The sequence below is a fragment of the Ambystoma mexicanum genome, chromosome 12, assembly GCF_040938575.1.
Source record: "Ambystoma mexicanum isolate Mex_15411 chromosome 12, UKY_AmexF1_1, whole genome shotgun sequence".
Lineage (NCBI taxonomy): Eukaryota > Metazoa > Chordata > Amphibia > Caudata > Ambystomatidae > Ambystoma > Ambystoma mexicanum.
Window position 1 is genome coordinate 1,030,435,117 of NC_090936.1, and position 72,089 is coordinate 1,030,507,205.

Here is a 72,089-nt window from a genome sequence, read left to right on the forward strand (position 1 = left end):
CATTCCCATTAAGCCCCATAGGGCTCAATGGGAATGGGGAGCTCGGATGCACCGGCACCGTTAATAATTGTGCCTGTGCATCCGACGAGCTGTGCTCGCGGGTGCCGCAAGGGCTGCCAGCACAACTCTTACTATGGCGGTACGGTAGCAACAGTGCCGGTAGCTTACCGGCATCTTTGTTACCATACCGCCAGAGTTGTAATGAGGCCCAGTCTGTGACTAAAGGAATGAATATCCATTTACAACTGCGGTCCACTTTTTCATTGTTGCCTAAGACAGTTTCATGCTTCAGCCCGACCATGTGAGCCACCCCTGCCCATTTCTTCGAATCTAAAAAAAGATTTTTTTTTTCTAATTATATTTCATGCTGAGCTCTCAGGGCCCCTCAGGAAGGCACCCGCGGACCCCTGGGGGATTGCGCCCACAGTTTAAATACTGATGGTCTAAGAGGGCATTGCTACTTTATACATAGCTTAATCAACCCAAGACAGACATTTGCAAGGCTGGCAGGACAACTACATACCTGGCCTCACCCTTATTAGGGATCATCAGTGCAGTATACTCCTGACAGCCTTGTGGTTGGAGCATTTGGCCAAATTTTCACAACACCAAGAAAGTTACGGTGGGTAGTATAAAACTCATAGGAAGATCACTTGTTTGGTGGCTTATACCTTTGCTCCCCATGGATCAATTTGGATAAAACCTTTCCAAAACTTTGCCAAAAAGCTATATGGGGCCGGCTGAATTCCTTTGGGAAATTAGGTGAGGTTTCATGAAGGGAGGGGCAAAGTTATAGGGGAGGTCCGAATTTATTTTTCCATCGACTGAATGGGCAAAAACTTGGCACACGCCTACAGGCCAAACGGCTGGATCGATTTTAACCAAATTTGTGGCATGAGCGTGGGCTTGGTTCCAAAAGTGTGCTTTTGTGTGTTTGGTGGAAATTCGACCAGTACCTTTGTTGCAAAGAACTGTAATGTACATTTAAAAAATTAGTGATATCTTGGTCCGCTCTGCGGACCCATTTCCCTGTTCACTCCGTGAAAAAAAGTCTCATTGGCTTGCAGTTAACCGTGATGTCAGCAAACATTAGACATGGCTTGTGGTTGGCTGGAGGGAAGTGTGCTGTGCATCAACATTTTTGGGAAAAGCTGCCATGGTGTGTCGGAGGACAGTGCAGTGCCGGAAAGGCCTGGAAAACATACTTTACACCATGTGGGGGGGTGGGAATAAGGGTTGGAAAGAGTGGGGGAGTGACAAGTGATTCCTCTGATATATCTCATTAGGTGGAGGAAGCCAGTGGTGTGCCTGCAGTATCCGTGCATATTGCGCCAATTCACGGGTACCTCCACAGGTGACTACCGTGTGTGGTGAATGCAGGCAGCCTCTGTTACAGCACGATAGCTGGTGCGGCAACCTCCTTCCATGGTGATTGATGGCAGATCAATGGCAGAATAAGAGTGCATTGCACATGACATGAGCATTTTAACTTACAATGTACTATGGTGGGTTGCGTGTGGTATGGTCGCAGCCCCTTCGATGAATGGGTGGAGGCCTTGCACCGACAACTATGTGCCCTGGTTGCAAGTAAGTTTCACATTGTTGCCTTGTGTGTGTTGTTTCTCAACATTGCATACACTGTTGGTTCCATGGTTGTGGGGATTGTTAGCATTCTACAGTGTGTAGTTCATGGCTGTACCTGATGGAGTGAACAGTTCTGCAGTGTGTCCAGTGGATGCAGTGTTGAAGTGCTGTTTGCATAGATGTGCATAGGGTTGAACTGCATATTTTATCAGCTTGGGTACTGTCCATTGCGTGGAGTACTGACTACTGTACTACACCATGAAGTATTGGTTTTGTGCACTTAATAGAGTGCTGGGAGCAGGGCCACTGTTGTGAAGATTTTGTAATTGGGTTGGCAGTAATACAATGCTATGTGAATAGAAGAGGGTAGGGATGCCGGACACTGTGGTATGTTTGTGGATTCTGGTAACAGTTACATGTGTGCATGCATCGCTGTATTATGGTGTGGGGGTTGGGTAGTGTTCTGACTTGAGAGTCGTGTAGACCGATGAGACCTCCGTCCCCAAGTGACGCACAGGGGAACTAATAGAAACCCGCTGTGCGACCTTTGAGGCCACAGGTGAGAGATGTCTTCCCAGATCCACGGAACCTCTGGAACACCGATGCTGCTGTCAAAAGGGAACGAGGTTAAGTATCAGGCAATTACAATACAATCAGATAAACAATAGGATCTAAAGAGTCTTATCTATCTGGTGTTGGGGAAACCCAGGTAACCTAGTAGAGAGGTTCGAGACTCAGATGATGCGGCGGTCCCTGGAATGGTAGAACCGCAGGTGAGCGTGGATGTAGGGTTAGCCACCTGTAGGAGAGAGGGCTTGACTTGAATCCCAAGAAGGGAAATGGCGTAGAAGTTCAGCAAGGTATCAAGGGATGATCCAAAGACAAGTCGAGGTGAAGTCCAAAAATCCGGCAACAGGTAAACAGTTCCAAGCAAAGGTACAAAGGGGTGTCCGAAGGAGTCCGAGGTAGAGTTCCGAGATCAAGGTAACAAGGAGCAATTCGTAACGCCAAACAGGGTCTGAAGACAGCTGAGAAGCAATGAGCATTCTGTCTCTCAGACCTTTATACTGTGTGTCTCTGGGTCATGTGACGTCTCTGGGTCATGTGACGTCCACCAAGGTCACGTGAGGAACGCCACACTGGATCACGTGACCGACGTGAAGACGTAACGCCGCCCCTTCTGCTATACGTTCTCCAAGGCAATTGCCAATGCAGAAAGGGTTGCAATCGAGCCCGTACACCAAAGCTGGTACGGTGTTTTCGGTCCTTTGGGTTCACCGAATCACTTGAGCCTCGAACCGTGGGAGGAGATGTTGGGGGAATGTGCGCAGTGTTCTGATGTGGAGTGGACTGGTGTGCAGAGGATCGCCTAACATAGCCCCGCCCCAACGGCCCACGACCCCGTGGGCAGGACGGATGATCCTTATGGAAGCGGGCCACCAACCGAGGGGCGTTCAGATCCAAGGCGGAAACCCATGAACGCTCCTCCGGGCCGTAACCCTTCCAATCCACCAGATATTGGAGCCTACCCCTAAACCATCTGGACCCTAAAATGGCCGACACCTCAAAGACATCAGGAGAGGTCAGGGACACCGGCGCAACAGGGGCTCGAAGACGGACGGAATCAGGACAAGGTTTGAGGAGGGAGACATGGAACACAGGATGGATACGCCAAGAACTAGGAAGCACTAGACGAAAAGCCACCAGATTCACAACCTGAGAGATCACATACGGGCCGACAAAACGAGGTAGCAATTTCCGGCAACCCACTAGGCGAAGATGATGTGAAGACAACCAGACCCTAGAACCCACCACCAGAGGGGGAGCAGCTCGACGTTTGCCATCCACACGGGCCTTCATAGAAGCCTTTGCTTCAGTGAGATGAACCACAGTACTAGCATGTACAGCAGACAGATCCCTAAGACATGTCGTGGCCGCAGGATTCGAAGAACTAGAAGCATCAGGGACCAGCAAGACCTTGGGATGTTGGCCGTAAAGGGCGTAAAAGGGAGAATAACCAGTAGCTGAATGAGCCGCATTATTGTACGTGAACTCAGCAAGCCGTAAAACGGCCAACCAGGAGGTCTGATGTTGCAATATAAGGCAGCGAAGGTACTGCTCCATAGATTGATTCGTCCTTTCCGTCTGCCCATCGGTCTCAGGGTGATAGGCCGAAGAATACCTGGTATCAATGCCCAGTAATTTCGTCAACGACCTCCAGAACCGAGAGGTGAACTGTGATCCTCGATCGGATATAATGACCGAAGGAAGGCCGAATAACACAAACACATGTTCAAAAAACAAGTCCGCCAAGACCGGGGCCGAAGGAATGCCTTTACAAGGAACAAAACGAGCCATTTTTGTGAACGTGTCCACCACTACCCAGATGGAATCAAAGCCTTTCGACTTGGGGAGATCGGTAACGAAATCCATAGTCAACGTATGCCAGGGCCTGGGAGGTACCGGAAGCGGAAGTAACAACCCAACCGGTCGACCCCTTCGATGTTTAGCCTGAGCACATACTGCGCACGAATTGACATAACATTCTACATCTCGCTTCATAGAGGGCCACCAACACCAACGCTTGAGAAGATCTAAAGTGCGCTCTTGACCGGGATGGGCATTAAAGGGAGCATCATGAGACCACTCAAGGGCCAGATTACGAGTGTCAGGTGTGGGAAGGAACAGACGTTCATGTACGAAAGGTAATCCATCAGAATACACTGGGTCCCATTCTCGCAACTGATCGGAATGATTGCTAGTCCAGGATCGGACCGAGTCTAATAATGACAATGAGGGTGTACAAAGACAAATCACATGACTCTTTCCGAGAACAGTGTCAGGGAAGGTTGGCAACTCGACCCCCCCCGGGGAACGTGACAAGGCATCTGCTTTTCCATGGGAAGTGCCAGGACGATGCATAATATGAAAATCAAAAGAGGAAAAGAAAAGATGCCATCGGACCTGTCTGCTATTAATGCACTTCAATGAAGCCAGATCCTGTAAATTCCGATGATCTGAGTATACAGTGATGGGATGTTTGGCCCCCAGAAGATGATGGCGCCAAACACGAAAGGCATCCATGACAGCCAAGAGTTCCTTCTCCGTAACGGTGTAATGAGTCTCAGTACTGGAAAACATACGGGAATGGTATGCCACTGGGTGTAACTTGCCTGTTGTAGGACATGTTTGAGACAGTACTGCACCGAGAGCAAAAGAAGAGGCATCCGCCTCAACTATGAACGGAAGATCAGGATTGGGGTGCTGGAGTACCGGTGCGGTGGTAAAGGCGGTTTTCAATGCCTCAAAAGCCTCCTGATGTTCACTCTGCCACCGATAGGGTACCTGAGGACTGGTCAGAGCCGTGAGCGGGGCAACAATAGTGGAAAAGGAAGAAATGAAACGTCTATAAAAGTTGGCGAATCCCAAAAAGGCCTGCAAGGACTTGAGTGTTTGAGGTACTGGCCATTCTAATACTGCTTTGACCTTAGATTCGTTCATGGATAACGCGCCAGGGGTAATGTGGAAACCCAGAAACTCAACAGATGTTTTATGGAACTGACATTTCTCGGGTTTGGCGAATAAGGAATGTACTTTCAGACGGGATAGTACTTCTCGGACATGCTTTACATGGTCATCAAGACTACGAGAAAAGATTAAGATGTCGTCCAAGTACACAACCATGTATACATCCAGAATATCCCTGAATATGTCATTCATGAATCGTTGGAATGTGGCCGGGGCATTACATAGGCCGAAGGGCATGACTAGATATTCGTACAGGCCGTAACGAGTACAGAAAGCAGTTTTCCACTCGTCTCCCTCACGAACGCGCACTAAATTGTATGCGCCGCGTAGGTCAAGCTTGGTGAAAATAGAAGCATGTGATAAGTGATCTAGAAGTGGTGTGATTAACGGAATTGGATATCTGTCCTTTTTTGTGATAGCGTTAAGACGCCGATAATCCACACAAGGACGTAAATTCCCCTCCTTCTTGGGTACAAAGAATATAGGGCTTGCCGCTGGTGAAGTAGAGGGGCGGATATGTCCCAAACGAAGGGCGTTCTGTACATACTCTTTCAAAGCTAGTTCTTCCGAAGGGGACAAGGAATAGATCCTGCCCGAAGGAATAGTGGAATCAGGGAGTATTTCGATTGGGCAGTCATATGGTCTATGTGGAGGAAGTACCTCGGAAGAGCCACGATCGAAAACTGATTCGAATGCTTTGTACTCAAGTGGAATCCCAGACACCAAGCCCCCAACAGTATGAGAATGCACAATCTCTGGATCGTCAACAGTCAGCGTGAGTTGAGCTAAGGCTCCCAAGGCCCGAGAAGGTGTGTCAGTAGTTTGATGGACCGGGAGACAATAATACTGACAGACCTCGGACTCGAAGAGCACAGTGCCTGACTGCCAATTGATCAGCGGATTGTGTTCACGTAACCATGGAATCCCTAATATGATACCGAATTGAGGTGTGGTAATCAAATCAAAACTTAAGGTCTCTGTGTGTATTTCTTGTATGTTCAACAAGAGAGGTGCAGTCTGGTGTCTAACAGGACCAGAAACTAACGCAGAGCCGTCTACGGCTTGGACATGTTCAGGTCGTGTTTTTACCACTAGAGGTAGGTTGAGGGAATGGGCCAAATCAATGTCTATGTAATTACCAGTAGCACCTGAATCAATGATGATATTGACTGCATGAAGAAGGCCTGTAGAGGGACATAGAGTAGCCTTTACAGAGATGGGTTGAACACGAGCAAAGGCAAGAGGGGTACCCGGAGATGATGACGGAACGCTCGACCTGTTCTCCGGATCTAAGGTCGAGCTGTCCGAAAAACCTGGCTCTTCTTGGGACGTCGAGGACACTCTTTCACGAAATGTCCAGTGGTGCCACAATAAAAGCATGCATTATCCACCCTCCTACGTTCCCTCTCAGATGTTGTAATAGGACTACGTAAACCTCCCACTTGCATAGGTTCTTCTGTACTGGGAGCAGGAGTACTAGCAAGAGTAGGATGGGAAGAGACCCCCAATTCGGCTCTACGCTCCGATCGCCGTGCATCTATCTGCAGGGCGAGATCAACCAATTCCTGATACTGAGTGGGCACAGAAGGGATCACTGCTAAAGCATCTTTCATGGTGTTACTCAACCCCCTATAAAAGACCACCGCCCGCTTGTTTTCTGGCCATGATGTTTCAGCAACTAGTTGATTGAACCGGGTGATGTAGTCTATCAAAGTCCTTCTACCCTGAGTTAATTCTAACAACTCCAAATCCCGAGACTGTGCCTTGTGTCGGGTATCGAATACTCGAGACATTTCCAGAACCAACAGATCAAAGTCATAAAGGACTGGGCTATCACTCTCCAGCAGGGGATTAGCCCAAGCGGCAGCTGTCCCGGCTAAATGGGAAAGGGCGAAAGCGGCTTTAGCAGTGGAAGTAGGAAAGGCCAAAGGTCTGCATAAGAAATGTAACTTGCACTGATTAACATAGGTTCTGAATTTCTTGGGGTCACCTTGATAGCGTTCAGGAGCAGCCAGGGGGGAAGGGGTTGGGAGGACCACCGGAGTTGGGACTGTAGTAGTAGCCAAGGGAGGGGGTGTAGTTGAGGGGCTAGCATCTCCAAACTCATGGTCTGCGGGAAGAGAATGCTGAACACTCTGTATGGAATCTAACCTTTGGTGGATCACCGTGTTCGCGGCGGCCATATCTGCCCTTAATATTGTAATTGCCTGGACTAAGGCAGCTATGGGTTCTTCCGTGGATCCCTGCATCGTCAAAACACGACTAAACGGCTTCTCAGTCTGTTCTGACTTGAGAGTCGTGTAGACCGATGAGACCTCCGTCCCCAAGTGACGCACAGGGGAACTAATAGAAACCCGCTGTGCGACCTTTGAGGCCACAGGTGAGAGATGTCTTCCCAGATCCACGGAACCTCTGGAACACCGATGCTGCTGTCAAAAGGGAACGAGGTTAAGTATCAGGCAATTACAATACAATCAGATAAACAATAGGATCTAAAGAGTCTTACCTATCTGGTGTTGGGGAAACCCAGGTAACCTAGTAGAGAGGTTCGAGACTCAGATGATGCGGCGGTCCCTGGAATAGTAGAACCGCAGGTGAGCGTGGATGTAGGGTTAGCCACCTGTAGGAGAGAGGGCTTGACTTGAATCCCAAGAAGGGAAATGGCGTAGAAGTTCAGCAAGGTATCAAGGGATGATCCAAAGACAAGTCGAGGTGAAGTCCAAAAATCCGGCAACAGGTAAACAGTTCCAAGCAAAGGTACAAAGGGGTGTCCGAAGGAGTCTGAGGTAGAGTTCCGAGATCAAGGTAACAAGGAGCAATTCGTAACGCCAAACAGGGTCTGAAGACAGCTGAGAAGCAATGAGCATTCTGTCTCTCAGACCTTTATACTGTGTGTCTCTGGGTCATGTGACGTCTCTGGGTCATGTGACGTCCACCAAGGTCACGTGAGGAACGCCACACTGGATCACGTGACCGACGTGAAGACGTAACGCCGCCCCTTCTGCTATACGTTCTCCAAGGCAATTGCCAATGCAGAAAGGGTTGCAATCGAGCCCGTACACCAAAGCTGGTACGGTGTTTTCGGTCCTTTGGGTTCACCGAATCACTTGAGCCACGAACCGTGGGAGGAGATGTTGGGGGAATGTGCGCAGTGTTCTGATGTGGAGTGGACTGGTGTGCAGAGGATCGCCTAACAGGTAGAAGTGTTGTTGCCTATGTTAGTTTGTGGATTGTGGTACCTGGCCACGTGTTCGCCTGCATTGTTCTCTTATGTTGTGCAGGATGTCTGAAAGGCCTACACTTTTGTGTGAATAGCAAAAGGCCATAGACCATAGTCCATGCACCCAAGAGCCTAGGCCTTCACCATAGCCACCACAACATAATGCAGCCATGTAGTTTTAAGTCTGCATCTCTCTGAGGGTGGTCACCTTTAAAGAATGGTTGTGGAGGACATTTAGACATGGTATAACAGCAGTAGGGAGCTGATATGCGTACATTACCATATGGTGTAGATTATTGCACATGTTGCACACATTAGGGAGCCACATGTGACCATTTGCATTTGATGTGGTTTTCCTTTAGAACACCCTTCCTATGTTACATTTGTGGTTTGTGGTACGTGGCCACACGTTCGCATTCATGGTTCTATTATGTTGTGGTGGGTGTGGGCAAGGCCTACACTCTTGGGTGCATAGCAAAAGGCCGTAGGCCTTGATGATAGCCACCAAAACATAATGCATCCATGCAAGTTTAACTCTGCATCTCTCCCATGGTGGTGACCTTTAAAGAATGGTTGTGGAGGACATTTTAGACTTGGTAGAACACCCAAAGTGAGGTGATATGCGAACATTACCATATAGTGTAGGTCATTGCACATGATGCACATTAGCAAGCCACATGTGAGAATTTGCATTTGCTATGGTTTGCCCCTCATAAGACCCTTGCTGTAGGAAGTGTTTTAAGATATTGCACTGTGAAAGGAAGTCCTCAGCATCACACATTTAAAATATGGACAATGTACACAGCCACCACATACCGTTCACCACACCCAATGCAACGTTATGCAGCCATGCATGCAAACATGTGGCCAGGGTGAAAGTTGGCAGGCTCAATTGCAGATGGGGAGTTTATTGCACATGACATGAGCATTTAAACATAGGGTGTACTACTGTGTGTTGTGTGTGGTGAGGTCCTAGCGTCTTGATGCATGGTTGGGGCCTTTGAACCGACAACTATGTGGGCTGCTTGCAAGTAGGTTTGACATTGTTACGTTCTGTTCGTGGTTTGTGAGCATTGTATACATTGTTGGTTCTATGGGTGTGGTGATTGTTAGCACATCCTACAGTTTTTAGTCAATGGCTGGAGCTTATGGTGTGAACACTCCTGCAGTGTGTCCAATGAGTGCTGTGTTGAAGTACTGTGTGTAGAGAAGTGGATAGGGTTGAACTGGATATTTTATGTGCTTGGGTAGTGTGCATTGCGCAGATTAATGACAACTGTACTGCACTTTGAAGTATTGGTTCTTTGCACTAACTGCATTGCTTTGGGGAAAAAATATATTGCTACCTCTACTTAGTGGTGATGGGTGTTGCTCTGGGTGAATCTGAATGATGAAAGCGAGGATACTTTTGCAGAACTTTTAACTGGAGGTGCTTTCAAATCACACGAGACGCGTACTGGTACATATGGAGTGCCGTCCAGAAATTATAGTGTTCAATGCAGAGGTCTTGGGTGTGATTGATGCATGCATCTGTGACTATTTGATAGTACGTAATGAGGGAGTGCTGCAAAAACAATAGTAGAAAGGGAAGAAGGACTGTCCCTACTTTACTGAGGCGCGGCCCTCGCTGTAGCTGGGAAAGCGCACATGCCACATTCTGCCATTCTCAGCATGGTGGGCATGTAAATTGAACTGTGGGGATTTTTCATTCAGGTGATGAGGGTGTGCTTCACAGGAAGGGGTGGTACTATTTTTTCCCAATACCCTGTGTAGTGAGGCTAGCAGAGATGGAGAGACGCAAAGTGGTGATTGTGGGTGATACCTTTCTGCAAGATCTGCACAGGTATGCCGTGCAAAGAGGCATTGCTGTTAATTTTGAGTTGGAAGGTGTAGAGGCTTTCTGGAGCACTCTTTATGAGTGCAGTGTTGGCGGTATGGTTGATCTTTGATGATGTGTGGCCTCTGTCGGTACTGTTGATGTTGTTGTGTTGCATTATGGAGGTACATGTCATGTGGATGTTTGCTCTGTCACCTAAAGAAGTTGATGAAAGCAGTGATGCAGATTTCTCCCACTGCCAAGGTGGTTTTCTCAAGCATACCACCAAGAGGAGCATGGGACCATGCAGGTGTAATTTGTCCCCAGCCAGAGGTCAGAAGGTGTCTTCTAAACAGAAGCATGTGTCACTTTATGTGCACTGCTGGGATGTTCTCAACCAACTATGACATCATTAATGAGCAGAATTTGCACTGGTTCCATGCAAATGGCATTTCTTTGACCGAAATTGGAAATGCTGTGTTGTTTTACATTGTGCAAGAAGTGTTAAAGAGAATCCTGTAAAGGAGGAAAAAGAAACAGAAAATGAGATAAAGAGCAAAAACAAACGAGGTTCTGTGCAAAGCATGTAAAAAAAAAAAAGAAAAAAAGGCTCTTTTCTTCAGAGCCACCACTACAGATGAAATCCCTTACCCTGGTTGACATGTATTCCCCCTCTCCTGGTGCTGTGGATGAATCTGGAGCCAGAATTCATGGATAGTTTCTACTGGAGGTGCTTGCGAATCCCCCAAGACTTGCACTCTGAGTGTATAATGGTACATATGGAGTGCTGTATAGAAATGATAGTGTTGGGTGCAGAGGTCTTGCCTATGATTGGTGGATGCGTGTGTGACTATTTACCAGTACCCAATGAGGTAGTGCTGGACAAAAAATAGTGGACAGGGAAGAAGGACTGCTCCTGCTTTACTGGAGCGTGGCCCCCGCGGTACTTGGGGAAGCGCAGGTGCCACAGTCTGTGCTTCTCACCACGCTGGTCAATGGAAATGGGACTGTGGGATTATCTAATCAGGTACTGAGGGTGTCGTTCACAGGAAGGGGCGGTAATACTATTTTTCATTACTCTGCATGGTGAGGCGGTCTGACATGGAGAAACGCATTGTGTTTATTTTGGGTGATGGCTTTGTGATAGATCGGCACAAGTAGGCCCTGGAAAGACACAGTGAGGGCGATTTCGGTTTGGAAGGAGTAGACACATTCGGGGTGCGCTCTCCATGTCCTCAGTTTCAGTGGTACGCTTGACCTTTGCAGACAAGTGGCCAGTTTTGCTATAGTTCCAGTAGTCGTTGTGCATTATGGTGGCATGCATATGGGTAACATGGCTTGTTCATGTTTGTTCCATCAAATGAAGAGGTTGATGAATGCAGTCAAGAAGCTTTTTCCCACTGCCCAGGTGGTTTTCTCAACCATACCACCAAGAAGAGTATGGGACTGACCTAATGTATGTTGTTCCCAGCCAGAGGCTGGAGTGGGTGTCATCAACAGAAGCATGTGTGAATAAAATAAAGGTGTTTCTCTGGAAGCATAAAAAAAGGCTCTTTTCAGAGCCAAAAGACGAAATCCCCTACCCTGTTTGCAATTTATTCCCCCATGCCCGCACACAGCACGAAAGCCACATCCAGGGATTTTGAGGATGGCGGGCATGAAATAGGACTGTGGAGGCTAAGGGATTGCACTATAACATTTCGGGGTGTGGTATCTATGCAGAGGAATGTGATACAGAACTGATAGTGTTACATGGAGAGCTCTACAATGTAATTGGTGCATGCGTGTGTGACTATTTACCAGTACCGAATGAGGGGGTGCTGAAAAGAAGATAGTGGAAAGGGAAGATGGACTGTTCCTGCTTTATTGGGGTGCAGCCCTTGCAGTACTTGGGGATGTGCACGTGCCACATACTACTGATTTCAGCATGCTGCCCATGGGAATGAAATAGTGGGGATATCGGTACTGATGGTGTGGTTCACAGGAAAGGATGTTAATACTTTTCTCCATTATTGTGCATAGTAAGCCGGGCTGACATGGTTGACAACTTGCAAAGCTAATGGAGCATAGAAGAAGAAATTGTTCCAAAATCAATTACAGCTCAAAGCTATGTGGGCCGCTACTCTGTTCTGTAAAGCTACAAACAGAATGTGAAGCAGTTCTGGGGTGTGACCTTTTGTAGGGCTGATGTGGAGACCTTGCAGCCGGCAAAGAGGCCTACTTACATGTGCAATGGCACATTGTGGTGTTTGTAAGCAAGTCATTTCCCAATAACACTCTGTAGATTGCAGAACATTGAACTTTTCCACTGTCTATGGGTCCAGATCATATCCGCGACATAAGGGCCCATGCACAGCGTGGGTGCGGTCACACGGTAATGTCGCAAATGTTCTCGATTGGGACGGCTGTTCGCAGGACACGTTTTGGGTGGAATACTTTGTGCGCATTTGCATAGGTGTCCTATGTGCACCATTGGGATCTCTGGACTGATTAATCGTGCGGCAAACGTGCGCCAACCATTTTGGGACACGCTTTGTGTTTGTAGGGTATAGCTGGTGGGATGTTTCTGTGTACAGCTACCTGTAGGACATGGTTGGGTGCCTCAAATTATTTAAAGTATGTCACAAGTTTCTTCAGATATGCTGGACAGAGGCGGTGTTACCAGGAAAAAAAGGAAGAGATACACATGTGCGTACTTGTGCAACGGACAAACATCCACTCCCACAACTAGTTGTATGTGGTTCACAAGATGCGGACATGCGGTTCGTACTGGCGTGGTACAGATGCCTCCATTGTGATTGTGGATAGGCCGAGCAGATGCGGTGTCCACAGGACACCTCCCTTTTGCTTAATTGCAGTCATTCCCTCCAGTACTGTGCACCACTGAGTCATAAGGTGATTTTAAAAACAAAGGAAAAGTCACATATATACTCAGGAACAATTTACATATCAACCTTCATTTGCACACTTTCATGAATACTATTAGGAAAGGGAAGGGGTAGGAGAAGTAGATCAATATTATGGGGAATTGGGGATTTGTACATGTTGGTCGTGAGGGGAGGAAGAGCTTGAGGTATCATCGTAACGTCTTTTATCGTGCAGATTTTGAGGGGATGGCGGGCTATGAAATGGGGAAGGGGTACACGTGCAGGTCGGTCAGTGGTATTTTATTTAGTGCATAATATGTCCTTGTACGTAATATTTTAAGGCTGGGAAATTGTTCACCAATTCTTCCATTTTGGCTTCCAGGCTGTCCAGTTTGCTATTTACAGAGTTTCTTTCCTTTCCTGCATCTGTATGTTGTTGTGGAAGGGGTGCTGCTTGTGCTGCATTGCTTTCCTTTCCAATATGTTCTGTCTGTTAGGTGTACATGAAGCAATAGATATTAAATATTTCACATTTCAGACTGCGGTGCGTACCAATGGGGTTACTATCATAAGTGATTTAATCATGAGGGAAATTATTTTTCAACCACTCTAAGGTGCTTGCCATTGCTGCATACAAAAAGAAACGTTATGCTTATCTACCATTCTATACTGCACCACCTATGGAATTATCAGACAAACTTTAGTGTGCTTACTACGTTGTAGTGACTTCAGTGATGTCATCAATGACATTTGTGATGCCATCGTTCATGTCATGAGTGTTAGTCTTAGCATTGCACAGTTGCTTAGCTTACCATAACTAGCAAATTTCTGGGGTTTTCCGGTTTTTCATGTAACCATAATATGGATAGGTTGGTATTACTACAGAGTAACTGCAATGTCCCTTTAAAAAACGTTTTGCACAGAATTTGATAGGATTTTTTTAGGGCAACTGAACCATAACGTCCCTTTAACAACGTTTGTTTCTGAATTTAAAAGATTGTTTAGTAGGGCAACTAAACCATAACGTCCCTGAAACAACATTTTTTCACTGAATTTGGTAGGTCTTTAGTAGTGCAACTTAACCATAACGCCCCTTTAAAAATGTTTTTTACTGAAATATATATATATATATATATATATATATATATATATATATATATATATATATATATATATATATATATATATATATATATATATATCCAAGTGAGATGCCTGCTAGGGTAACACACAGTTTTCCACTCGTATTAAGGATTTTTTTTATATAAAAATGAAGCTGGTCCAGTCACATCATAGAGGCACCCGCAAGGGCAACACACAGTCTCTATTTTAAATCAAATGTTGAATTCTAGGTGGTTTATTAATACCACAGAGGCACCTGCAAGGGTAACACACAGTCTCTAATTCCAACTTATGATTTATCCTCTGATCTGCAATATTCACATTAAGAGCACATAGCACTTAAATGTTTAGCAGTCCAACTGTGTAATAATAAGCCACTGTGCACTTTAATATAGCCATACAGACATATGGCTTTCAGGGGTCATCATGATGTCATGATTAGCACCAAGCATTTCATTATACCCACTTGGGATCCCCACTTGGGATAATGAAATTCAATGTATATTATAACACATGCAGTCCAACTGTTTTTTATAGCACATAGCACTTCAGTATATAACCTCTCTGTAATAATAAGGCACTGTGCACTTTAACATAGCTACACAAACAAATGGCTCCTAGGGGTCATTATGATGTCATTATCAGCACTAAGCACTTTTGTTATACTCACTTGGGATAATGAAATTCAATGAATATTACAAAACATGCAAAGAAATGACTTTCTCTTTTGTTGCGTACTAATAGACATCTTAATAGAACGAAAGCATTGTCATCAATTAAATACAACATTGCTATCAAAAGCACTGAGCACTTTAGTATAAATCCATTGTGATAATGACGCGCTGTGAAAATAATGGGACATGCACAAAATGTATTTGTTATCTGCATTGTTTATATGTCAAGCATTCAAATAGAATGAAAGCATTGTTTAAAGACATTTTAATGTGGCCGCCTGTTTCTATAGAAAGAGTTGGACACTACACCAACACATAAGTGTGCTAACAAGTGAAGACGGATTTATACTACCTGTCTATAATAATGCAGTCCTCTCTCCATGACACACACCAGACGAAGCCCGAGTAGGGTGAAACGCGTCGTTCTTACCTGTAAAATGGTGCTGCTGCCTTCCTTGTCCACATACCCTTTTCACCAATAAAGGACTTTCTGGCTGCACAGGAAATACGGTCTGTGTGTGGATTTATGGAGTTTTTCAAGACAATTATAGCCAGAGTGCCGTTGCGCTCGGGAGTGGATTCTGGTCTTTCCCTCTTTTTTTGTTTAATATATATATACACCTTGACCTTGCTTTGAAGCTAAGCAGCGTCAGTCCAGGTTACTGCCTTGAGGGGGAATCCCAGATGCCTATTGCGTAAACCCCCAATGTCACTGTACCTGTCAAGATATATTTGTTTTTACTTTTTTTTTCTATAGCCCTGGGTACGAACCACAGATAACCTTGGCTATCTTTGGTTATTTTATATTGTATACTTAGCTGCAGTTATCTGTAGTTTATTATAGACATGAATATCAGCAAAACGGCCAGAAAGTAAAAGCGTTCTTGCACCCCCAGGCCCTCACCAAGTGCTCCCATCATCTGTGCCATCTCCCCCCAATTTCCAGATGGTCTTCTTACCTCCCCTGCCCCCTCGCTGTCCTCCCCACCACAGCACACGCTGTTTCTGTGGCGCAGTTTGCTTTGAGATGTCGGCTATTCAAAGTTATAGCTGAGGTTACAGAAAAGATTTGTGTTGCAGACGCAGTCCTTAGACCCCATTCAGCTCTCAAATTTCACTTTTTGACCTCTATCCAGTCCCTACCTCTAGACTAATGACATTTGCAATTATTTTGATTTGCAAATGATTTTTTCCCTACTTTTAGTTTTCGGATATCCATGGCTATAGCCACGGCTATCTCTCGCATTGAGGAAAAAAAGATGCTAGTCGTTGCATTTCTAAAGAAACCCGGTTTTGGTAAATTTCCTGAGATATAAACATCTTTTTCTGAGAAGCGGGGACCCTCTTTGCCATCAAATATTTAAAAAATGACTGCACAAAATAACCCCAAACCACAAAAAGCCTCTTTTAATCGCTTCATGCCCAAGTTGTTTTGGACCTGGTCCAAATCCGTCCAGTTGTTTGGGCTGTGCAGTTTGGCAAATATGTACCTTGTTTGTCCATGGGTAAATGAATGGGAAGTAGGCCACAACTTTGCAAAACATATTTTGGGTCTTCATAATAATTATTTTATTTTTTAATTACTCTTTACCAAACGTAAACCCATAAACACTATCAAAACGTCGTCAAATTCAGTTACTCTAATCAAAATGTATTCACTATAGAATTTTAAGAGGATCCTATGAGAGTCTGACACACCTTATCTATACGGCGTCTATTGCTGCCCTATATTACAAAACACCAATAAAGTTAAGGTCATTTTAGAAATCCTTGAAAAAATCCCTTTCACCTGAAATGTGAAAGTACGATAGTCTATTTGAGACAAGCCACACAATTCACAACACCACCTATTAGCCATCACTGGAATGTCACCTCCAATTATGAGCCACATAAGCAAGGCATTGTGGGTATGAAAACTAGCCCAAATGCAATCTGTTTTCCATTTTCTCAAAGACATTGGGCTTCATTACAAGTATGGTGGTCTGGAAATAAGGGTGTCGGCAGCAACGTACCGGTACCCTTTCCAGACTGCCTTACCATGAGAATGCCAGTAGGGGCACGGATCCCCGGGTAGGCCTGACCCTTTAGGAGTTCAGGTGCTTCAGTGTCCCCATTCCCATGGAGTCCCATGGGTCTCCATGAGAATGGTAATTTACTGTTCTGCCACCACTTATATCAGGCCGCAGGATCAGTGTTATGGGGTTGGCGGCAACCTGCTGGTAGCACCAGCAAGTTCCCACCAACCTTGTAATGAGGCCCATTGTCTTTGAGAGCAGTGTTATTTTAAACATAGCTTAATCAGCCAAAGACCCCGATTTGGCAACAAAGGTCAAAACAACTGCATACCTGGTATCACTCCTATTAGGGAACATCAGTGCAGTATAGTCTTGACAGCCTTATAGTTTGCATTTGGACATGTATACAAAACACCAATATAGTTATAGTGGGTTTAAAAAGGCTATAAAAAACATTCACCTGAAAAATGAAAGTAAGACAGTCCATTTCAGCCAAGGCACCCATTCCACAATGCCACTTGGTAGCCATCACTGGAAGTTCAACGCCAGTTATGATCCACATCAGCAAGGCATTGTTGTTATGCAAATCAGCCCAAATTGAAGCCTCTTGCTCCAGGAAAATGTCTTTGTCCTAAAGTGCAGTGCTACTTTATACATGACTTAATCAACACAACAAACATGTGTTTAAAATGTTGCTTGAAAAAAAAAACCTCTCACCTGAAATGTAGAAGTAGATTAGTTCATTTGAACCAACTCATACATTCCAATATGCCACCTATTAGCCATTGCTGGAAGTACACCTCCAGTTCTCAGCCACATCAGCACGACATTATGGGTGTGCAAATTCACCCAAATGCAAGCCTCCCCCTCCAGGAAATTGTATTTGCCTTACAGTGCAATCTTACTTTATATATAGCTCAATCAACCCATGAAAGACATTTTGCAAAGCTGGTAAGAAAACTACATTGCATTTGAATAAAGTAGCTAGACTCAATAAGATTCTCCAACATTTCCGTTAGCATTTTCTACTTTGTGAATGGAAATAATGGACAATTGTATGCTAGAGAAACAGAAAAAAAGACAGTAACTATTTTCTGACATATACACTATCAGACATTAAGGATTAGAATCCATGGACCTTCATAACTATCCATGGGCTGCGCAGTCCCCTTTCCTGGCCAGGCATCATTGAAAGACTTGGATGGCACGTGCACACCATCACTCAGGACCCACCTTCTACCCATGTCTGGAAAACTCCCTCATTGCCTGCTTTCAAAAAGTCACACATCCATCCACATATCATTTGCACAAACTCTCCATCTAACCCTATCAACATATTAAACTTAAACACACCAACTGCCACTTAACAATGTTCAGAATATTTTGTATCTGCATTTCCGTTACTTATACAAAACAATTGTACACAGTGCTGCTATAAACGAACATATCATTTTGCAGTAAGAAAAGTGCATGAATGGAAGGGGAAGTAGGGATGGGCAAGTGCTGATAGAAGCCCTAGAGGGAAGTGCCTATAGATGCCAGGTTTGAAGCCAGTGGCTATGTGCTGGGGTGGAGGAGTCCCAAGGGTAGCAGCCAGGTGGTAGACCCAAAATTCGAGTGCTGAAGGGGGGGGGGGACTGGTGTCGACTAGGTAAAGGGCGTGGAGCCTGTGAGGTTCATGATGGACCATGCCACCAGTCTCAGTGGAAGTGTTAGGAGTTAGCAGGGACGTTACAGAGGTAAAGAGGAAGACACAAGCAGTGTTTTCACAAATGTTTGGAACTTAAGAAAGTCCAGCTCAAGTGTTAGAGGATCAGGGATTATGAGGGTAGAGGGCCCAAGGAGGGTGGGTAGAGGGTAGGAGGGAATCAGGGCACAGGTGTCCCAATAAGAAGTATCTCCATCTTACTCGCATTGAGACAGAGCTCGTTAGCCACACACAATGCCTGGATGGCAGTCAGACAATCAGTGATGGAATACGGGCAGCAGAAAGAAGTACAGGGAGGTTTCAAGGAAACTCTGTGTCATCTGCATAACACTGGAAATAAGGAAAGAGGAGGAGATCCAATGAGCCAGAGGGATGAGATTGATATTGAAGAGCCACGTCAATGTGATAGAACCCTGGGGGATGCTGCAGGTAGAGAGTGAGGTGGTGGAGGATAAACAGCACAGTTGCTGCTAGAAAGGTCCACCAGTCCAGTGCCTGGTCCGTGATGCCAAAGGTATCATGTAGCCATTTATTGAGGATAGAATGGTTGACTGTGTTAAAGGCAGAGGAGACATCAAGCAGCACTCTCCTCAATTGTACTACAATCATAAATACCATATACATTTCAATTATATTATTTCACCATATTACAAATATGATATATTCCCCCTATAGTACGTTTAAAATACACATATTAATATAGTGTATCTAGATAGTGGCCAGATTCTTGGGGGCACGGCCTACAGCCATGCCACCGAGAATCTGGCCACTGGCCACAACCACCACAATAGAATTAAACCAAATAACAAATATGTATAATACACCTTAACATAACAAGACACTCCCAGATCTCCCATTTGCCCCCAAACACAATAACATGCATGAACAGAAAAAATAACAGCAGACACAGCAGCACCTGCAGAGTTTTTTTAACCTATAAAAATAGCTCCATATCAGCTTTTTTCCACTCAGCCACCCTTTCCAAGTCCTCTTTCATCCACAAAATAACCACAGGTATATTTTCTGACTTCTTTGTTTCACTGCCCTGTATGTGGAAAAAGGCTGTGATCCACCCATCAATATGGCGGCTGTTTCCAAAATTATGATGCACCTCACATTTTGAAACATCCAATCATCATGAGCCTCTCTGCAAACTTTGGTGACCATTCATCAAACAGCGCCAAGTTTTTAAGCGGCCCAAAAAGTATACTTTCTATAAGTTAAGCAACTTAACCAATGATATTATTACCATTCATTACATAAACATTTCTCATAAGCGAATATCACCATGTCCTATATTGACAGAAATGTCAAACACACTTGGGTGGCTAGAAGACAACTTTTCCAAAAAAGAAAGGATTGAAGATTAGGGGGCGATTCATTGAACAATTGGGCGCCGAAATCTGGTGAGCAAATGTGAAAAATCCAGCGCACGCATGCGATTCGCACGCAAGTGATTCATGGAAGTCTCTGCGCGTGTTTTTTGTGGGATCTGTGCCTAATCCGTGCCTACCTTACACGTCACGACGACATCCTGAATGCAATGTGCGATGCGCTCAGCGAAAGCGCACAACGTGTAGCGCACACACCAAAAAGGGGGCGGAACACACAGAATGTGGAACAACGCGTGAAAATGAGGGCGTAACTGGGGAAGTACTGCTGGGAAATACATGGAACGCCCACATGCTCGCGAACAACACGTATTCATGGTATAGAATAGGGAAAACCCGCGCACACCAAAAGACACGCACAGGCGTAAACACGTCTGCCACACGTAAGCAGGCAGAAGCACCCCAGCGTAGTATAAAAGTCTGCGCAAACAACAAACACGTATATACAGCTATGATGAATGTCCCATTTCTCGCAGCAGTGATCGTGTGACACCACAGGAGGAAGAGAATAGCCAGCGCCTGCATTCTTTTGCCCAGGACCAGCCTTTTTGGGATGCCTGATGACCAGGTCTATGGCAGACATAGGTTTATACCTCATATCACCCTAGACCTGGTCACTGAGTGGGAGGATGTCCTCACATCACCCACCTTGTGCTCCCAAGCACTGAGCCCCTTGGAAAAGGTGCTCAATGTCCTGCATTTTTTGGCCACTGGGTCATTTCAACAGACAACTGCCATAGTTGGGGGTGTCTCACAGGCCACGCAGTCACACTGCCTACACCAAGTGTTGGCAATAATGACTGCGTGCCCCTCAGTCCACAGGCACATATACATGCCCAGAATAGCCACAGAAAGGCAGGCCGTGGTCCAGGACCTTTACAGGTGGCACACTTCCCCAAAGTGCTCGGTGCCACAGATTGCACACATGTAGCCCTACATCCACCTAGGGCCACTGAGAACATCTATCGCAACAGCAAGCACTGGCATTCCATGAACATATAGGTTGCATGCAATGCCCCGGGAATCATCACCTCTGTCTATGCAAACTATCCTGGGTCTACCCATGACAGTTTCATATACAGAATGTCTGCCCTGAGCCGGGCCCTGGAAGCTGGGACGCATGGCAACACATGGCTCATTGGTGAGTTCAAATGTCTGTGCACATGCATGCATGTCACACACAGACAAATACACAAACCCAACTAATGACAACCATCATCACCTCCCCAGGAGACAGTGCATACCCTCTGAGCACCCACATGATGACGCCAATACAGAACCCCACCACACCACCCCAGGTAAGATACAATGCGGACCATATTGCAACCATGGCCATAGTGGAGCGCACATTCGGAGTGCTCAAGTCACGCTTACGTTCCCTTGACCGCTCTGGCGGGCAGCTACTATATGCACCCTCAGTAGTGTGCAGGATCATTGTGGCAGAATGTGTCCCGCACAATGTTGCAACATGGCGGGGCGTACCAGTGGACAGGGTGGTGTCCCCACATCTCCAACCACATGCACAGGCGATGCGCGTGGGAGGGTAAAGGGCATGTGGCGGTGCAGCCTGGACCCAGCTTGTGGCCACATTTTTCACCTAAACTCCCACCCCTCGGAGTGCACACATGCCTGGCACATACCAGGTGACAATCGGTGATGACAAAGGGACAGTCAACTGTCACAACCTTACCACCCTGAGAATGTTTCCATGGAAGTGTTACATTGTGTGCATCCCTAGCTACTTAAACATAACCAATCCCGTGTGACCAAAAGGAACACATTCAAGTTGCATATCCCACCACCCCCTACAAAACAGGCCATGGAAATTACTGGTATGCCACCTAAACCCTTCCAACCCCCATAACCGTCGTCGGCCACACCATGACATGGCATGGAACAACAAAAGAGCAAACCAAATGTACAACACATGACAAAATCGTCACAAAGTGCCACATGATAAATGGAAACAGGCCTGAGACAATTACACCTGAAATGGAATCAGATTAAATGACTGACCAACAACCTCCCACACATACAAAGTCATACACAACTCCATGCCACCAGTGGTACCATCAACAAAAGACAGAATGCCTTTTGGCATGCACATTGATCAATCCAAATCCACAAATCCCAAAACCGTGTGCTGTATGTGTGTCCCCTGCAACACACTGCTCAGCACACAGCAGAGTGAGTGGCCTTTGAGTTGGGGATACACCTTGAGCATCATATAAAAAAGGACAAGCAACAAAAATTACTCTGTGACGCATGTACAAAATGGGAAAATTGTAAGTCATCATGCACTGCAGGGACACAGCATGGCAGAGAAGGCAATCTGTGTGCACGTGTGGGCATGGATGGGTGGTTGTATGTGTGGTGGTGCGTTGTGCAAGTGTATGTGTCAGTAGGGACATACACTCAATACATGCACATGAAATGAAGTGACCCTCAGTGTCCTTTACACATCACATGTGAACATTGCCCTTGTGGACCCCCCCCCAGTGTGTTAAACCACACCAATCCCCTGACACCTGAAAAGTAAACCCAACACAGGAACATCAATTGACCAGCAGAACACATCATGTACACAGTACCCCACATTGACAATAACTGACAGTGTCCAATCACTGTAGCCCAAGTGTACCAACTGGACATTGTCACCACATGGCCCCCTCCCTTCATCAGTGTGGTTTTGACAGCTAAAGGGTGTAGTCTACCATCTACAGCATGAAGTGCATCAACCACGTATACAGGCAAGTAATGAAAAAACATCACAATCACCTTAAACAAAAAGCAGAGTTCAAAAATATACTCACCAAAATTGATTGCAGACATGCCGTGGAGAAAATATCCTTAATCCCCAGTAGGGGTGTACACACAAGTAGGACTGCAGACTGGCCACAGATATGACGAAAGTCCAATGCCCCTGTGTAATTTGCTGTCACACCGATCTATCATTGCAAGCCCATGGAAAGGGGAAGCAGGAGTGGCATATGTGTCAGGACCCCAAGCCACAAACACATAAACGAGACAAGCTTGTATGGGCCCATCTAGAACACACAGTGGATGTTTTCAAATGCCACAAAGCACCACACTGTCACATGAATGCAAAATGGACAAACAATAATATGTTTTTTAAATGGCCAAATACGGCGCTGGTGGAGGGAGGGGCACCCAGGAGGGGGGGGTACAGGGTGCACATCAACACCCACATGGAATGATGTTGAGATAATAAAAAAAAACTCCATGGGCTCAAAGCCTGCATAGCCCCAACCTGTGTGACAGATAAATTGTCGTCCTAGTCACCCTCTGGATGTAAATCAGAAGGTGGATGTGGCACAGTGCCTGACCATGCCTATCCACAGCTTGCCCTCCCCACAACAGCAAGCATGCAGGTCTGGTAAACCCGGTCCTGTGTGGCAATGGCACATAGGACAGCATGCAGCACCTCACATGATTCGCGTGTTTCCCCTTGCAAGGTAGCACGTGTAAGACGGAGTTCTGCCTGCATGGCCTCATATGACATTTGGAGCACCTCCCGGCTTGCACGTAGCTCAGCCGAGATGGGGTTTTCAAGCTGCTCCATCCTCACTTCTGACCGCTGCCTCTGGGACATCGAGAGCACACCCAGAGTAGATCTGAGGGAATGGTGTTCTTCCCTCAGGGCCGCCTTGTGTGCCTCTGCCTGAGCAGCAAGTGCTTCACACAGAGACACCATTTCAGCCCGGTGTGATCGTTTGAGGCCTCCATGCCCAGCCTGAGTGAGTGGCATGTGGGCTGCGTTGCCTGCTGCTGGAGCTCCACCTGCCTATCAATGGGGAGCATAGATTGGGCCACACTTTCCATGCCTTGAGCAATCATCTCAATAGCTGCCCCCTGTTGCTGTGAACTGGCATACACGGCATGCTCCCACTCAGTCCTCTCCGGTGGCGCACAGCCACTGCGTTGCCGGACATTACACCTGTGGGACCCAGGAGCCATGGTCTTTGCTGGATTGGCACTGCCGGTGGCTGCAGGACTGCATCCCTCCATCGACCTGAAGCCCCAGGAACATGAGCAACTGGTGTGGAGTGTGACCATGCGCCCGTAACCACCACAGGCGGATGTTCTAACACTGCCTGGCCCCTCACTGCAGGTGTTGCGGACAGAAGATCATCCACATCAAGATCACTCACCAGCGACAAATCGTCATTATGCACATCCAAATCAACATTGTACTAAGAAGGGTCATTAGAGCTTGACTGATTGCCAGACCTGGACATGACCGTCTGCAGCACAAATGGATTCTCGTGGTCTACCACCCCACTACCACCACTTGTGCCTGGTTGTTGATGTAAAATCAACCCTGTGTCTGGAATGACATCCTTATCCTCTGGCCCCAATGCGTCCTCACCTGTAACGTGAACAAAACATACATGAGAACACATGTCAGCAGCACATAACACACACACACATAGACATCACTACATCCACAGCCAACACTTGAAGCAGACATGTCACACACAACTCAAACTCCGGCATGCATCCAGTGGCATTGATATGCAATGGCATTCCAAAAGCAGAAATGGATGCGTGTAAATTGCAAAGCCTACCCATTTACTGAATGTAGTATATCACCTACATCACACACAACCTCTGGCAGGCACAGATCACAGGCAGAAATGACAGATGTCAACAAAGAGATGACATGTATCATAAGCATGTTTGAACAGCCAAATGGACACATCTGCAAGTGAATCAAAACACACCATGACACAAGTAATATGCACGTAGACATGCAACACTAAATCATCAACACCAATATAGCTTCATCGATCTGCAGCTCAGCTCGTACCGGGCGTCATGGGCCCTGAAGACATAGTTAATGTCCTGAGCAAAGCGAGGGCCTTCAATGAGGTATAAGGGACCATCACGCCCGTACGGACCGAGCTGCCGGTCCATGAAGCTTTCTGAACACCCTTCAGGGCCTGATTCAGCACTTTGTGTAGTGAATGTGCCAAAAAGCATGATTCAGTGCATCAAATCACTACGCCCAGGCTCCACCAGTATTCTCAAGTGGGCCTGGGCGTACTTGTAGTGCACGACAGTGCACCTTCAGGATTGTGCCGGTTTAACATAACGGTCGCAATGCTGAAATCTGAGCAGCAATCATGTAAAATAACGACATATTTGTAATTTAACAAAAATGCTGCTGAGAACACGTGTAAATAAACACTTTCACACACACCAAAGTAAGTAGCTGCAATGCTGCACAACACAACGTTGAAGCTGATTGCACATGTGTATGTGAGAGTGTTAGTATAGCCCGCAGATTGAGCAATCAACTTTGCTAAACATCCGCTAGGGTGTTCTAATACAGAGTACATGTGTCACAGGATGCACCTGTGCTAGTGCGTTTCATAGCAGTGAAGGGATGAACATCTGAACATACATGCCAGGTCACTTCGACATTGCAGCAGTGAGTAGGCATGTAGAACGGTGAAACATAGCTCAGAAGTGGGTGGGTGCAGTGCAGTACATGTGTATGTTCCCAACAATCTACATCAACAAGTATGTTTTGATGTCAATCAGTTAACGTGACGGCAGTGTAAGGGCAAGTTCAGCCATCATGTGCAATGTGCATGCACTGGGTTGCATGGCTACAGTTAGCCCCCCAACACCTTAGTCAAAATGCAGGGAGGCATTGCATGGCAATGAAAGGTTGACCAGAGAACTGTGTATTGGCAGACAGTGTTGGCTACCGTGAATTGCATCATCTCAGTCAATTGACACCACAGCAGATGAAAATGGGACAGTAAGCAGGACACATGATTAACCCTCAGTACTACACCCATTCATGCAGAAGGCACTACACCAGTTGAACAGAGTCAGGGGACCTGCAACAGGGGGAGGCCTGTGCACCACACAGACAATGACACCCTTAACATGTGCATGATGCAGGACTGAGCCAGAGTGAGCATGGAACGGATGACCAAATGCCATTACAAGTATGTAATCCCGGAGATGTACTAAAATGATCATCCTGCCAATGACACATAGGGGCATGCATGGAATGCACATGGAGCATGAATGGGCACTCATGTCCCCGGGTAGCATCTGCCATCTGCACAGTCCGAGTGAGACACCCTGCATCATGGACAAAGGATGTACCCCACAGTATGTGTTTGGCAGGTTTTCAGAGGGAAGTGTGCATATACACAAGAGTGTGGAACAGGCCATTGCAGTAGTCCAACATGTTACACACCAGTGCCATGGTGAAATTGTGGTGCAGGGGGGGGGCAAGGAAGCATGGCTGCATGGAGTACCCGCATGCAGACTGACCACACATGCACATCATTCATGCAATGACGTAGTCCGAGTGCTGAATGGAACAACACCACAGGCTACATGCAGACAGGTCAGTGAGCTGGAACACAGACCGGAGTCGCAGTCGAGTGACTAGCATGTGAGTAGGGTGCATGTGTGGTGATGAGGACAGTCCCCGTCTGCTTCACATGTCCAGCATGCATCACAACAGGCACACATCAGTAAAGCATTGCATGACTCACACATGAGAACCATGTACACATGGCATGTAGTGGCAGTCAAGCACAACACATCACACAAGCAAACAACACATGGGCTGAAGAAACATGCAAAAACACTCACCGGACGATGCATAATAATCCAGCATCTCTCCCACTCCTTGGATCAATTCTGATGGGATTAACTTGGCAGCGATCTCCTCGTGCGGATTGAGTTCTTCCTCCTCAGGTGATGGCCCACTGCCATTCACCTGTGTCATGGCATAATTGGAGGCACGCTTTTGCTTTGCACAGCATCGCAGGTCATCCCAGCGCTTTTTGCTTTACTGAGCTGTGCACACCTGATATCCAAATGCATTAACACCATCCGCAATATTCTGCCAGTGGACCCAATGCTGGGCAGGCGTAGTATAGCAATTTGGGACCACTAGTGTATTGCGTTCGTGTTCCGACACGTAGCCCACAAGGAAGTCCAGTTCCTGCTTGTTGAAAGGCTTCTTCTGTGAAAAGAAAATCAAAATATAGAGGCTGAGTACCCTAAAAGGAAATACACCGAACACGGGTTACAAAGGAACATACAAAGTACTTTATTTTATACTGAATCCAGTTACTAAGAACAGAGCAAAATCAGATAGCTATCAGCCTTCAGTGCAACACAACGAACTCCAGCGTGGTTCAGTGTGTTCAGTGAGAGACGCTGTACAATAGAATGCATTTGTTTTTATTCTCTTTGTAAACACGATGTCCAGCCCCACTTTGGTTTAATATTCCACTAATACATCACCGATCTAGGGTTCATGCCAAGTCTCGCACATCCGCATATAACTGGTTTGCTGTTTAATACATATATCAACAAGCCTATACGGAAACTGTGTATTCTGGGATTTTCCATGCAGGTCTTCTCAAACATTAATACAATGTAGTTAAACAAGTGTTCTACGTTCAGTATTTGGATACATTGTTCTTAACGTATGCTCGTGGATTAGTTTCATTGCACAAGTAATCCTTTACACAAAGGTCAACGAAGGACAAGGTCTCAGTTCACGACCTCAACAAGTGGACTGCAGGCAAGTTACACATTAGCTACATACAGAGGTCAAGACGGCCATGTTGTATTTTGGAATGACATTGTCCACCATTTTAACTCACAGGGTGACTTTTACAAAGTGAACCTAAAATGGCGGATTGACCTAAAATGGCGGCTTACATTGATTTTAAGGTCAGGACCTTGCAAAACGGATTTCTTCGCAAACGACTTGTGAGCAGCTTGGTGTAGGCCAATATACATATATTTATTGCGATAGGAGGCACAATATAATTTCTCTTTTGACAAACCCTCCTTTTGGCCTATGCCAAGTGCTAAAACTACTTTGGATCTCCTTGCAAATAACTCCATGCATCATCGTCCATGCACCCTGAATCGATGTCCGAAATATCTATTGCCATTAGGTCATTCGCTAAAATTTCTTTCAACACATATTCTTTGGAAGTTTTATCTGGGGCATACACTTTATGTCCTATCGTACCTATCGCTTGTGCGCAACATCCCCCTAGCATCGAACATATACTAAGTAGACACTGAATTTAGCAACAAAGAAACAACAGGGTTCCCAAAATAATCAGCAAGACCAAAAGGACTTTCCAACCCCAAGATCGTAAGAACTCCCAGAATCCAGCTTTCCTCGGGAATGTGCACTTCTGAACTAAGGACGTGGGGATTCTGTATTGACTTGAAGATGGTTGGGGAGGAATCTGGTACAAAAACACAGCAAGCGGACCCCACTAATTTACACACTCCACCATGTTCAGCCAGAATAACATCTAATGCCATCCTGTTTTGAAGTGCTACTAGTCTTATCGCCATCTGTTCTAATGTCATATTATAGAGTATGTCTGTGGTCCGGTTGATGGCTCTCTCCAGTACTCTCGCTAGTCTTCCGATATCATCGGAATTTGCTATCTGCCCCCAAAATGGCACAACTGATTTTGCTATATCCCCCAAGATTTGTGCTGGGGTGTCACCATTCTCATCCCGCCATGGACGAGCCTTTGAAACTTCTTTTGTACTAGCTATAAACACCCCAGGTAACAGGATCCCTAAATAACAGGTTCCCTGCCAATCCCTGGGAAACCATGGGAATGCTACATTACCGCAGACAAAGTAGACAGGTTCGCCTACATACAAAGGTCTGTTTTCCCCAGTCAAATTTGCAACGTTGGCACAACCTAGAAAATCTCCCATTGACTGAGTTCCATTCCTCTGTATGCAAAAAGAAACTGAATCGGGGCTATGATTAACAGTGTAAGAAGGAGGCATGGCATCCTTATTGCCTATCGGAGCCATCTTAAAGGAAATCAAAGATTGGAAAGGACGAGACAGTCTATCAGAAGACCTAATAGAAGCAACGTTAGGTTTACTGCTGTTTGCGAAAAGCGAGCATCCCAGGGGAGTCAAAACATGTTTCTCAAATCTATTCAAAATAGTGCCATCAAAGTTCCCTGAGATGGTGTCATTCCAACGGCCAAAGAACAGTGCTCTAAGAGAAGCGTAGCAAGCAGTTGTCAAAGGTAAAGGATGAATATACCAACCTAGCCCCTTATCCCCGTGTTGCGGTAAATGTGAGCAGACCCAACAGTTAGACTTATTAAAAATGGCATGCGTAGCATTCATGATAAGTAGTAGAGTATTATTGTGATACCTTTATCTATGCTGAGAGTCCCTAGGGGACAGAGTATGCAAATGTACAAAGGGAGAAGGAACAGTAGGTATACTTTCAGTAGGTAACAAATATTCTAAAGAATGAGATTCCTCAAGGTACCACAAGCCTAAGGCAGTGACTATTAAAAACCCAAATACAATTATAAAAACACAGCAATACATTTTCGGGGCCCAGGCATTTTGTTCATTGTCCCGGTTGGTCACCCACTCATTTACAAGTCCCATACGAGCGGTAGCGGTGGCAGGCATTGTAGCCTTCAAACGGATACCCCAATGTTCGTTGCTGGTGACCTCGCGGCCGCGCGACTTCTTAGTCCTTCCACAACCCTAGCCAACAGAATCCCCTTTCTCAAATTTGGGCAAAAACAAGCCCTCAATGATCCTTTTCTTCTTCAAATGCACAGCTGAACCGTGCCGTAAGTCTATCAGATGCACAGCAAAACCGTGCCGTAAGTCTATCTTCTGGCACGCAGATTGTACCTTACTTTTCCCGGTACTGAGTGATCCGGAAACAATGTGTCGTCACTTCCTGTTGGAAGCAATGTATCAGAGACAAGTGAAGATGCCGAATTTGGAACAGCAGTTTCCGGATACAAAACTTTTGGAGAGTGTGGAGACAAAATGGCGGCTTCCCCCAGCCTCACAGGCTCAGAGAGATTCTCCGACACACTCTCGGTGCTATTTACTGCTTTGGGATCATTGGTTGCAGCATTAGCCAGGGGTTCTGTTTCTTCTGTAACGTGTGGCACTGGGTGAGGAAGTTTCTTGATGTGGGACGCGTGGATCCAGTTCTTTCTTCCAGAGACCTGCACCGCTGTTTGGGTGACCAACAGGACTTGAACGGGCCACGCCAGCGAGGGGCAAGGCAGGAAGAGTGCTCAAATGCCTTGATGAGCCCCCAACTTCCAGGCCGTATACTGTGGCACAGGCCCTCGTATCGCACAGGTAAAGCTTCTCGTACCTGGTGATAACTCAAATACAGGTTTTTAGTCAAATGGCTGCAATAATCTGAAAGTAATACATTTTCAAAATTTCTCAATGAATTGCATTTAGGAAGGTTCCACATATTGGCAGGTCTCCCCATTACCACCTCGAATGGAGAGAGCTCGGTCTTAGTTTGAGGAGTTGTACGCATGGATAATAACACGATCGGTAAGGCGTCTGGCCATTTTAGTCTGGTGCCCGCACACGCCTTAGCTAGCTTGTTCTTGATGATACCGTTGTGTCTTTCTACTAGTCCTGCGCTCTGAGCATGTCTGGCCAAATGGAGCCGTTTGTCAATTTGTAATGCCGCAGATACCTGCAGAATTACAGCAGTGACAAAATGTGGACCATTGTCCGACCAGATAACTCTTGGTAGACCGAACCGCGGGAAGTATTCCTTTAACATGGTTTTTGCAGTAGTCATGGCTGTAGCATCTTTAACGGGGAAAGCCTCAACCCATTTACTAAAAGCGCAGATGACCACCAGCACATATTTTTTATTGTCACATCGTTCCATTTCAATAAAGTCAAAGTGGATAACTTCAAAGGGGACAGAGGGTGGCCCAATACTTCCCCTTGGAGTTACTGTCCCCTTTCCCACATTGTGTTGTAGGCAAATCATGCAATCCTGGACGTAGCGCTGGGCAATTTTCTGAAATGTTGTCATTTGCCCAAACTTTCTCTAACATTTTTGTCATCTTCTGGGCACATACATGCGTAGGACCATGGGCCATGATGACCATCATCATTATATACGCGTCAGGGAGTAGCCATTTCCCTTCAACTATGTCCACCCAACACCCGTCATCAAGTTTCCCCAAGCCTTCAGCCCACCTCTTGTATTCTTCTAACGTGGCATCAGCTTGGATATCCCGTACAGACCCAACACCCTCATCCATTGCATAAGCATTTACAGTCTCCCTTGAAACAAACATCTCCGTAAGGGGATCGGTAGCAGTTTGTCTAGCTATCTGATCAGCGAAAGCATTCCCTTTCCCTATGTCATCTGTAATCTTTCGATGTGCTTCACATTTCATAACTGCTAACTGAGTAGGGAGCGCAAGCGCTGAGAGTAGTTGTACTATTAGGGAGCCAAGTTGGATTTTAGTGCCATGTGAAGTTAGGAACCCTCTCTCTGACCAAAGTCTCCCAAAGTTGTGAACCACACCAAAGGCATACTGACTATCAGTACATATATATTTACTGCAAGCCCTTCAGAAAGCTCACAAGCTCGGGTCAATGCTATAATCTCTGCGGCCTGCGCAGAATTATGCGTGATTCTCTTGGTTTCCACGACTGTGCTTAATGTGGTGATTGCATAAGCAGCTGTGGATGTACCATCTAGAAGTTTGAAGCAGGAGCCATCACAAAACAGCTCTCCTTGCGGATTATCCAAAAGAGTGTCTTTCAAATCAATTCTACCCTTTGTTTCTTGTTCGGTAGTATACAGACAATAATGTGACTCTTCATCGCTGCAAGTAGTATCTTGCGGGAAAGGTAGGAGTTCAGCCGGATTAAGAACACAACACCTCTTAATTTGAATGTGAGGAGCAAACAAGATCAATTCATATCTTGTCAACCGTGCAGAAGTGAGGTGTTGCTTTTGGGTTCGGTTCAGTAGAACATCTACAGAGTGAGGCACCATCAGGGTTAGATCATGGCCTAGGACCATTCCCTCACTCTGTTTTACAGAGGCAGGAGCAGCAGCGACTGCTCGCAAACATCTTGGCAAAGCGCATGCTACAGGATCAAGGGCTGAAGAAAAGTAACCGCACAGCCTATTCTTCCCTCCATGTTCCTGTGTTAATACAGCCAAAGCACATCCATCACATTCATGCACAAACAACACAAAGGCCTTTTCATAGTTTGGTGTGCCCAAAACTGGTGCAGAGCATAATGCAGTCTTAAGCAAGTCAAACGATTGCTGGTGTTCCGCATTCCACGGCAATGGTGAAGAAATGCCCTTCTTTGTCAAAGCCAACATCGGTTTGATCACTAGTGAAAAATTTGGGATCCACAACCTACAGTAAGAAGCCAAACCTATCCAGGCTCTAACTTCCTTCTATTTGGGACAGACATGCCAGAAATGTGTTTTATTCTTTCAGGTGTCAATCTTCTTCCCTCCTTTGACAGGAGATAGCCTAAATAGGCGACCTCCTGGCAAAAATATTGAAATTTTTTAAGTGACGCTTTGTGACCATGCTTAGCTAGATGGATAAGCAATAACACAGTGCCCTCCTTACAGGCGCTCTCAGAGTCAGCAGCTAAAAGCAAGTCATCAACATATTGAAGCAATGTACAAGTAGAGGGCAATTCAAGGGTATGAAGCTGTTCTTTCAAAGCCCTACTATAGATGCTAGGACTCTCTGTGTACCCTTGAGGTGCACGAGTAAATGAGAACGAGCGTCCCCCAAAGGTGAACGCGAACAAGTATCTACTATCCTTGTGTATAGGAATACTAAAGAAAGCATTCTTTAGATCCACCACACTAAAGTAAGTAGCTGTAGCTGGAATCATGGTTAAGATTGAAGTCACATCAGGCACAATTGGAAATTGTGGAGCGACGACTTTATTAATGGCATGTAAATCAATTATGAAACGGAATGGAATTGCATTATCGCCTTTCTTGTACACGGGTAAAATCGGACTATTACACAAACTTCCTGAAATTTCTTCTATCACCTCACGATGCACAAAATCGGAAACAATGCATTTCAAATCTCGCTCGCCCTCAACTGAAATCTTATACTGGGGAATGCGTGGCAGCTCAATTCCATGTTTCAACAGATTCAACCCCAGCAAGTTCTCCCAACAATTCGAAGTCAACAGAAATGGACAGTGGTCCATAAAGGGACCCAAAGAAATGGGTACCAGCGAAGAAACCAGACAAACAACTGGTGTGCCAGAAAACCCTACAGAAACATTAGTTTGCCCTGACAGTGGAATGTTTGGAACCCATGAATGATCAATGGAACACTTCTGTGCTCCAGTGTCTAACAAAAACTGATGTTTCCTATTTCCCACCACCATTTCAACGTAGGGACCTTTCAGAATGACGGGAATAGGTGTAGGTTCCAAACCCTGCTTCGGCCAATCCTAACGAAACAGAATGTCATCAAAAGGAAGCTCTTCAGATAAATATGCAGCGGAAGGATGATCAAATATGTTCCTGGTGTCCACACTCGAAATCTGATTATCCTGTGAAAAAGGTTGCTGAGGGTCCTGTGTAAACTGACCTCTACCAGGGCACCCTACCCCCGGGCGACCTCTGGATCGTCTACCCATATTCCCAAATGTGTTATTCGACCTTTGTCGAAGGACGGAGCATTGTGCACGCCAATGACCCTCTTGATGAAAATAGGCGCACTGGTTAATGTTCACAGGACCCAAGGGCACATTCCCTTGCGGGACATATTGACCTCTAATCTGAGAAGGACCCCCTCTGGGGCCTCTAACAATTTGCTGTAATAGCACTTTAGTCTTCAAATCACCTTTTCGTTTTTCAACTCTATCTTTTTCATTATTGACATGGTTCTCGTAGTACTGAGGCATGTGCAGTACTTCTGATTGAGATTTGGCCTGCCAAGCGCTCTCAGAAGACATCATTTGTGACTGGATGTCAGGCAGTAATCCACGCACAAATTTGTCCACAAATAACCTTTTCCCAGACTCTGTGCCTAGGTCTTGTCCACTGAAATCCGAGAATACCTGCTTGAACCGATTAAAGAACTCAGCAGCACCCTCAGACTTTCCTTGGACACAGGCCGTAAGTTTGTCCCAAATAATTATTTTCTCTGGAATTATTGTTTTCAAGTTTGCAATGATTCTATCAGGCAAAGTTAATATCACCTGAGGCGGTCTTTCACCAGCTGGCCTTTCTCCATCGAGTCTAGTTATATTCACCCATGTATCTCCCAACCCTGGTACATCGTCTATAGTTCTAACTTGTTTCCACAAGTCTACGGGCAGGAGTACAGGGAATAACAAATCGATATCGCCTAAGGTGAACACTGAGGATTGCAAGATGGACTCTATTTCTTTATAGAATCCTGTCCGATTTTTCCTAATATCAGGAATAGATTGCCTAATAGTATTCACTTCCTGTCCTGAGAACGGGACATGAATGAACTGCGATACATAATGTGCAGGAATGTTCACAGCAACTATACCCTGTGCAGCATCGGCCGCAACCTCAACCTTCGGGACAAATGTCGGAGGAACCTCTCTCATAGGCAACTGGGAAGTAGGTGACTCCGAACGCTTACTAAGCAACAGAGCTAAGTCGAGCACTAAAGCAGTCGAAGAAGTGTCAAGTGAAAAAGCTCTCTTATAAATACTCAATAACTCTGTGGGACAACTAATCTTTCTTTTTACACAATCATCCTGTAGGTACTCTATCATTACCTGTATCACTTTCCTCTGCATTTCTGGCGTATACTGACTATATGTGTCATATACTTCAACTGGAGTTATGGACATATCCGAAATCCACCTAAGTGTGTCTGTCAGTCTAGAAATACGGATACCTCTACTCTGAGACCGCAAACGCATTTTGGTGGCCGTGGGCTAACCGTCTCATGCACGATATGACAAAATATAGGTTTTCGAGTTTGCCAATGAACGGCCACTTTGATGTAACAAGAATCGCCATTTTGTTTTCTAACCATTGCTCATTGCTTTATGTTCCTATTGCTTTGCAGTATATTTTCCGCTTACACTGCTCGACTGTGAAACATTGTTGTCTGTATGTGAAATGGACAAGGCCGCAGGGCCGTGAGGATAACAAGAGTTCGCTGAAACACAAACATAGGCAGCGCCAGGAAGAATGCCGGGCTCCCTCCCGAATGTAGCCTTGAAGCAGAGCTGCAGGGCATTTAATCATTTCACAGCTGCCAGCCAGTCTCGTTATATGGTAGAATATGTTAGAATAATACCGCTAAAGGTTTGAATTATGCTTTTCTTAGGGCCCTCCGTTGCTGAGCCTGCTAGAGCATGTCGGCTCCCAGGATGCGAATAGCACCTGATAGATAGCAAGGTCCGGAATACAACTCCCCCGTATGTAGTTCGCTTCCAAGAACAAAAGCGCTGTGTTCTATTCAATAACCGAAAGATGCCTTCGCACTCACAAATTGCAAATTGTTACTAGAATAGATGTTTGAAGGTGTCATAGTGGTCGGAGATGTCCATCATCACACCAAGTTCAAAGAAACCCTATAAAGGGGGGTGTTAAACATGTCATAGCTGATTGTTTGATATGCATTTTGTATATATGTAACTGATATACGTAATTCGCTCTCTTGCGTCCCTCGAGGTCTAGAGATACACGTCGGGGGGTGTGAGACCGAGTTGGCCAACTGAGACTTTTGCTTTGCAATAAAACCCTAGCTTTGGGAATACAACCTGGTGTCTGGGGTCTCTATCGTGTGTGGTGACCCGCCTTGTTTCCATAGACGACAGGGTCCCATAGGGGCCCCTTTCAAGATGGCGTCTGAATAGGGATCCTCCCCCACTTGTTCCATCGTGTAACATTGTAATTGAGAAAGGCAGAGAACGGCGAGGACGGGACGATCGAGCCGGTATCAAGAGGTTTTCGGGGCGCCCTGTAAAAGTGATAAGAGACTCCTTTGCAGATCTTCACACATCTGATCCCTGATCGACGTGCCTGGCTAGAGAACAAGGAGGCGAGGGTCCCGAAATGAGGCGGAAGCCAAGAAACGCAGACACAACGTCCTTTAGTGCGTCAGTATACAGACGACTTGATTTATCAGGTGAGTCATTCCCCGATTCAAAGCATCCTGGTATTGGTTGAGAGTTGACTTTGCAAAATCAAACGCCCTAGGTAAGGTTGATTAACCAGGGGGAAGGTTGAAACATGCCTGGGGTATTGTCCACCCTAGCAGGGTTTTTCTGCTGTGGTAGACAATCTTTGGAAGATGGCCAAATTGTACCACCTGGGGGAACGCCGGCGTATGAGATTTATGTGAAGTATGGAGTGGGTGCGATAATATTCTGTGAGACTTGGCATAGGCAAACCAGAAAGCAACAAGACCATCAGTGGCCGATTAATGGTAGATTTGAGATAGCGAGGATAGACAACCTGGAAAGGGTTTTGATAAGAAAGAAAGCGCGTCCTGCAGCATTTGAGACTATTAAAGACTGGAGAAAGGAAGCAATGCTCTGATTTAAAAGCAGAGCAAAGCATGCGCGCAGGCATAAATCAAAAGGGAAGGTAGCGGAAGGAAAAGAAGAGGAGTGGACTGAGAGTCTAAGAAGGGCAGATAGGCGTGACCAGTAGAATATAGAAAAGATATACCCACAACGAGAATTACACATAGCAGATGAATTGATAGAAAATATATTGACCCATACAAAACAAGGCCCAAGATCAGAAGTAAGACCAGACACGTCAGCAGCTATTGCCCAGACCCCACCCGTAGCCCAAGCTCCCCCTCCGGTAGCTGAAGCCCTCCCACAGCCACAGACCCCGCACTTAACACTTCCTATTAGCCACCCAGGCCCACAACAGACACTCCCTGTTCCAATTTTCCCATCCCCACCTCCCGTCTTAGACACAGACTCGGTACCGTCCGTTCCTCCCAGGGTTGAGGTTGAAACCGTGGGGGCAGAGGCGGGACTGACCAATGGGGGTGCACGAGGGTAACCTGCAGCGCAATCAGCAAAGAAAGGAAGGTGGAATTGCAGCAACAGGCAGAGATGTATACAGACGGGAATGATGGGACGGCAACATTGGCTTCGATATATCACTTCCATAGAAGCAAAGAAAGACAGGTAGTGTTGGAATGCATGGGTGAATATTTGGTGGAGAAATGGAAACAGCTAATTGGGAAATTACCACCGCAGCGATTGTTAGATTTGAATGCATTGGCACGCTCTAGGGAGAGGGATGGAGAAGTGAGAGAACATGTGTATAGACTTTTTGAGCTTAGAGATGAATTAGATAATGATTATGGCGAAACGTTTACTGCACCTGTCAAAGTGTTTGCTACACCTGCATACAGGAATAGGGATGTCGGGAGACTTGGGAAGGGGGAAAAGGGGTCGCATAATAAACGGCAGCAATTACCATCGCCGGGGCAGAAGGAGATGGTGAACAAATTATCATTGCTAAAACAGGTGGGGGCAGACTTGAAAGAATGTCTAATAAGAACACAGGTACTATTACAGCAAGTAACAGGATATAATAGAGGGCGAGGGAACGCACAAGGAAGGAGTAGTTCGAATATGCATGGGAGAACAGTGGGACCGAATCAGTGTGCATATTGTAAAGAGGAAGGACATTGGCGAGCGCAATGCACGCATCTATGGAAAAGAAATGGGTCTGGTCAGAGGAGACAGCATAGAGGACACCCAGGAGCGAATGGACCAAATAGGAATAGTATGCAGCAGCATCATAATAACGGAGGTAATCAAAACCAAGGCCAAAACCAAAATGCCCAAAACCAGAGTCAGGGACAGCAAAATCAACAATATGGAAATCAGAGTGGGGGAAATAGAGGGAAGAGTGGAAATGTTTTCGATACACAGCCAAAAACGTATTACAGTAATAGTAATGATTACACATCGAACGATGTGTTATTTCCCCAATAGGACAGCCCAGGACAGGGGTCAGAACCAGTGTCTATTCCCGTGAATCAGAGAGGACCCTATGTAGAAATGAGAGTCGGGAATGAGGAGCACCGCTTTCTTGTAGATACAGGAGCACAGAAGTGTTCAATAGACCATCACTTGGTTCCGGATATACCACTGTCAGGGCAAAAGAATATTTCCGTAGGGTTCGCAGGTACACCAGTCATAAACACAGTGTCCAAACCAGTCCCAGTTACCATAGGACCATTTACTGAACATTGTCCTTTCCTTCTAACAGAAAATTGTGGAGAAAATTTGTTGGGATCAAATTTGTTAAAAAAACTAGGTTCTGTTATACATTGCACGGCAGACGGAGTGTTTCTAACGATATGGCCACACGATGCCGCTGTGTCAGAATTCATGTCTGAAGCGTTACCAGGGGAGCTACGTAAAGTACCAACCTGTATATGGGCAATGCATGACAACGATGTGGGATGTTTAAAGATAGAGCCAGTAAAGATTATTTTGAAAGAAGGTGTTACCCTACCGCAAATACCCCAATACAAAATTTCGGTTGAAGGTGAGAAAGGATTGACGAGTATTGCTACTGATTTGGTGAAATTAGGGGTAATCGAGAAAATCACAGGCAGTACATGCAACAGCCCGATTCTTCCGGTTTATAAAAAAGGAGGTAATGAGGTACCATACCGTTTCATAATTCATCTACGCGCATTGAATAAGGTAGTAGATCCGCAATTTCCTCTAGTGCCAGACGTCACTACAATAGTGACAATGATACCTGTTTCAGCAGAATATTTTAGTGTAGTAGATTTGAAAAATGCGTTCTTTAGTATTCCAGTGGACAAGGACAGTAGATATTTGTTCGCGTTCACATTAGGAGGACGATCATTTACATTTACGCGGATTCCGCAAGGTTACACGGAAAGTTCAAGTATTTACAGTAGAGCATTAAATGAACAGCTAGACATGCTGGAATTACCCATGGGCTGTGCACATTTGCAATACATAGACGATCTATTGCTAGCTGCAGACACAGAGGAGATTTGTAAAGAAAGCACTGTATTACTACTGTCACACCTAGCGGCACCTGGCCATAAAGTTAGAATGAAGAAATGTCAGTATAATCGAAAGGAGATGGCTTATTTGGGCTACCTACTTTCAAAAGGAGGGAGAAGACTAACGCCAGAACGCATAGGAAGTATTTCTTGTATGCCTATTCCAAAGACACAAAAAGGAGTCAGAGCCATAATAGGCATGGCTTCATATTGCCAACAATGGATTGGTAATTTTGCGTTAATTGTGAAACCATTAGTGAATTTAACTAGAAAGGATGCGGTTATGCCTTTGCAGTGGGATGAGGAATGTCAGAGAGCATTTGATGGATTGAAAACTGCATTATGCTCAGCTTCAGTTTTGGGTATGCCGAACTATGAGAACATTATTAGACTATTTGTGTGTGAAAGTGAAGGATGTGCATTGGCGGTTTTGACACAGGAACAAGGTGGAAGAAATAGGCCGTGCGGCTATTTTTCTTCTGCGCTGGACCCTGTAGCGCGCGCACTACCACGATGTTTGCGATCTGTCGCGGCGGCTGCTGCGTCAGTGAAACAAATGGAAGGGATGGTATTGGGGCACACTTTAATTCTGATGGTGCCACATGCCATAGACGCTCTATTAAATAGGACACAGACGCAACACCTCACCTCTGCTAGATTGACAAGATATGAGATTATCTTGTTCGCGCCCCATATCCAAATTATGAGTTGTAGCGCTTTGAATCCTGCAGAATTAATGCCACTGACCTTAAAAGAAATTGGGAAGAATGAATCACCCCCCAACAATTGCTTAATGGTCACTGAGGAAGAAACCAAGGGAAGAGTTGATTTAAGTGATATTCCACAGAAAGAGCCGGATGGAGAGCTATTTTGTGACGGCTCATGTTTTAAATTACCAGATGGCACGACAACTGCCGCATACGCTATCACTACCTTAGAGAGTGTTGTAGAAAGTAAAATATAATTCAGCACAGGCCGCGGAAATAATAGCACTGACCAGAGCCTGCGAGATTTCTGAAAATTTGAATGTGAATATATATACTGATAGTCAGTATGCTTTTGGAGTGATTCATAACTTTGGTCGACTCTGGGGTGAGAGAGGGTTTCTGACATCACATGGTGCCAGAATTCAACATGGCCCTTTGATTGTACGATTGCTGTCTGCACTCATGTTTCCAAAGCGCCTAGCAATAGTGAAATGCGAGACACATAAAAAAGTAACATGCAAAGTAGGAGAGGGAAACGTGTTTGGAGACAGAATTGCGAAACAAACTGCCACTGATTTGAATACCAAGAGAATAACGGTTCAGACAGAGGAAGTACCCTGTATGATAGAAGATGGAGTTGCGACTGTCAAAGAAATGCAGGCCGAGGCTACGGCCGATGAAATACAGGGATGGGCAGAGGGATCTGATGAGTTGGATCTGGAGGGTTGTTGGGTGGACAAGGGAACTAGAAAGTGGATGTTGCCGAATTCGTATGTGACTGCAATGGTCACAATGTCCCACAGCCCTACGCACATCTGTGCAAAAAAAATAATACAGCACCTTTCTACAGTATGGCAGAATGTAAACATAAAAAAGAATGCAAAGAGGTTGGTGCAGAACTGTATCACGTGTTTACAACACAATGTTGGAAAGGGAACAGTGCCTCCAACAGGCAGTTTTGGCCCGCCCTCCATGCCATTTGAGGTAATCCATTTTGATTTCATAGAGATAGAGAGGTGCCAAAACCTAAAATATGTCTTGGTGGTGATCTGTGCATTCAGTAAGTGGGTGGAGGCATATCCTTTGAAAGATTGCACAGCAATGAGTACAGCAAAAGTAATGTTGAAGGAGTACTTTTCCAGATTTGGCTTGCCCGGGACCTATGGTCTGATAATGGACCGCATTTTGTAGGTGCAGTGGTATTACAGATATGTGAAGGTCTCCAGATTGATAAGAGATTCCATAGTTCAAGGCATCCGAGTTCTGCCGGTCTTGTGGAGAGGCACAACGGGATTCTTAAATCAAAAATTAGCAAGATTTGTGCGGGAAGCAAGTTGAGTTGGGTGGATGCATTACCAATAGCACTATTATGCATGCGTACGCCTGTACAAGCTAAAACTGGGCTCTCCCTGTACAGAATCGTAATGGGGAGGCCGGCAAATGTTTGGTGCACACCTCAGCCTAAACGACTTAGTGAGATAGAACATCCTGTGCTGAGTACTCATTGTGGCCTTTTAATGCAGAAATTGCGTTTGATTCATCAGCAGGTGCAGGAGGCATTACCAGTGAGATACACCGGTCCGGGGCATGCGCTGGAGCCAGGAGACTGGGTGCTGCTAAAAAACTTTGAAAGAAAGTCATCATTAGCACCCTGGCGCGGGCCCCATCAAGTACTTTTGGCGACGCAGACGGCAATACGGGTGGATGGAAGGAAGTCTTGGATCCATGCCACCCATGCCAAGAAGATTCCAACTGCACTGAAAGTCTTGCCTGACACTGATGACCGGAAAGAGACAGCGGTCCCAGAAACGAAAGAAACTGTTGCCAGTGAGCAGCCACCTAATCTGCCAAAACGAGAAGTGAAACTCGAAACAAAGCCTGAGACGATTGCCAAAGAGGGAGAAGGGCAAAGAGTGCCCCAACGTTGCCCAGCAGAATCGACATCACTGCTGACTGATGCGAAATCTGCCTTGCAAATACCAGCAAAACCAAATCGTGTACCCCTTTGGCGCCCACCAGCACTTGCCAGCAAGCCAAAAAACGTTTCTGCATCATTGGCGCGGCGCACACCGCACCTGCAGTAGTGCCACAGGCTGACTTCAAGCCTGAATCTGAAAGTGCACCGGCACTGTTCACGGATCATACGATACCAGGAGCAAAGCGATACAACCTGTGGCCTCGGAAGACAAAGTGACCCGCAGTCTTTTTGGTGTTTATGTCAACCTTTGGTTCAGCTCATGGACGGAGAAGGAACCAGAGGTGTAGAGGAGAGAAGCGTGAGAATTGTGGAAGTCGGACAATTCAAGACTTGCGGCTCCTCGGTGCGATCATAAAAAGTACATGTGTCCGGAACCAGAGCGGACAAGCTGGGCGCAGATGGTACTATGGCAAATGAGGTAACTGATTAACAGTACATTTGTCCGGAACCAGAGCGGACAAGCTGGGCGCACATGATACTAAGGCGAAAAGATAACTAATCAAAGGTCCTCTGAGCAGTGAAAGAGGGGACAGGTGATCTCGCCTAAAAATAAATAATCGAATCCAGGCTAAAAAGGACAGGCAGAACTGAACTGTGACAATTCCATTGAACTTATTAACATCAGACCAAGCGTGACGAAGAAAGATATCCACAACAAACTGTGATAAAAAAGAAGAAGGACTACGAGAAACATGCCGGGACCGGTTCCAGCCTCCTCCTGCACCACCACCACTGAGAATGAGTCAGTTATAAAGACTATGGGCCTCATTACACGGATGGCGGTGGACCAAGGTGCTACGGTAAAATACCGGCACCGCCTTGGTGGAAAGGGGAATTACCGCCCTATTCCAAGGTTGGTGGGGCGGTAATTCCCCCTTCCCCCATTGCCCTTCCCCATTCCCATTTTTGCCCCATAGGGCATAATGGGAATGGGGTAGGCAGTAATTATGGCACTGCAAATTGCGGTACCGTAATTAGCTCCCTGGTCCCTTTGCGGGTTGGTTTTTAACGCCTGCAAAAAGCAGGCGTTAAATTCCCCAACCCGCAAAGGGACCTCGTAGTAAGGCGGTAAGGATTTACCGGTACCGGTAAATTACCAGTACCGGTAAAACCTTACCGCCTACCGTGTAATGAGGCCCTATAAGTTTAAGAAAAACGCATGGTAAAACAAATTGTATGCTGGTACTAACGATAATAATGTGCTTTATGAGCGTGGTAGCACCAATATCGAGAGCCCTAATATTATGGTGGGTAGAAACAATACACCCATTAGAAATGTTTTTACCAACAATTAATATATCCACTACTGAAAGCCCGGTTCAGGTGATCACTTATACCCTACCACCAATGGAAGAAAAACACAGGGAAGGTTTTGGAAATAACACCTTACTGCTGATAATGAACATGACACATGCAATCCTGAAGAAAACAAACTGCTGGGTATGTGCCCATTTACCACAGCACGCCGGGAAAGAAATAGGGTGGTATGTGCAGCCAATAGCATTAAGTTCTGCATGTAGTGCATCTTTAGGTGCAATGTTCTATGGGAAATGGAATGAGAGTAATACGGGTCAATTAGACAGAACCAACATGAATGAGTTTGAGGAGATAATAATGAAGCCTGTGGGTTGTTCCATTTTCCATAATGCACAAGTAATAGCCCCAGAGCCCACGAGGAAAAGTACACGGAAGATAACACGACAAAATAGACGAGATAGATTGTCCCCGCCAGAAAAAACATCTGCAATGACGTTTCGTGTAAGAACAGAAGGGGACAAAGATGCAATTCCCCCATCTTACACGGTGAATTATAGCCCAAGAACTGTCCCTTTTTGTCTAAAAAAGAAAGGCTCTTTTTCAGTCAGAACATATACTGGTTGTATGAATACAGTGGTACTAAGATGGGAAATAGAACCAGTATACGTAGGTGATCCAGTTTATTTTATATGTGGAGAGAAAGCATACCATTAGTTGCCCAGAAACTGGGGAGGTACATGCTACCTGGGGCTACTGTTCCCAGGAGTATTCCTCTTAGAAACATCAGCCATGGCCAGATTATCCAAAACTAGAGTCAAAAGGACTGACAAAGGTGTTTTAATAGCAACTGATGTAGCAAAATCATTCATTCCATTCTTAGGACAGATAGTGAACTCCTATAATATAAGGCAACCGTCCAGAATCCTAAAGAATACAATAAACACAACAACAGATATATTTTTTAACATGACGTTGGAAGAAAGAGGAATCAGATTAATGACGCTACAAAATAGAATGGCTTTCGATGTGATCCTGGTTGATCGTGGGGGAATTTGCAAAATAGTGGGATCAGCATGTTGCATTTATGTCGATGACTATTCCCCCACGATCTTTGAAGCAATAAAGAAAATGCACGTTCTAAGTTCTGAACTCCCCACTGGAGAAGGGAGCTGGGGAATAGGATCTTGGTTTGGGAAATATTACGATCTTGGGGATGGAAGTTGATCTCAATATTAGTAGTGGTGTTCGGAATATTCCTAACGTGCTGTTGTTGTATACATTGTTTACCCATAGTTTGCGCTGAGGTAACTGAGGGATGTACGGAAGGATGCATGCATATGATAACAAAGAAAAAACAATCTCATGATCGAACTAGCCCAGACCCAAATGAGATGAGAGCAGTAAAAGAGTTGATGGCAATAGATATTGATGAAGACAATGATGTCCACGATAGCATGCAAGACTCAGACATAAGTACTTCAGATTCATCATCACTAGAGGAGGTTTCAATAAATAGATGAGATGTTTGGCATACGGCCAAAGGAGGGTTTGTCAGTCTAGAAATACGGATACCTCTACTCTGAGACCGCAAACGCATTTTGGTGGCCGTGGGCCAACCGTCTCATGCACGATATGACAAAATATAGGTTTTCGAGTTTGCCAATGAACGGCCATTTTGATGTAACAAGTATCGCCATTTTGTTTTCTAACCATTGCTCATTGCTTTCTGTTCCTATTGCTTCGCAGTATATTTTCCGCTTACACTGCTTGATTGTGAAACATTGTTGTCTGTATGTGAAAAGGACAAGGCTGCAGGGACGTGCGGATAACAAGAGTTCGCTGAAACACAAACATAGGCAGCGCCAGGAAGAATGCCCGGCTCCCTCCCGAATGTAGCCTTGAAGCAGAGCTGCAGGGCATTTAATCATTTCACAGCTGCCAGCCAGTCTCGTTATATGGTAGGATATGTTAGAATAATACAGCTAAAGGCTTGAATTATGCTTTTCTTACGGCCCCCGTTTGCTGAGCCCACTAGAGCATGTCGGCTCCCAGGACACGAATAGCACCTGATAGATTGCAAGGTCTGGAATGCAACTCCCCCCGTTTGTAGTTCGCTTCCAAGAACAGAAGCGCCGTGCTCTATTCAATAACCAAAAGATGCCTTTGCACTCACAAATTTCAAATTGTTACTAGAATAGATGTTTGAAGGTGTCATAGTGGTCGGAGATGTCCATCATCACACCAAGTTCAAAGAAACCCAATAAAGGGGGGTGTTAAAAATGTCATAGCTGATTGTTTGATATGCATTTTGTATATATGTAACTGATGTACGTAATTCGCTCTCTTGCGTCCCTCGAGGTCTAGAGATACACGTCGCGGGGCGTGATACCGAGTTGGCCAACTGAGACTTTTGCTTTGCAATAAAACCCTAGCTTTGGGAATACAACCTCGTGTCTGGCGTCTCTATCGTGTGTGGTTACCCACCTTGTTTCCATAGACGTCAGGGTAGTCTAGGGGCCCCTTTCACGTCCTTTGTACAAATTCGTGCTTCCTCAGATATCGATTTACGACAAGGAAGGTACCGTTTCTGTACATACATACTCTCCTCCTCGTCATCCTCATTCTGCAACTTTTTGAACTCCTTTCTATACCCAAATAACCTCTCGACATGCTAATTTACTTTCTCCACAGTGTCTCTAGAAAACGCTAAAGTATTTAGATCTCTTAACCCTTGCGGGAGATCTGTATTATTTAATTTTCCCCACATTACACATAAATGAATCCCTAAACCTTCAATAAAAACATTTTTCTCAAGAAAATTATCCATATTACAAAGTGTGGCAAAAACATTAGCTTGATCATCCTTCTCTATTCAATGCTTAGCCCATGCAATCAAATCACATTTCTTCTCTGGTGGTACAGTATTGCGAGTGACAACCTTTGACCCTGCACCTCGATCGACTACAAGCGGCTCAGGACCACTTGGAAGAAAGGGAGCAGGCAAATTCAATGCAGGTAATGTAACTGGTGCGATAAGAAGAGGTGGAGGAACTAGAGGAAGGGGAACATTAGGAGGAGCAGGAACAACGGGAACAACAGCAGGTAGAGCAGGAATAGCAGGAGGAAGAGGCAAAGCAGCAGGAAGGGGAACATACGGAGGTGGCACGGAGGCACCAGGCCTTCGTTCATTTAACAATTTGTCTATAAATTCATCGGAAGCATGGAGGTCTTTGGAAGGATAATTGTTTTGAATTCCAAGTGAGAAAGCCCTATCCATATTCCTAGTCGATTCAGAATGTTTATCTTGGTCATACAATAATGCTTTTTCGGCATTCGTCTTATGACGGCGCGCATGTTTTTCTCTACTTTTAAGTTGCTGCACGCTTCTTTATTCCAATTCTGCAAAACATCAAATGCTGCAGGTCTAGCCTTTTTCTTTAATAGCAGTGAGTTTAAATACTCAATATGAGGGATTTTTGATACCATTGATTGGCCACTGAAGTTCGGAGGCATGTCTGGTTTGTCTGTGCCAAACATCATTAAATACTATACTTCCAATGCCATGCTTACAGTACATAGTAGATGCCGGTGACCCCTCCTGTGGTGCGGGACGGCTAAATTCCAAAGATTGTCTATCGCTGCGGAACAACGCCCTGAAGCAGGTAGACATTTTCCCAGGCATTTCAAATTATTGGTTTTACCTGGTCAATAATTGTGTCTACAGATACAATGCGCCAAATTCAAATTATCAGGGTTGAATTAAGAGTCGGGTTATGACTCCCCTGAACAAACCTAAGGAGGTCCGATTGGATTTCAAAGAATCTTACCTAACTAATCTTAACTCGTGTATGGTGATTTCGACAAATTTGCCCACCTCGATAAGTGGACCCTCGTCAAGATGCCGTCTTGGACCACAAGCTAATCGTCCAGGGATCGGGTCATGCAGCGCTGCTGAGTTGTTGCGTCTCATTCAGTGGGGCCCCCTTTTGTCACACCGTCCGATCCTGGTCCGATAGCCTGCGTCAACCTTCAATAATCTGGCATCAATCTTGAGGGTCCCTATTCGGGCGCCAACTGTGAAAACAAAATCAAAATATCGAGGCTGAGCAGCCCAAAAGGAAATACACCGAACATGGGTTACAAAGTACTTTATTTTATACTGAACCAATGTTACTAAGAACAGAACAAAATCAGATAGCTATCGGCCCTCAGTGCAACACAACAAACTCCAGCGTGTATCAGTGTGTTCAGTGAGAGACGCTGTACATTAGAATGCATTGGTTTTTATACTCTTTGTGAGCGATGTCCAGCCCTACTTTGGGTTAATATTCCACTAATACATCACCGATCTAGGGTTCATGCCAAGTCTCGCACATCCGCATATAACTGGTTTGCTTTTTAATACATATATCAACAAGCCTATACGGCAACTGTGTATTCTGGGATTTTCCATGCAGGTTTTCTCAAACATTAATACAATGTAGTTAAACAAGTGTTCTACGTTCAGTATTTGGATACATTGTTCTTAACGTATGCTCGTGGATTAATTTCATTGCACAAGTAATCCTTTGCACACAGGTCAACGAAGGACAAGGTCTCAGATCACGACCTCAACAAGTGGCCTGGAGGCAAGTTACACATTAGCTACATACAGAGGTCAAGACGGCCATGTTTTATTTTGGAATGACATCGTCGTCCACCATTTTAACTCACAGGGTGACTTTTACAAAGTGAACCTAAAATGGCGGATTGACCTAAAATGGCGGCTTACATTGATTTTAAGGTCAGGACCTTGCAATACGGATTTCTTCGCAAACGACTTGTGAGCAGCTTGGCGTAGGCCAATATACATATATTTATTGCGATAGGAGGCACAATATAACTTCTCTTTTGACACTTCCTCAACGGGCCGGAGGCCGGAGCCGTGTCTGGGGTCCCAGCCTCTTGCGCAGGAGCAACCTTCCTCCTCTTGGGTGCTGGTATGGACCATGACTGGCAAATGTCGCCCAGATCAGTAGGGGTAGTGATGCTGGTGGACTGGACCAAGGGAGTGGCTGGTGGAACCAGGACAGAAGCCCTGACTTGCGTCAGTGGCTGCTGGGTGCTGTTTCCAGGACCCAGCACAGCAACTGCCACAGTGCCAAGGTATGTGACCGACACAGTCCTGGCTGGCAGACTCACTGCCGGGGTGGTGTCAGCTGCATTTGCCCATGCAGTTGCCACCACCTGGTTGCTTGGGGCAGCAGATGACAACACTGCCCCAGAGACATGTGCCTCAGTCAGAGCATCCCTTCGCACACATTGCTTGTGCCTCCTGGCCACCTAGAATTCATCCTGAGAGTCCTCAGGTGCCAACTCATCATGCACTGGCTGACCCAAAGCCTGGGTGGTGGTCGCCACAGCTGCACCTTCAGCTACCACTACCATTGGGCCCATGACAGTAGATGAAACGGACTGCCGGGTCACATGGACACCAGTGTCGGATGCAACAGCTGCATCTCCCAGAGCCGCAGGGGATGGTGGCATGACTGCACCAACACATGGCAGGACATCCTGGCCAAGTGGCGCACCCCTGCCTCTTCCCCCTCTGGAGCCACCCTGGACACCCTGGACTCCCCCTACTCCCTGGTCACCCTGGCCACGTCCCATGGCATGGATGTACTAGTGCCAATGGGAGGTGCACGCAACAAATGTCGTGGGCAATTGGAGTGAAAGGGGCAAGGTACATGATGTAAACAGCACCCCTGTGCTCCTACAAGGCTGTATGTGACCCCTGGGTGAAAACGCACCCCAAATATACAATAAAACCGTGCACGCAACCACCGGTAGTCCACGAGTATGGAATTAACCTCCCGCAGTATGCAGTGGCACCCAGGGACACAAAAAACGCATACATGAGGGACACACAGGCTACTATGACCTTGAAAACGTGTACGCAACACACTGGGGGACACGCAGTGGGAAAAATAGCATGTGCGTTTCACCGTCTGAGTAGCGTGGGAAAGAAAAACAAGCGTAGGCAACACCCCCACCAAAAGAAGATGTACGTCCTCGATCTGCTGTGGAATGATTGCGTGTGAAACAACAAGAAGTAGCAAAACACACGCATCGGTCTCCATGAAAAGCACATACAGCAAACTGCTGGCCCGTGCTCACCTTTAACCTGTGCCGAGGGAAACACCCATGCACGTCACGTCACTTACACGCTTACGCACTAAGGCCCTTCCCACGAATTACACGCAATCTCACGCTGATGTGCTGTTTTTGCACGTGAGGATTCACTCTGCATCAAGCTGGCCACGTGACAACGCAGAGCCCAGAGGCCATTTTCCTGCCCTCTGGTCCCCAAGCAGCCTCCCATGAGCCATCTGCTGCTGCCTCCCTGCCTGCTGCCCACGTTCCCTGCTATTTGGTGCCTGCACATCAGCCATCTGCAGGGGTCCAGTTGCTGAGACCACCCCTGATGGAACAGAAGACTCCCGACTGGGTTTGCATCGCTCCACAGCCCAGCCCCAGGACCCAGTTGCCCACCCACACCTGTCTCAGGGGTTACCATGTTGGGGCAAACTCCATCTGGGACCACTGGCAACCTCCAGCCAGAGAGGCGGAGGGCTGTCAGCTTCTCAGACAGAGAAATGGTCATCCTGGAGGAGCAAGTCCTGGGGCATTATGATGCCCTCTTCAGACAACTGTGCGCCGACAAGGAAGGACAGAGGAGGATCTGGTCAGACATCGTGGTTGCCATCAACGTATAGGGGGTGGCAACCCGTGACTTGAAATACGCACAGAAGCGCTGGGAGGATTTCAAGTCCAGGACCCCCAAGAAGGCCTGGTGCCTCTTGGACGCAGTGGATGCAGTGGGACACCAGGTCCAGCTTACCATCTTCCAGATGAGGGTCCTGGAATGTATTCGCCCAGTGCTTCACCACCAGGTCCTCCAGATGCAGACCCGTCTGGAGACGAGCAGTAAGTGTCCGTGCATTCTCATTCCAAGCAGTGCATGTTGAGGTTGGCAGAGGTGTGCAGCTTGGACATATATGTAACATGGCCCATTCATGGATGGGTGTGTGCAGGGACATGACCATGCTGCATATTTACCAAGTCATGTGTGGTGCACATCACTGGTGTATGTATTCCAATGCATGATGCACAACTGCATGTGTTGATGCACGCATGTTTGCATGTCTGGGTGTGTTCTATGCCATGTTTGTTGTGTGACACATGGATGCCCTTCCCACCTTCATCTACTTGCGTGATGTGCATGTGCGGGTGTCTGTTTAGTATGTGTGTGACTGTGAGAAGCTATAGATGCATGTGACACGCAGATCAGGGTGCCCGATTGGCTGATGTGAGACAGTTGGTGATGATTGCACTGTGACAGGAGGCTGAGATGGCCACAGGCATGTCTGTGTGGTGGCATGTGTGCATTTGATTGTCATGCCCCATGATGCTTGCAACTTCCTGTCACCCTTGGGATGTACATGCACGTTCATGTGAATGGATGAAGATGCCTGTTGCACGATCACAGTTTATTTGTGCATGTGTATGGGTTAAAATGACATGAGTGTTGGGGAGTGTGATGTCATCTGTGATGTCTGACACTGACACTCATGTGCAACAGTTATGTGTGTAGCAGACCATTGTACGGTGCCCTGATGCCTGTGTTCTGTCTCTCCCTGTCTGGAGCGTCGACTGATGAAGAGGGCGGATACGGTTCTGTGGAGCCCAGCGGCAGGGATGCTACCGCCAGCCGGAGACGCAGGGCCCAGCTCCCCACCCAGGTTATAATATCTTCCGGGAGTGAGGAGTCTGGTGCCGTGTCCATCGTTGCAGCTGCCAAGGGGAGGTCCAAGAGGCCAAGGTTGGAGGTGGACTCCTCGGCAGCAGAAGGGGCAGCTGAGCCCCCACAGGGGCATACGGAGGAAGACAGCACAGAGTCATCCAGGTTGGTGGGGGGTGTGGTTGGAGTGATTCCACTGGTGTGAGTGGTGCAGTCCAGGGGCAGGAGGCAGCACAGGTCGCTGCGGAGGTGGCTGTGTGTAATCCTGTCACTGATCCTGTGACTGCATCATCCCGTACCAGCAGGGATGCCTCTGTCCAGGCCCGTTCGCAGGAAGGAGATGCATCTACAACAACTGGCCATCCTCTCCCTGCGGACGTGGCGATCCGTGACCGTATTGAGCCTGTCCTAGTCGGTGTGGCGTTACGCACGTGTGGTATTCGGGATGACATGCATCGTTCTAAGCAGGATAGTGCACGTCATTTAGAATACCTGTGTGCCCTCCTCGACTTGCTAGGACAGCTCACCGGCACAGGGTTCCTCCGTGTGTTGGACACTCTTGCGACCCCCACCTCAACTGCACCCCCTATGCACCAGTCATCCTCTGTGCTGTCTTCCCGCCCATGTATCACCTGGGTCCCCTGTGGAGCTGCCCCTGAGCTTGCGGCCAGGCTGGTGGAGAGCACATCCCTGCCACAGTCGGGAGTCGGAGGTCCAGCAGGGGTGGTCACACCACCAACTGGACCCCAGCAAATGGAAGATGTGCAGGCATCATTGAGCAGGGCATGTGGACAACAGCACCGGGGGATACCATCCTCCCGGGGGCCATCGTGGTGGCAGAGGAATTTGGCATTGAGGCAGCAGCAGGTTCGGCGTGGGAAGTGTCATCACTCGGGGACAACAGCATCCCGGGGGCAGGCATCGGCAGACGGGCAGGAGGACCCAGGACTGGGAGTGTCTTCTGTGTGGCAGCAGTTGGGCCTGCAAATCGATGCAGAGTGGCGGTGGGCGGAGAGGGCATGGCTCACGATGGTCAAAGTGAGAACTCCATGCACCGGGCCTTGAGGCGGGCTGAGTGCCTCGTGGCAACTCGCAGGGACTTGGAGGAGTCCATGGCTAGATCCCTGCGAGCCCTCGATGCCTAGGAACAGGCCCACCTCTGGCACATCAACGTGGAGTTCGATGATGCCCTGGCCCGCAACATCAAAAAGTGAGCCGTCGGACTGCCGGCCGCCTTTGTATATACTTTTTTAGGTTTAGGTTTCATTTGTTTTTTTTAATGATTTGGAGTACACAGACTTTGCTCCACCTTTTGTATATAGTTGTGTTTTACATAGGTTTTTTGTAGGTTTCATTTTGTTTTGGGATCATGGATCCTTCCGACTTTCATAGTTCTGGACATGTACATACTTTCTTATTTTTATTTAATCCCATGAAGAAATGGTTTTTTATGGTTTTCATTTTGGATTTCGTTTATTGGACTTTGGACATGGACCACTTTTCAGTTTTCATTTCTTTGGATTTACATTTTTCTTGGAGTTTGCATAATTTTTTCTCTGAAGTTTCATTACTTTCTCATTTTCATGTTTTATTTTCATTTGGTCATTTTGCATTTAGATTAATACATTTCCATAATGTTCAATGTTGGTGTGAAATACTCTCATTTGTTTTATGCATGTGTCAATGGGCATTGGCTCAGTCATGTGTCACTGCTGTGTGGCTCTGTTGGACATGTCTTTGGGTGCATGCATGTGCTTTTGTGAATGTCATGGCATGAGACTTTTACTGGGGAGTGGGTACAATGGATGGTTGTGTGTTTGAACTGGGGTGGTGCAGCGTGAGGTGGGATTTGTTTTGGCATTTGTAATATGACCCTGTGTTATGACAACGTTTTTGTTGGGGCACATGATTCGGGGCCTGCTGGCAGGTTGCTGTCAATGGGGTTGTTTGTTGGGGGCACATGAGTCAGGGACTGCTGGCAGGTGCCTGTCACTGGTGGGGGGGAAATGAGTCAGGGCCTGCTGGCAGGTGCCTGTAACTGGTGGGGGGGACATGAGTTGGGGCCTGCTGGCAGGTGCCTTTCACTGGTGGGGGGCACATGAGTCGGGGCATGCTGGCAGGTGCCTGTCATTGGTGCGGGGGACATGAGTTGGGGCCTGCTGGCAGGTGCTGTCACCGGTGGATGGACATTAGTCAGGCCTGCTGGCAGGTGCCCGTAACTGGTGGGGGGACATGATTTGGGGCTCACAAGTGCATGGTGCCATGTTGCCTGCCTGCGGGTCATGGTCAGGGGTGAAGGCTGGCTGGGGGGCATGGTCAGGGGTTTAGGGGGGCCCCTGTGGTGTATGCTACCTGTGGGTTATGGTCAGGGGTGATGGGCTGGCTGCGGGGCATGGTCAGGGGTGTAGGGCTGTCCCCTGTGGCATGGGCTGCCTGCAGGGCATTGGAAAGGGGGGAGGGCACACACCCGGGAGGGGATTTTTCCCACGCAATTTGCCTGGCACAGGCGGGGTATGCGTTTTGCAGGGGGTGCGCAAGGAGATTTTCACATGATTGGGCTGGCGCGAGCAGGGTATGCGAATTCCGAGAGGTGCATGAGAAGTTTTTCACGCGATTGGGCTGGCGGGAGTGGGGTACACGTATTCCGAGGGGTGCGTGAGGAGTTTACAGGCGATTGGGCTGGCGCGAGCTGGGTACGCATATTCCGAGGGGTGCGCAAGGAGTTTTACACGTGATTGGGCTGGCGGAAGCAGGCTGAGTGGCGTTTTTAGCGCAATTTCATTGTTCATGGGCTGTATGCTGGTCCACTGGCCTTTGCGCCATGTAGGGGATTTATTCCGGCTGTTTTTGGCACAAGGGGTGGGTTAGGGGGTGTAACTGGTGCTGCTGTAGGGTCGCTGCGCCATGGCCGGTTATGGATGTTGAAATCCATGAATATGCGGTGAAAATGGGTTTTGGCGCACGCGGCTGGTGCAAGCTGGCGCACGCTCCCTCTGTGCACCAGCCACATGCGCCACTTCTGCGCCTGATTCCATGAATTATCCCCCAAATCTCTAATGGTAAAGAATACATCTTTCAATATAAACAAATAATGTATTTTATGGAGAGCTAATTGAAATAAGAATGTCTTTTCTTATATACATACTTTACATAAATAAACTGCACCCCAGCATAATTATGCATAATCCCAACACCTACAAATACAATCCCAATCCCCAACTGTACATAATTAAATAATAATCTTGTCTTCAAAATTGAATGCACTTAGCAATAACTTTAAAGAACTTTTAAATTATGTTAAAATCATGCTATTAGAAATGTTAGTTATCACTATCCTACTTGTAGCTGTCCCTCTTCCCCCAGCAATCACCCCAATCTAATTGAGAAAACATAACTGAAAGACGCTTTAATTAAACTTCTCTCCCTCTGTCCCCAGATGATCACTTTATTGAAATTCCAAACTCTCCCATTCATGTTTGCCATTCTATTATCCCACCCTTTTATAAATACATTTATTTTTTCTACTATAAATATATTGTACATTATTGTGTAATAACTCCTTGTTTTTATCTTTAAAACCAAAATTAAAAGTCTGTGGACATCAGGGCTGTTCGGAGGGTCCATTTACACATTTCATGGGGCATCCGCTTACATTGCACCCTAACTCTGCATGTCTGGTCTCTCATAACACACTTTTTTTTACACTGCAGACAACGCCCCCATTTGAGGACATCCATTTGCATGCTCCGTGTGTTTCCCGTTTGAGGGGGTCATCAGAAACCTGCCACAGCAACAGACTTCCCCGGACGTCATCATGTGACTGCACCCGTGTGGCATAACGTGTCTGCAGACAGTGTCAGTCACTGCAGACAATTTGAAACTTCATTTTCGACTAGGGTATTTCAAGTTGAAAATCTACACATGAAGAGCTTGTAGACCCATTCTTTGTTCATCTGTCAACTTTTGACAACTTTACAAGGCCTATTTTCAGCACGGTAGTTCACGAACTGTCATGCGATCCACAGATGGTTCCTCTGAAGGGACTCACCCATTACTTTTACTCATTCTCAATCTGGCACACCAGTAAAGAACATCTTTTAACAGCTGCTTCCATGAGACTTCCAGGTGTTGAACAATGGCACCAGTTATGGCCATCCCACCTTCCAAGGGGCCATCACCATATGCAAGGCCTCGACAGTGAAACAGGCACAATGATGTGGACAAGGATGATGAGCAACAGGAAGATTAGTCAGAGGAAGTTCCTACCTCCAGCACCCAGAAAGAGTCATGGGTGTTGTGGTTCTTTAAGACCATTACAGGTGTACCGAAAGCTTGGGCTGCCAAGGTTGAATGCAGTGAGTGTGTGGTCCTACTCAGTTACAGACAACCAGAGTCGCACTCTGAAACACATGTGTATGGGCGCAATACAAAGAAAATATCATATCATATCTAGGCAGTACACTTTTGGGACCCCCTCCATGTTTGCCACACTTGCTCCAACCACCCAGGGACACTGAGAAAGGGAGAAGTAGATTAACTTCCTCTACCCCATTTTCCTCAACCACTCCTGCCACCACACATGCTCCTCCTAGGGGGCAGAGGGTCCCACCAGCTGCCTCGAAGACCATACAGAACACACTTGACTCTTAGCTTTCAAGGGTCACAATACTTTGTTTATACTGCAACATACCGTTCTGGGGGGGTAGTTTCAGACTGCTTTCGAGGCGATGGTCAAGGAGCACGAGATATACTGCCACCGACCTGAGCTCTACGGCATGCCCAACATCTTCCCCTATCCACCTGACCCTCTGTATCTGTGATTGGTGCCCTTCCCTCTCTTCCATCCCCCACATTGCCTCCTCTCATCTCCTAAAAAAAAAATGAAATCCCCAAAAAAATAAAAGCCAGAAACACAAAATACATTCCTTTAGGACCCACCTTTCACACTTAAAGAAAAGAACTAAAAATAAAAATCACAGGACCTTTTCCAGTCTATACAGTCCATAGACAATATGAAAGTCTACGGACACCAGAACAATGCGTGGGGTGGGGAATTAAAATGGTGGCTCTTAAAAGAACATTTTTTTTTATTTGTGGGTGTTGTACATACTGAACTAACAATTGTTCAAATGAACGTAATATTTTTGTTATGATTTTCACAAAAACTGCTTCTAATTTAGTTTCTGTTTCTGTTTTTATTTACTAAAACTACTAAAAAAAATTCACAACATATTTCACGAGTACACAAACATTGTTTCACTGCTTTTGGATATTCAAAAGAAAAACCTGATTTCTGATATCGGTAAAATGCACTCCATCTCCTCGAAATATATTTGTTCCAGCTAACTTGATATTGTTGTTGTCAAAAGATGCCATTCCTAAAGCATATTAAAAAGCACATACACCTTTATTGACATGTTGTTTAGCTTCTTTTATTTGAGGACAAAAAAAGTTTGCCCATCTCCATATTTGTCATTGAGTCATTTCAGAAAAAATTATCTTTGCAGCTGGAAACAATTCCATTGGCCTTCTGAACATATACTTCATGGCAAACGTCAAAGATTTAGCAGTCTCATAGCCCAAAATGTTGCCTCCACAATGCACAATAATAATATCTGGACGTTTAAAGTGAGCCATAGTCTCACTGAATGTTTATAAAGTTACGCAGTTCAAGCCACAATCTGGATACCACAAACCTTCCACTTCGCCCAATCCAATAGTAGCAGCGATGCCACGAGATTCAGTGTAAACCTTTATTTGATGGGTCCAAGAATCTCCCACCATCCACCCACTGTTTCTTCATAGCCATAGCCATCTTCACTAAACACAACAAACAAAACACTTCCTACCCTGTCAACCTGTGCACTTCAACTCCTCCTCCAGACCCACAATACATGATGGGCTAGTCCCCCAATGTCCTCAAGACCCACAGAACCTAATTGGCTAGTCCCCCAATGTCCTCTTTCCATGTTGCACATCCTTAAAAGTCCCAGATGGCATGTGCAGGTCCGTGGATTACTGCAGTGTCGGTGGACGCTGCTGCACAGGGTAGCCCTTCTACCTACAATGAACACAACAACCACAATAGAGTTAAACCATATAACAAGTATTTACAATACACCTTTAAATATGAAGACTCTCCCTGAATCTCCCCTCTCCCGATGTAGTCCGTGGACAGTAAAGATGTCCGCGTACTCGGTGGCACCTGCACTGCTTTTATTCACCTATAAAAACAGCTCCCAGTCAACTGTTACCCGCTCCCCCACCCTTCCCAGACCCTCTTTCGGCCACAAAATAATCCTAAATATATTTTTCAGACTTTTTCCTCCCTGCGCTGTCTGCGAACTATGGCGGCTGTGCACGGATCCAACATGGCGACCATTTAAAAAAATCTGACGAAGCTCACATTTTTTATTGACTAATCAGTGGATGCATAAAATGTCTGCAAACATCACACTGCTCCCGGATTGGTCCAGGGGTGTCCGCGAACCCTGAATCAGGAAATGAGTCCACAGACCAGACCCAGATATCCGTAATTTTGATGTACTACTTTTTGGCATTTTTTAAAAAACTAGAGGATGGATTAATACCAAATTTACAAAAGCACGCTTTTGGGACAAAGCTGCCATTCCTGGTGCAAGTTTGGTGAAAATCAATCCGACGTTTGGCTTTAGGTGCAAGTAAACATTTTCTTCCATTGTGTCCATGAGGATTTCAAAAACTTTGGGAACCCCCTATAACTTTGCCACCCCTGGATGAAACCACACCACACGACCCAAAATCATTCAGAGAGGGCCCAATACTTTTTTTTGCAAAGTGGTCAGGATTCGTCTGGGTGAGGCAAAGTTATAAGCCGGCCAAAAATTGCTCTTTCTACCAGTTGAGCAACTTAACCATAACTACATTACTGCTGCCGCTGCCCCTATAATATATATATATATATATATATATATATATATATATATATATATATATATATATATATGTACGTTTTGTCTAGAAGAACAGTTATTCAGACTTGTCTTGTATGAATAGATGTGTGTGTGTGTCCAATGCTTCTAAAATGTTAACAAGAAAATTGCAGTTAGATAGATTTTTTTCTTCTGTAGGCAAGTTGTCTGTACTTATTTGTGAGGAATGTTTTGGGTGATTTCCCCCGCATAAAGATATTGGACCAACTTTGTTTTGATGTATTACTTTAAGTAAAACAGAATATTACGATCAAAAACAGCCTATTTTTTTGCAGAATTTTGGGGTGAGATTATTTTAGTAGCAGGTGTAAGATCTGGGGAGGGCTTACTGCATATGAATATGCAACATAAATCAAATCAATTACATACCAGTGTCCATTTTGATTGTGAATTCCTTTCTCAATTCAACTCCATTCTTGTACTAGTAACACTTACCTGATATCTTCCCCTCTGCTTGGGGTACCTTTGATTGCTGTTTCTTGGGTTTCTTGCTTTAAGCCACCCACGTGGTCGGTTCTCAGACTCCGCAGTAGTAAGGGAAACAACGTATCACAAAAATATGGCTACGGGGTTCTCTCTTCTGGATTTCCAACATGTAGTAATCAATATGTCTCTAGGCAACAGAAAAATTAAAGCAAACTTGCCTTTCACAAAGCTTTTACTAAAGCCCCATACAATCGCAGTAGACTTAACATGATGTGCTCCTTTTCAAGTCAAAATAAAGATGGAAACTCCAAACAAGCACTTCTCTCATCCCTATTTCCAAAATGTGTCTAACAGCAGGTTGGTTGAGATGAATGATGACATCATGGTATATGTCTATGATTTAGCCATGTTCCTTGCTAGCTGAGAAGAACAGTTGCTGCACTTAAAAAAGCTTCTTGGGGTGCTTCAGTGATCTAACAGGGCCATTAAGGCACTAAGGGACATGTTGGCAAGGGTTCTCTGATCTATCACAAACGTGAAGCTGCCAGAGGGTCACATCATTTACCTCCTTGAGAATATGCACTTCAATAAATGATGGAAAGTACCCAAAACACTATGTTACGTCTTTATATAGCTGGCCACTATGAGCTTTTATGGAATATGCATGGATAGATAAGGCAATTTCGAAACACCCACTCATCAACTTTACCTACAACAAAATGCAGCCACCTTAAATTGCGCAAAAGAGTGATAACTGTCGTTCCATGGTTTTTAACATGACCTCTAGACCTGAAGGCTCACAATTTCAGCAAGGAAGCCACCAATCAAATAGATGCTCCCGACACTGATGCTGGGACTTTTCTATCAAAGACAAATCATAATGTGCAGAGAATAAACATGTGTCTTTTAATGGGATGACATTGCAGGACACAGCAACCATTTGTTTAGCCATTGAGCATGATCATATTGCCATTGTCCGAGCACTGAAAAAGTGTAAGCCAAAGGTTCTCAGCAGTCCTTTTACTAAACCGACTGATCCCCAACCCCTAGATTGGTTAATGCACCTTGAATGGTAAAATGCAAAGTTACTGTCATTGCCCATGTTGTTGGATGAGCAGACCCTTACAGTGACGCATTGACAACACGTGACTGCTAATGAAACGTGTTAAGGTCTTAAGGTGGTACTCTCAGAGACATAACACATTTAAGTTGGGGTGGGTCTTAATGTGTAAGGTGTTCAGGGGCTTTGAGTATGGGTAAATCACTGGGTCTCATTACGAATGTGGCGAACAGGCAACAACTAGTGCTACCGGTGCCGTTGTTACCTCTCTGCCACATTATGAGTTCTGCTTGCCGGTGCCGGACAGCACGCATGGTCTGACCAGGCGTGCAGACCGGGACCCATGAGCAGATCTCGTGATTGCACCGGCACCGTTGTTAACGGTGCCGGTGCAACCCTGCTCCCAGGATCGGGAGGCCGGCCATAACGGCACCTGCTAATGGGCAATTACCGGCCCATTCATCTCGTAATGGGCCGGTAATGGCCCATTCGCGGGTGCTGGAGCCGGTAGTGAGTTTGGCGGTAGCCATGCCCTTAATAAGGGTACGGCTACCGCCAAACTTATAATGAGGCCCACTGTCTCGACTTGGAATTCATCTATCCTGTTAGGATGGGCTGACATGCTCTCCACTGACTCTTTGTGGGACTAGCACATCATCACCTTTAAGCTCCATCCTGCTAAATGCACACTTAGCCCCGCTTTCTCTTTACTTGAGCTTGAATATATTACCAGGCTGTGGTTGGGTGTTCCCTGGGGGATAGGGGGGCAAGTGTGGCCCGAATGGAAACACGGAAGAGTTGTCTCTTTCGCCTGGTGCACACAGCTCAGGCATTTTGTGTTAACATGTTTTTCTGTCTCATTTGATGTTTTCTGATGTCCCCATGATGTATAGCTCTATAATCGGTAAATGGTTTTTGTTTCATTTTCAATAGCGATTATCTCCCTGTCCTTGATGTCCATGGTGAATGAACAAAAGCAATGCTATTTATTGTTAAGGTCTGAAGCAATTCTTGGTTCATGGCCACTTAACAGGACACTGGAAGTTAAATGTCTGGCATTATATTTGCACACAGTTCTAAGACATGCTAAACAAGGATGTGTTATCCCTGCTGGCAATCAAAGACTGTCACCTGCAGGTTACTGTCTCTCCATGGACTTGCCTGCTTTATTTCACCAGAAAGGAAAAAGCTTGGATTAAAGCGCCTGTATGGAGAGGGAGCATGAGCGAGAGAAGGTGGGCCACTGACATTGGACACTGTTCAAGGTTTAGATGATACCTTGTGCCGGGAAAAAGCGAAATCCAATTCAGTTTGTTCTCTTCATAAACAAGAATAAAAGTTAATGGTCCCCAGGCTGTGTTGTGTCAAGCTTCTGTTATCTTTTCATTCTAAACAGCATCTTTAATTGGCCCGTTCTTTTCCCAGTGGAAAATATCGTCCTACCTTGAATATCGGCAATGATTAAGGTGCTGAGTGCAGAACCATCTCCTCCCAGCGCCTCTCCCAAGAGTGCAGCAGGGATGTAACATTGATTTTTAGTCTGCCAGTGACATGGGTTGTAATTACTACATATTAAAATAAACAGGGATGATCAGGGGGGTGTTGAATATGTGCACAGGCTTTCTCTGTCTTCCGAAGCATTGCACTGCCTGGGTATATACAGCTCTATCACTGCAGCACTGCTCTCAAGAGAAAATTAAGTCAACAGCTTTCGTGGGGTTGTGAGCACGTAACCTACTGCATATTTTCAAACATGGTTCTGATGTTTCTGCAAAGCTGGCGGCCATGGATTCCATGGGCATACTTCCTTCAAGATACTGCCGTGTCCGGGATGTGGGGGGCAGGGGTGAGCGCACAGAAGAAAGTTGCAAATGCTTTTCCTAGGAGAGGAGTCATTGTTCCTGAAGGTTTCTGGTATTCACTGCCAATTATTCAACTAGTTGCTCCCATCCACAGCCATCAAACCGAGCCTCATTCCTCTCACATGTCTAATAATAGGGAAAACACAGGCACGGGTGAGATCTTTGTGGGAGTGCGCTACTGGGTCCCTAAGAATTAGATCTGAAGGTAGGCTGCGTACTCTTTCCCAAGGCCCACCTGTAGGGACCTCATAAATTAAGAGTGCTAAGGCTAGGTTGGGTAAGAGGTAACCTAGCCTTAGCATGTCTAATAATAGATCATTGAACACCCAGTTTGAGAATGGAGCAACACTGGATAAAAAAAAAGAAAAAGAAGTCCCAGATAACATGAATGTATTCCTGTTACTCGAATTCAAACCAAGGCAATACCAGGAAACTGACACGCTTGAATTTTAACCTCTTAGCTCTCACAAAGAAATCCAGGAACATTTGCAAAAATCAACCAAAAGGGTTGGATCTTCCATATCTGCACCCTTTGATCTTTTCCTGCTTAGTCCTGTTGAAGGCACCGGGTAGCAAAATGGCAGGGGAGTTTTTCTGTAAATCACTCCAGGACCTGAAGCAATAACTTTTTTTTATGCCTTTCCATTTTTGCCAGTGATGCTGTCAATGGTTGGGCAAGACAGATCTTAATTTACCGCATTTCATGGCGATTCTGGAAAATGCAATACCGTTCATACAAGGCTTAGGGTGGACTGCCCCTACCCCCCACCCCCATTAAGTCAAAAGAAAACAAATCTATTGGTGGAAAAGCGATTTGGCAGATCCACAATATCCATAAACATACAATGAGAAGCTGACGAGGCTGTCACTTACAGGTGCCTTTATAAATTAAAACCATCACATGTGAACTGAAGAATCAGCATACAGCCATTTAAATCATAGGACTGTGAGAGAAATGTCGAGGTTGGGGTTATGGATTTCATTGTGCCTGATAAAGCTAGCTAAGGAACAAAAACCACACTAGAACACTTAGAGCACTTAGTGAGATAAATGGCTGGTGAGCACAGGCTGTAAACATTGATAACGAGCTGCTAAACTAAAGCAATGGCCTTCGCAAACCAAGGACTATTATCAGGCACCAAATACGTTTACAAACCAGTACTGCCGGTCTATTGACCATTATTGCCCTTATCGCCTCTGGATAACCTCCAAGTTGCTGGGGGCCACCCAAACCTGGAAATGGAAAAGACTTACTCTGGGAACCCCCTCCTCCTTGAAGGGAAAGGGATTGCAGGGTGAGAGGGAAGGAGGGGCGTGGCCTCACGCCATGTCACCCAGTACAGTATCTAATCATGGAACAGAAGCCTGGTGAATTCCTCAAAGGTAAAGAGCATTTTGGGAACATAAGAATGCCCACACTTTTACATTTGAAACATGTCTGTGATAGTGGTTCAGCAGGAAACCCTTTTCAGTGAGTAATGTAAGTTGGACTCTGCTCTTTTCATTGGTCACAATTGTTTGTATTGTTGTAATAGTTTACAGATACACCTTAAATACAAACAAAAAGAAGCATATTACATTTTTCTTTATCTAAAAGAACTGCATGATAACTTTTTCTTCATCTCTAAGAGCGAAGCATATTGGATGAAAACTAGCAATTAAACAAAAGTATGCAATGTACGATTAATTACCCATATGATAAAAACACAAACAGGAAATGAAAACAATTTAGCCATCGGATACAATGAGAATATAATATCATCCTTGTATTTTCCTTTATCCAGTAAATAAAGTGCAGATGTGGCAGAGTTAGTGCAATTTAATTACCTGTAAAAAAATGTTTCTCAAAAGGACTTTTTCATAACAAAACCAACATTATTTACAAACCGACCAAAACATACAATTCTTAGATGAATGCAAGTTTCTCAATTAAGAATCAATTGCTTTAGCAGTTCTGATTGCTGCCCATGGAATCTAGACTGGGCATGGTGTCTTTCTTCTTTTCCCATAGTCAGATATTCTCTCTTGTTCTGAGAAGATTTAGTCAAAATCTCATTAAAACAGATCTCGATTGTGAAGAAGGGAACCTGGCTTAATGGAGTGGCAAGCAGCCTAACATTTTATGTGTGGATGCTAGATCAGGCTGAAATTTATATTCGTTTATTCAACTTCAATCACATGTCTCACACCAGTCTATTTCCCACAACCATTTCTTTTTACCTTTCCATGTTTCACATTTTCAAAAAATCTGTTACAAGCCTCCAGATAAACATGCTTAAAAGCCTCATATAGGAAATTATTGGGAGAGAAAATACATTTTTAACAGAACAAGAGGCGTTTCCATAATAATGTATTATTTAGGGAGATGGGCCAAGCTAATAACAGATTGCGATCATCCGTGTGGATTTTGGTAAATTAACACATATTTCCATATTAATTCTTCAAAATAGGTTAAATCCACTTCCCAAAGTGACCGATAGGTTTCAATACGAGATGGGACAACTTTGCTTTCATCACATTTTATTGCCGGAATCATAGTACATTTTCCATATTGATGGTGGAAGTCATTCATTTGATTCCTCAATCACAAAGCCTTGGTTTTTAAAATCGTCAAAAGCCTATTTTTGTTAGGTCTAGTTACGATGTTAAGCCCCAAGTACTGCAGCTCGTCCACTGTCTCCAGTGGTTTTGAAGCCACCATTTAGAACAAGGTTTCTTTATTTTAGAAGTAAGGCAGTGAATCTTCGATTTCTTACTATTAATTATTAAATCATTCAAGGCAGTATAATCTTGAAAAGCTTTTGAGTGACTTCGGAGACACTTTAGGGAAAATAAAGGCCCTCTGTGCAATCTTGTCACCCAAGTCTGACAGATATAAATTAAAATTAAACATTAATACTCGCCGTAACCAAAAAGTGTCTGTAAATTGCAAGTAAGATATACTGACTTGCTCATCTCCAGAACAGGGTGTGAGGCTTTGGCTGTTTCTCCATAGTGTTGCATGCCGAGTCTTCTGAAGCGCTGACTGCTTATGGGCGAGATCTTGGCCCTAGATCAGTTGTGTGAGTTTTGTGGCATAGGCCTCGGGAAGAAGGGGACATCCGGCCAGAAAACTTTGCTAGAGCTCGGCTCAGTCTTGTTTCAGCTGATTTCCTACCCTATTGACACCTAATTTGAGGGGGGAGGGAATGGCTCTGAAAGGCACTGTGAGGAATTCGACCATTCGCAGAGGAAGAGTGTGCTCGCCTGGCCTTTTTCAAAATAAATTATTTAAAGAATGAATTATGGACTGATCCCGCCCACATTTTCCAAGCTGAATGCACAGCAGAAAAATAGTCATGTACTCTGGGAGGACACAGCTTACCAGCGCCACCCTGCTCTGTCATGTGTAGCTGACAACTGACAGCATGGGTACATCAAAAGCCTTTGGCCATGGGCAGCCTGATTAGAATTTTAAGGCCCCATGGATTTGCATCTCCATTGTCAACCCTTGCTGGTGCGGTGAATACTAAAGAATGATAATCAGCAGTCCTCAGGAAAGACAATGGAGACCAGACGCCAATCTTTCTTTGTAATGCAATGTGTGAACTTGGTACTAAAACCCCTCCTTGGTACGAAAGGGCAGTGAATGTCCTGTCTGGAACCACTCCTTTTAGAGCAAGAAGTATGTGAATTGTAGGAGACGAAAGTCTGCCTGCAACCCCCTACTTCAAAGGAAGCAGTTGTTGTGATCAAGCGCTGCATAGGGCTCAGTTAATTAGGGAGACACCCAAACTCTAGTTCAGCCATGCACACTGAAAAGAAGAGTGTGCCCCCCCTAACACTGGGACATCTACGTTCTCACCACCCAAAGGTTATTTCGAGTGTAAGGATTTGGGCCATAAGAAAGGGGATCCTGCTTGCAGGGGCTTACCCAAGCAAGCCATAGTGAATGTTGGACTCATGGAAGAGACCATCATTAGAGTGGGTCTCTCAGGGAAGGATTTCCCACTAGGCGAGGGAGTGCCCAAATCTGGATTGGTTACACTGAGTAGGAATGGAACTGAATCTCCAGAAGAGACCCCAGTTCCTAAAAATACTGAACTCTATCTAGAGCACATGTACGTCAATGGACACAAAACTCCTGTGGTCCCAGCCACCGCATCTAGCATCACCTCTGTCATCCGGAAGTGGGTACAGCCAGGCCAGTATGTTGATGGCCCTGAGTAGTGCAGAAGTGGATTTGATGGTAAGAGTAAGTGCCCCTTGGCGATAGTAGAGTTCAACTGGCGAGGTGAACCGACCCAGTGACGTGTAGTGGTGAAATACTTCATCCTTGTCCCATGTCTGTTGGATAATGATCTTCCTGATGCTGAAATAGTCGCAGTGGCTACATGATAGAGGACCAAAGAGAACACCAGATTGAATGCTCTGAAAGCCTTAGAGCCTGGAGTGCTTCCAGAGGGCTTGTTGGAAGGACCAGGATGACCGGTAGACCCTAGTACAGTTCCACAGACTTACAGAGTCGCCTACTCCTGTGGGAGAGGGACTAGTAGCCATGGAGGACTCTACTTTGGAAGCAGGGGACCCTGTGACTTCAGAATTGCCTGGAGCAGCACAGTAACCTTAGGTTGAGTACCAGGTGTGCGCAGATCTGAAGGGTCTGCCCAAGCTAGATAAGTTTGCATCAGCAGGGGGCCCAGATCAGACTGACTTCTACACAGCCCAGAAAGAGAGTCTCAGTCTGGCGGGCTGTGGAAGCAGAAAGATGAGCAAGCTAAAGGTGAGGCCCCTGGACTGTTTAAAGTGTACCGGACACCAAGTACCGGACAAGTACTGTTTGCTGCCGCTGCGCCCTTCACTTTACATCTTGTGGATCATTGCTGCCTTGCCTCTTTACTGCCGTGCGGCAGCGGACTTTGCTTGCTTCACAAGGAGGAAGTCTTAGCTGGTTACACCAGCGTGCCTGACTTGAAAGGCACTTCCTACTGTGGTGGCCACGCCCTCTGTGACGAGTCACGTTGTTTGGGATTCAAATTGTAGCAGTCTGGCGCACCCGCGCCGCGCACCAAGTACCGGACAAGTACTGTTTGCTGCCGCTGCGCCCTTCACTTTACATCTTGTGGATTATTGCTGCCTTGCCTCTTTACTGCCGTGCGGCAGCGGACTTTGCTTGCTTCACAAGGAGGAAGTCTTAGCTGGTTACACCAGCGTGCCTGACTTGAAAGGTGACTGTTTCAATCTAGTGCTGCTCTGTGTCAGCATTGTGTTACCTTAATTGAGCTGGTGTGCCTTTCAATTTGTGTGCCTTTCAGACGACGTGTTTGACGTGTTTGCAAGTCAAGGCGTCATAGTTGTGCACATAGCATTGTCAATTTCCAATCACAAGCATTTAACTCCGCCTTTCAATTTTCGAAGGCACTTCCTACTGTGGTGGCCACGCCCTCTGTGACGAGTCACGTTGTTTGGGATTCAAATTGTAGCAGTCTGGCGCACCCGCGCCGCGCACCAAGTACCGGACAAGTACTGTTTGCTGTTCGCTGTGCGTGGCGCGGGGTGCCTATGGAGTGTGTTTAGGGGGTCTCGCAGTATATACTGAGGAATATTTCAGGTTGTAAGTATCCTAAGTATTGTGTTGATCGCGTGGGATCGAGTGTATTCGTACGTGCATCATGGTAAAAAAATTGCGAAATGGGAAGAGATGCCTAAATGGATCACCCTCAATGCTGGCTGAGGGGAATATGTCAGACGATGAGTCCATGCATGAAACGGTTAACCAAATTAGGAAAAAAGTAAAAGGTATAACTGAGAATTTGAGTGCTAGTTCGCAATCGAAATCTTTAGTGGATACAAATGTAATTGAACCTATACCATCTGGGTCAAAAAAAGTCAAAATACTAGAAACTGTAAATGAGGTTGACATTGTGGCCCAAATTCACAGGGAAGAGAAAGAAGGCATAATCTATCCATCAAATCCGATACACAATGTACCCATTACTGATAGCTCAATACTGGGAGCAGTAGGCGACGATTGTAATATCCCAACGATAGATATTTCACTAGTTGCCCCAGTAGTTCTAGCAGAACTCCACAGCAGAACATGTTTATCTAATGGCCCCTCAACACCCGCTGCAGAGTCAAGGGGCATTAGGGAGCAAGTTCACTTTCATGCAGCGATAGCCGAAAATTTGAGTCAACTAAAAGAAACGAGGAAAAATGCAAAGGGGTGGGGGATTAGGGATTTAAAACATTCCTCTAGCTCACCTACACAAGAAATTCAATTTAATCCATCAGACACAGTAGATCCTCATTCACCGGTCTTGGGCATTGACCCTATACCCTCGAGGCAAAGTGCTGAAAAACTGCACCATCCTACCTCATCATTTCCGTTATATCCATTAGAAGACACTTTGGTAGATCTAAATCCCCAGGAATTACAGAATCTTCCAGTCTTGACTAGAATCCTGAACCTGCTGGATAAGGGGCACGAATTTACTCATGGGGCGATTGGTGCTCTGAGTCTAGCAACGTCAGAAATCAACTCGAGAATATGCAAGATTGAAGGTTTTTTGATGGCTCAAGAAAAATGTCACATGTTTTGGGCTGAGAAACACTTGTGTGAGAAATGTCATCATACTGAAAAGTTAGAAGTCATAGTAACTGGATCAAAAGAGGAAAAACTGCACAATGTAAAATCTGTAGCTTCTCAAACTGAGAATGTAGAAAAAAAAAGCACTATGGAAACAAATTTAAGTAATGGGGCTAAGACCGTTATATTGAATCAGACTCCACCGTATGAGGAAACAGCAAAATTACAACATGAAAGAATACTGATTCTAGAAAAGATAGTGCTAGCCGCAAATCTAATTCCAGAAGAAAGGATGGCTGAAGTACTTAGTTCAAATGATCCCAAAAGTTATCTCCTTCAAGGTACGCTCCTGATAGTCCCTCTGTGCTCATAGATCTGATTGATTTAAATTCGGATCCTAGCGTGAGGGAAAAGGAATGTACTGATGACTTGGCTGAGGCAGGAAGTGGAAATCAGAGCACATTCTTTATGTCTCGCAAAGCTAAAAAAATGCATACGAAAGCATTGAAAAGACAAAAAAACGCCCTCCTGCAAAATCCCTTGATGTTAGCAGGGTCTAATAGTGCTGGCAATAATAAAGTAAAAAATAAAAAGTCTATGTTAATAGAAAAACAACAAGTAAAAAAGCAACAACAAACAAAAAAAAATAATAACAAGTTCGTTCCTAAGGAGGACAACAACATAGATATAATGCAACTTAATATTGAAAGTCAAGCTGTATTGGGTATAAATGATACTGTGTCAACAATCATTGTTCCCTCAAAATCTGACGTGAATACAAGCGAAAAGGGCTCAGATGATCTATCAAACAACCATGATGTAAATATAATCAATGACAATGCGATTTCGTCACCGATTCTTATACAAACGCAGTTACAGCGTTTCTTTGAAAAAATCAATAAAAAAATTACTTCCTTAGTACAAAAACCTCAGAATGTAGAAGACATCAGTGCTAGCCGCTCTGCTGCGAACACCTTAGTAATTAGCGGTGTGCAGAACCAAATAAGTCAGGATGCGAAGGAAGTTGTAAGTTCTCAGGAACAAAATTCTACCCACTTACAAGCTACGCAGGGAGGCCCTGATGCACTTCAGAAATCGCAGTCTATACCACCCGTTGTACTCATTGATGGAGAGTGTGTAGATAAATGGTCTTATTATAATACACTGGGGCCCGAAATGAAACTGGTAATGGGTTGGACGTTGGATCCAACGAAAGTAGACAAACCCAACCTAAATCGAGCATCTTTGATGAAAGTATTCCATCAAATACCAGCTTTACGCAACTTAGTAGCTAACGACATTGATTGGATTCGCTTACCGTATGTATTGAATGGTAGAATGCTATGTAAATATCAAAACACTATCATTGCTGCCCTAATATGGAAACATTCGAAAGATCTTCAATTGCTTGGGTATGAGTTGTCTATGTACAACTCATTGGAAAATGCTACACTCTTTGTGGAGTATAGGCCCTCAGCTTCATATAATAATAAGCTCATTGAAGATCACGAGAACCAGTTTGCAACTCTACATGAGAAAATCAGAATTCAATCTGAATCTGTCGCTCAAATTGCTACAAGTCTGGCATGGCTTGAACCTCTTATGAAAACTCTAATAGGTGACATGCCAGTCAAAGAAAAGCAATAACACAATAGAGTGGTTATAAATTCTTGGAATTGCTGTGGTTTCAACAATCTAGAGCAATGGTTTCAGAACATTTCACACGAACAGTTACCAGCTATAATTATATTGCAGGAAACTATGGCAATCCAAGATATTTATTTGGAAGGATATGTAGCTTTTTGTTCAAGAGCGGTAAAAGGTATACAGGGCCGTCCATTTGGTGGTCTTGCTATCCTTGTGAGACACTTATATTATACTAAGTTGCTGCAATTCTACTCTTCTTCAGACATACTGGTTGTGGAAGTGTCATCGAATGCTCAAGTGTTCTTTCAGTTAATCATTATTGCACTATATTGGAATCCAGCAACTACAATAATAGATGTGTTTATTGAAAAAGTGAACTCGGTACTTTTACAAGTTGCAATCGACGTTCCAAATGCACAAATCATCATAGGTGGCGATTTTAATTCAAATCTGAACTCCAAAACGGCAAAAACTGATATAGTGACAAATATCTATGAAATACTAGCATTTGAAAGGGGGCAAGTATGGAAGAACTTCCTAAATGAATGGGAACTGTCTGTTGTACCTTTTGTACAATGTGAGCATATATATACGTGGTCTCGTGGTACGAAAAGATCAACTATAGATTATTTAGCAATTTCGGATGCGCTAATAGGAGCTACAACAAATTGTAACATCATACAGCCACACCTAGGTGATCACTGCATACTGGAATGTCTCTTAGACTGCAACTTATCGCTGTATGAAACTAAGCCTGCATTGTCCCTGTTGGAGACAGATCGGAAAGCTATCTCCATCAGGTGGGATGCTCGCCTATACAGGCAACTAAATTATCTGGTTAACAGAGACACTGTAAAAATCAATATCGAAACAACGAACAGGTGCGAGGTCACTGTATGGGAAAGAAAGAACGAGGCCATGATACGTGGTCATCTGGAAACTTTGGTAAAGGAACGCTCAATAATCAAACAGTTTGGCTATAAGAGCAGTTATAATGCAGGAATTGCATTGAGGAAGAAACAAAAAAATAACGAAATCCGTAAACTGACAAAGGTAGCTAAGGACATTGTGGGTTATGTAAATCAGAAAAAAGAAATCATTACCAGTTATAGAAATGATGTAAAACAGTTGAAAATTGGTATATTCATTGAAAACAATCAAAAAATGATTAGGAACTTAAGCGGAAAAAATTCCAGGGAAATTTGGCCAACATTGAAAGATCCTCTTTTAAAGGGTAAACCGGATTTATGTTCGGCAGTAAGTGGGGAAGTCTCGAGCACAATCTATAAGACCAAGTATGCCTTACCATCAAAATTTAAGGAGTTACCGACTTTAGACTTGGCTACGTTCTTTCCCTCTAAATGTCCTTGGGATTTGAACGATATTATAGTAACAATAGCAAAGTTAAAGCCGTCTAAAGCAGCGGGGTCGAATGGCATCCCACCGTGTGTCATAAAGGATGACCCGATCTTATGGGCAAAAATTATATTAAGGAGGCTAGAATGTGTATTTAAATCAAAGAAGGTGCCAGAGTCGTGGCTAACGGCAATCATAATCCCACTACATAAAAAGGGTCTATTGAACGATCCCAACAATTTCAGACCTATAGCGTTAATTGATATTTCTGCAAAGATCTTTGCAGCATTAATATTAAAAGATCTAAACGCCTTCATTATAAAACATAAAATTATTTCACGTTTTCAAACTGGGTTTCGTAAAGGTATGGGCACACAGTTGAATGCGACTTTGTTGGCCCACCTACTGAAATCGAGTAGGAAGAAAGGACATGGTCCGATATATATGGCCCTAGTTGACATATCGGGGGCATTTGATTCTGTAATCAGACAATTATTATGGCAAAGGATGAAAGATCTTTTAATCCCAGCTAATCTGATAGCAATGATCATAATGTTACATTCTGATACAAATTACAGGATTAAGATCGACAAGGAAGGATCCTTAACACCTCCGATTCCAACGTATGTTGGTGTAAAGCAAGGCTGTAATCTCGCAGCCACCCTGTTTAATTTGTATTTATCCGAGATATCCACAATTTGGTCTGCGTGTAACGCATTTTCAGTCAAATTAGGGGATCTTAAATTGGATTGGTTGGCATTTGCGGATGACTTGATTATGTTCGACCTAACGCCCTTCGGGCTACAAAATAAATTAGAATGTCTTGTAAAATTCTGTGAAAACCGCAATCTTAAATTGAATCCAAAGAAATCCCATATTTTGGTGTTTACAAACAAGCGAAAGATTGTAAGATATGAATGGAAAATAAAGGGACTGTCGATCCCTCGGTCATTGGGCATGATCTATTTGGGGTATAATTTGAATAATTCTGATTCGATCAATAAATGGCAAGTAGAAATCTCAATTAAAGTTATGCCACTAATTGCACAAATGAAATTGATTTACTCAAGAATTTGCAATTTTTCTATGATTCCCCTGATTGAATTTTACAAGCTCAAAGTAGAGGCAATTATTATATATGGGTTGGACTTGTGCTACTTGGAAATTGGTCCCATGCTAAATAGAATCCAAGGGAAAATTTGGAAGAAAGTCTTACACTTGCCTATGTCTCTCCCAAACTCGCTTATTATACATGAATTAGGACTGACATCCTTGGCTACTAAATATCTGTGGCGTAAGCTTGCTTCTCATGCAAAAATATTAGACCCATTGTTGAACTCCCTTTATGAAGATCTTGGAAACATGTTAAGAAAGGGTTTTCCAACATCTGTAGCCGAAGCAGGAAAAAAGTGTGACGAAAAGCTGGGATTACTAGCTATGGAAAGGGAAGATCTAATAAAACACCCACAAGTTGTTAAGGTCAAACTATTACAATATGATTGGGCATTGAACTCAGACAAAATTGGGACTTATGCACTATTTCAAGAGTACGCAAAGTTCCGACATAAACAGTTACCCATATTGCCATATTTGAGTCTGTGCCCTGGTCACAAGCTTCACTCTTTTTATATGAGGTTTAAATTCAACCTCTTTCCAACTCTAGAG